This window comes from Notamacropus eugenii, chromosome 5, assembly GCF_028372415.1.
Source record: "Notamacropus eugenii isolate mMacEug1 chromosome 5, mMacEug1.pri_v2, whole genome shotgun sequence".
Taxonomy (NCBI): Eukaryota; Metazoa; Chordata; class Mammalia; order Diprotodontia; family Macropodidae; genus Notamacropus; species Notamacropus eugenii.
Window position 1 is genome coordinate 139,423,236 of NC_092876.1, and position 70,741 is coordinate 139,493,976.

Below are 70,741 nucleotides of genomic sequence, written 5' to 3' on the forward strand. Positions count from 1 at the left end.
CATCAGTTATGCTGATTTTTTCTCTTTGTTTTCTTTTTTGTCTTTAAAAAATACAATTTGTTATATGGGATGGTTCTATGGGAGGTAGAGGGGAAAGAATACGGGGGGAAACTATGATGAGGCAAAAAAAAATCCCAAAATGTATCAATAAAAGCTAATTTTTAAAAAGAATTTAAAATATAATGATTTTGTATGTTCCATTCCAGAACTCAGGCTGTTGGTCTATTATTCCTCACTCTCATTACATGACTGGCTGGTCATACATGCACTGATGATTTCTATTATCCTGCATGAGTCCTTCTGAGTCATTTTTATTAGGTTCAGCCAAAATTATTCCTTCTCCTCAATTTTTTTTTTTTACTATTGAGCAGATATTTATCAATGAGAAGCATTCATCTTAATGGATACTTCATATTTTTGCATTTAAGTTTAATAGAAAAATACCTCACAGTTTGAAAAAGGTCCAGATTTCTTTTTATTAATTTCTTTTATTGTTAATTTATGAAATAAAACAAGCATTTCCATAACATAATATAATAGATAATAATATGTTATTATATATGCTATATATTATTATTAACCATTTTCCTCAGTTAATATGTATTAATATATAATAATAAAAAAATGATTGCATATGAAACTACAGATCTATTATGTATAATTTGCTCTTCCTTTGAAATATATAATAAAGTTATTGTGCAATTTTTTTTTCTTTCCTCTTTCCTCTTCCCTAAAGATGGCTACCATTAGACATAAATATGGATTCAGAAATACTTTTTTATAAATTAAAAGCTTGATAAAAATAGGAGGAATGGTTAGTAAATTTGCTTCTGTGACTTTGGCTAGGATAGGGGCTGGGCTCCCATATCATGCTGTTATCTCCTTTATATATTTTCTAAAATGAGGCACAAGGAGGGTCCATATATAGGATAAAAGAGTACAACTGTCTGTGACTGGTCCTATCCCGGAAGTGGGTCTGTACTCCTCAGCAGGCTGTATAAACACAGTCCTTAAACTGATGCCCCATTTTCTTTTCAGTAGAATGCTAGTCATTTCCCCACCTCTAGCCCTAAATATAGAAAGTTTGTTTTACTGCACAATGACATCATGGAATTTAGCTGGCTATATGGCAGGCTTCTTAGTAATTGCATTTCTGGGAACATTTGGCCTCCCTGGACTCCCATAAGCCAGAGAGATGAGATGCTTTGGGACTCAGAGTCCTGAAGTCCGAGATGGGGATGGGAAGAGGAAGGAATGTTAACCTGGCTCCCCCAGCAGGAGGCAGTGGGACCTCATGGTGGGAGCATGTGCTTGGGTGGGTCCAGGGGATGCTAAGGCTATTTTTCTATAACTTCTACCTCCTGGGCCCACATCTGCACCCCATTCTGGACTTCCCCCTCAAACAAATGAAGGGGCAATGACCATAGATTTCTAGTCAAAATGCCTGATGGTTATGGTCCTATCTATATCTACCAGTCCCTTAGCAAGTATTTCATTATACAGCTGTAATGTTAATAATTCACGTTTGTGGGAAGACAAATATCACATTGATGTGTACCCTATCGCCACATGGCGTCTCTAGTCTGTAGGAGACTAAGCATCAACTCCCTGAGCTTCTCTATCGCCCCCACTGTACCCTCTTCACTAAGAGACGGGAATTATTCCATCACTTGTAGAGCATCACAGGACCTAAGCTATCAGATTTTTCTTCCAAACCAGCAGCAACTATTCAGATAACAATCACTGAACTCCCTTTATATGGGACAAAAAGGAACCATTAGAACAGAAGTTTTTTTAATTAATTAGTTTTCAGTTTCCAACAATTACTTCCATAAATTTTAAATTTTCTCCCCCATTTCCCCGTTCTCTCCCCAAGATGACATGCAATCTTATATGGGTTCTACACATATATTCTTATTAAACACATTTTTTACATTAGTCATGTTGCATAGAAGAATTAAAATGAATGGGAGAAACCATGAGAAAAACCAAACCAAAACATAACACAAGAGAAAATAGTCTGCTTCATTCTGCCCTCCAGTCCCATAGCTCTTTCTCTGGATGTCGATGGCATGTTGAGTGATGAGTCCTTTGGGAATATTTTAGGTCCTTGCATTGATGAGAACAGCTAAGTCTATCAGAAACAGTTCTTGTACCCTGTGACTGTCACTGTGTATAATGTTCTCCTGGTTCTGGTAATTTCTAGAACAGGAATTCTTAACTTTTTTTGTGTCATGGACCCCTTTGGAAGTCTGATGAAAATTATAGACCCTCTTCTCAGAATAATGTTTTTAAATGCACAAAATAAAATTCATAGGATTACAAAGGAAACTGGTTGTATTGAAATACAGCTAGCAAACTAATAAAAAAAAAAAAAGCCTAGTTCATAGACCCTGCCTTAATTCATGATGGAAAATACTATCCATATTCAACTGATGGAAGCTGAATGCAGATTGAAGCATACTATTTTCATTTTCTTTATTTTTTCATGTTTTTCTTTGTTTTGCGAACTATAATTGTTTTTTGAAAATGTTTTTCTTTCACAACATGGCTAATATGGAATTAGATTTTACCTGATTAGATATACATAATCTATGTCAAATTGCTTACCTTTTTAGGGAGGGGGGAGAACATTTGGAACTCAAAATTTTATAAAAAATGAATGTTAAAAATTGTTTTTACATGTATTTGGAAAAAAATACAATCAATTGAGAAAAAGAACCCCTGCTTTAGAGGTCATCATATCTATCCCTTTGCCTTTATGTAGGCAATACCCAGCTCATCCCAGGAAATGGGAATCTAATTTGTATCCGTAGCTCTCTAGAGGAGATTCTATAACCAATTCTGTAAGCAAGCAGACCTTTCAATACTTAGAGTCAGAACTTTAAAGATCAAAAGGGATCTTATAAACCATATAGCCCAGACCTGTTATTTTTTAAAGAGGGGAGAATTGAAAGAAAACAAAAGAGATTCAATAACTTTGCTAAGATCATAAGCCTTATTGAAAAGCCAGTATTATGTGGCGAAAAGAGCATTAGACTTGAAACCAGACTTAGACTTATTACCTGGGACAAATTGTTCAGCTTTTCTGAGACACAGTTTCTTCTTCTGTAAAATGGGTAATATTTGCACCATTTACCTCAAGGGTTTGTTGTGAGCAAAGAACTTTGCAAACCTCAAAGCCCTTTATAAAAGTTACTCTTGTTAATAATAGAGTTAGAAATGAAATTCAGGACTGCTGATTCCCAGTCCAGCCATCTTAGAATACGTTACACTCCTTACCCTTGTTGGGAAGAGTGACAAAACTTGTGGGTACCTTGCCTACTATCTACAGTGGTCACATTTAGTGTATGTCTCAGGTCACTTTCAGGTCTAAATTAATCAGCTCTAAATTAATTAAGTCAATTAATCAATCAATAGGAATTTATTAAGCACCTACTGTTTGTCAAGTAGGGTGGCTAGGTGGCATAGTGAATAGAATGCCTAGCCTGGAGTCAAGAAGACTCATCTTCCAGAGTTCAGATCTGGCTATGTGACCTTGGATAAGTCCCTTAACCCTGTTTGTCTCAGTTTCCACATCTGTAAAATGAACTGGAGAAGGAATGGGGAATCACTCCAATATCTCTGCCAAGAAAATCTCAAATGGGGTCCCAAAGAGTTGGACACAACTGAAAAATGACTGAACAACAACAGTGTTAGGTACTGTGTTAGGCTTAGAAATACAAAGACAGTCTTAAGATGCAACTCAGTTTTTACCTAGGGACTTCTCTGCACAGTTTATGCTTCCAGTGGTTTGGACATGTTCTGAACCTGGAGCTCCTCTGCTCAGTTCCTGAGTGCTTCTTGTATCCTATAAGATCTTTGCTGCCATGATAGTTTGATCTGCATATTTGGGCACTTATCCTTTGGCATTGCACACTTAGCTGACATTGAAGTTTTAAGTAGGGGCATTTAATTAGCAATGAAAGGTTAAAGCTCATGACACACATGCCCACTCATATACACAATATAAAAAAAAAATTCAAGTGCTTCAAATTCAGTCGAACCTGATTGGCTCTGGAATTATAAAATAGGAATTACAAAAATATGGATAGCCTTTGATCCAGTGGTCCCAAAGAAGGATGTTGACAAGAAAAAAATAAATTTATTTGTACAAAAAAAAAACTCTTAGCAATACTATTGATAATAGCAAAAAGCTGGAAACAAAGGAGAGGTTGCAAAGTGCCAGTGGAAGCAGTCCTGAAAAGCAAGAAGTGTGTCTCCTTTTTCTCATCTGGTGTCAGAACAGGAGAAGGTGTACGTGTTCTAGAGAGGGTGATCAAGGAAACCAGGCAGTGCTAGATTTCCTTGGATTCAGGAAGGTAGAATAAACAAATGAGGAAGAGGTCTGACAAAGGAAAGTTTGTCCATGATAGTCTGTCATCAAGTGTTTATTAAGGGGGACAGCTATCTAGTACAGTGGATAGAGCAATGATCCTGGAGTCAGGAAGACCTGAGTTCAAATCCTGCCTCAAATACTTATAAGTTATATGACCCTGGGCAAGTCACTTAACTTCTGTTTACCTTGGTTTCTTTATTTGTGAAATGGGAACAATAATAGCACCTACCCCCTAGGGTTTTTGTGAGGGTCAATTGAGATAATAACCATGTAAATGTTAGTTATTGTTATTACTAATGCTCAAGATGCTTATAATCTATTGGGGTAGATAGAAGGTAAATAACTCATGACAGACAGATCGATGAAAAGTAACTGGGAAGGGAAGGCATTAGCAGCTGGGGAGAACTCCTGCAGAAGGAATGTGAACTGAGTCTTTCATGAAGCTAGGGAAACAAAGGTACAGGTGAGGAGGGAGAGAATCCAGGCAAGGGAGACAGCCATTACAGAAATGAGAGATGACCATGAACAGCAAGTAGTCAATGAGTAGCAAGTAGGTCAATGCAACTGGAGTGTAGAAAATGTGGAGGGGAATAAAGTATAGGAAGAGGTTCCAGAGGGCACAGAGGAAAGGGAGGACAGAGGAGGATCAAGATCCCAGAAAGGTAAGGCTAAAGTGGATGAGGATGAGGAATCAGGTTGTGGTAGCAGGGAAAGGGAAGTTTTACTTAGACAATCTGCAAATCTGAATCAGCAGGATTCAGAAAGAAGGACAAGAGAGTTGGCTAACTATAATGCAATGGATTTTCTTGAACTACCTTTATACTTACCCCATTAGCACCACCCTATTCCCATTCTCCCAATTCACCCAAATTTGCCCCACATATGGAATTCCTAGTTATGGTGCTAAATATTACCGTATGGTCACTTAGACTATAAGTTCTGAACAATTTATTTTTTCTTTCTTATCTTATGTCACTTGTACTAATTTTATACCCTGATGCATTATCATGATGTGGAGGTGACCCTGTGTTTTCAAAGGCCATGCCAGTAGAGAGTGAGGGTCTACTATTGGAATGAATATCTGTTGTCCAAGGACCAGCTTAATTATATTCAGAAAGGTAGATCAAGCTCTGATAGATTCTTTCAAGATCAAAAGGATCTGATCATGGGCTTGGCCCTTACCTGTCTTCTTTACCTGCCCTACTGCCTTTCTAGTGACTCCTGCTCCCAACATATGCCACATTCAGACCTTCCTTTGTTCCTGCTCCACTAGCCTGGAATGCTTTTCTTTCAGCTCTCAACTGATATAAATCCTATCCATCCTTCAAAGCCTTCTCTGACCATTCTAGCTTACACTGTTCTATTCCTTCTCTGAGTTCTGATCATATGGTACCATGGCCCAAGCCAATTGGTTAGCACTTAATTATTTTAGGCATATTCATTTTATTTCATTTCAGAGTTGCAAGCTATGTAAGGTCATGGCTTGCGTCTAAGCTTCTTCTGTATCACCAACAGTAAGCAGTATGGGGACCAGAGTACACAGGTGTGATGTATTATATGGCCCTCCTCTACCCTCATCACATAGCCAGAGAGAGGGAAGACAAGAAGCTGTATTAGGAGAAAGCTCTACTTGAACCCAAGTATCCCTTTCACTGTTGGGTCATTCTCAGTCATGACCCACCCCCCTCTAAAACCAAAATAAACTTCCTGATTATAAGACTGGCTTTCTATCTACTGCACCACAATGCCTCTCAGGTCATAGCAAGAAAAGGCAAAAAAACAATGCACACAATGACTGTTGTTATTCAGTAGTGTCTGACTCTTCCTGAGGTTTTCTCGGCAGAGATGTTGGAGTAGTTTGCCATTTCCTTCTTTGGTTCATTTTACAGATGAGAAAACAGGCAAACAGGGTTAAGTGACTTGCCCAGGATCACACAGCTAGTAAGTGTCTAAGACCAGATGTGAACTCAAAAAGATGAGTCTTCCTCACTCCAGTCATGGCACTCTATCCACTGCAGTGCCACCCACCTGCTATCAGTATCCTTGCACTTCCTTTAAACAAAGTCTCATCCTTTTAACATCAATATTCTTCCAGAGATATCGTACAGGTGCAAAGGGCTCCAAAGAGTCAGATAGAGATAGAGCAAGGGAGGAGACCCTTGAGATGAAACCCCCAGTTCACTTACTGGAATCTTGTTGAAGGTTGAGTTCTTCTCCTTGAATGACGATCATCCTGGAAAGAGAATGCTAGATCAAGGGCTCCATATGCCTTTTCCAAAATGACCTTTTCTGATTTTCCTAGAGTTCTGTTTCAAGCAGCTCTAATTAGTCCCGAATGGAGAATCTGCCAAGAGTTATACAACACTAAACAGATTTGCTAATGTAGTCACATTTGTATATTCACTGCCAGAGTCAATAGTAGTCCTGGGAAATCCCCTCCTCCTCCTTCTCTCCTGGGTTAGTGAAGTGGTGACAAGGTCAAGGGCAGAGTCTATGGCCAAGAATTCTCAAGCTCTTCTAAGTATAATAATAACAAGAACAAGAACATTGCTACGGGGCTTAAGGTTTGCAAAGCACTTTACAGATATTTTATTGGACCCTCACAACAATCTTGGGATGTAGATGTCATTTTACAGATGAGGAAATTGAGGCATAGAGAGATATAGGTGACTTGTCCAGGGTCATACAGCTAATAAATGTCTGGGGCCTTCTTGAACTCAGATCTTCCCAACTTCAGCCACAGTACCTCCCCTCCCCTCTACTCATTGGGAAAATGATAAAAATAAAAGTCATATAGTCAGGTGAAACAATTTCCTGAAGTGGCCATGTCTACCAGAAATACCTCATTTTGGTGCACTGAGTCTATCATCTGTCTATCTGGAGGTGGGTAGCATGTTGCATCACGAGTCCTCTGGAATTTTTATTGGTCATTATGTTGACCAGAGTTCCTAAGTCTTCCAGAGTTGTTTAAGTATTTTTGTTATTATATAAATTGTACTCTTGGTTCTATTTACTTCATTTTACATCAGTTCACACAAATCTTCTCAGGTTTCTCTGAAAACCATCCTTTTCACACCATTCCTTACAATGCAATTGTATTCTATCACATAAGAGTATATGGGGTATTCAGGGAGCACTAGCACCTCTAGTGCGAGGACTTGACAAACTCTTTTCAGGGCTGCTCATCCATCTTTGATGTCCATCTTCACCCAGTTCTCACTTGAGGCTCCAAGAAGCTGTAGCACTCACATTGACCACACTCTAGTAAAACCATCTTGACAGACAGGCTAAATCAGGTTGACTATTATGGAAGTCATTTGCAAAACTACACATATAAAGCCTATATTGAATTGCTTGCCTTCCCAGTGGGTATGGGTGGGGAGGGAGGAAGAAAGAGAAGCTGAAACTCAAAGTTTTAGGAAAAACTGTTGAGTATTGTTCTTGCATACAACTGGGAAATAAGAAATACAGGTAATGGGGTATAGAAATTTATCTTGCCCTACAGGACAAAAGAGGAGATGGGGATAAGGGAAGGGAGGAATGCTGGAAGGGAGGGCATATTGGTGGTAGGAGTAATTAGAATGCTCAGAGTTTTGAGGTGGGGGGAGGGGAGAGATGGGGAGAAAATTTGGAACTCAAAATTTTGTGGAAATGAATGTTGAAAACTTAAAATAAATAAATAAATTTTTAAAAAAAGAATAGTTCCTTAAATTTAATGGGGTGCATTCCAAGCTAATTTGAAGGGGATTCACCAGGGTATAGATCACAGCTATTCCCTTCCCCATCCTCTACCTGGGAAAAGTGCAAAAGGGCCAGGTTCCTCACAGACTACAAATGAAGAGTATCTTCTCTATCTCATTTATTTTTCAGGGAGATGCTCGGCTTGTAGTTGTTCCACTAGCCTTAGCAATTATGGGGAAAGAGCAATATGGGTTTTGTCATTGTCATCCAATTAGTATTTATATGCTATCTCCTATGTTCTAGGCAGTATTCTAAGCACTTTACAAATACTATTTCATTTGATCCTTAGAACAACTCAGAGAGGCAGATGTGATTATTATTCCCATTTTACAGTTGAGAAAGCTGATGCAAACAGCACTTAAGTGATTCACACAGGTAGTGAGACTCACAGAGTTATTGAGGATCTGGGGTCACATTTGAACTCAGAGCCTCCTAATGCTCGGTCCAGCACTCTATCCATTGTGCCACCTAGCTACCGCCATGGTCCTCAACTAGTCACTCTTCCATAACCATTGCATAAATAAGAATATTCTCTTTAGTGATCAGGCCACTATGTCCACCCAATCCCAAACCTGATCTCTGACATCTATCTTCTTTTAGGTAGACTTCCCTCAACTGCCTCAGAGTATTAGAGCAGAGAAAGGACTCAAAAACTCTAACCTAGCCCCATAATTTTACAGATGAAGAAAATGAGACCTAGAGAAGTTAAATGAATTGTCCAAGATTACATAGTTGCCAGGGCTAGGATTAGGCTTCTCTCTCAAAACTTCTTTGTCTGAGGCTGTTCCTACATCCCATTAGGCTCCCTCTCTCACTGGAAAAGGGAAAGAGCATGGATATTAGAGATAGAGCTAGAGATGGGGAGACCTTTGAGCTCCTTTATCCCTAGTAGAACCAGCAGGGAGATGGGAAGACTTCTAATGAAACGGGTGACAGAAGAAAAGACATCACCATCCCCGCCCCTGCCCCCCCCCCCCTCACAGAGCGCTGGATTGGAAAGAAGCATGGACAAAAGATTGGGAGACCCAGGTTCTAGCTTTGAATCTACAGGTCCACCAGCTACTATGTGACTCTGACCAAGTCATTTCCCATTTTAGTGCTTGAATTTATTACTCTGTAAAATGCGTGTGTTAACCTAGATCTGGTGTTCTTAACTGGGAGGCCATAGACTCCTAGGGGGAGGGTCTCTGGATAGTTTTCAAAGGGGAGAATTTGGAAGAGAAAAATAACATTTTTATTTTCATTAATCTCTAAATGAAAGTTAGAATGGCTTTCTATTATTGAAAAACATTATTTTGAGAAGAGTGGTTCATAGACTCCATCAGATTGCCAAATAGGTCGTTGACCTACAAAAGATTAATGATCCCTGATATAGATGAAGCCTAAACTCTCTTCTGGAATGTGCTTTCTTCAATTCAATCCAGCTTTTGTCATTCTGGTATCTGTCTACACATGTCTGCCTCAGAACCAGGAGCAAGACAGCTCATATGTATACTGATACCCTGCTTTTGAATCTCCTTTCATGTCTCAGTGATAGACATAACTAAAGAAATGTGAGATGCACAAATTTAGAGACATCTCCACTCCACATGTTCACATGGACTATTTGTGCCCCACCTGTGATAGAGGCTTCCCAGCTGATATTGGTCTGATCAGTCACAGTCTGACACACTGTCCCTTGACCCCAGCAAAATAATGTCATTTTGGTCCTCTTTGAGAACTAAATACAACAATCTACCTATAGACATGGGATATTTTTACCCTAGTCACCATCCTGATGGAATGCAGAAAGGTCAGAGCAGGTGCCAGTAGCTAAGTAAGGAACATGGTGAATAAGGAATGAGATAAGAGTTATGGTCCATTGAAGAAGCTGAGATGGGCAGGGTGATGGGAGGGACAGTGAGGAGATTTAAGGCCACTGGTAAGTCCTAGATGGAATTTTGTGTTTTGCAGCCTCTGAAATTCTCTCTCATAGATATGGACACAGTTCTCCATAAAACCTAATGGGTTTTTGAGCGGTTCAGGATGAGATCAGACACATGGCTAGAACTTTTTCTAAAGGGACTGACAAGCAGAAGTAAGAGGAGTGGGCCATTCTGTATTCCATGGGAGCCAGTCAGAAGGGCAGACATGGAGAGACTCAGATTGCTTCTCACCAGCTTGGTGGAGTGAGGGCCCTAGCCTTGGTTAGAAGTTGGCTCACTGCTCAGACTCTTAAGGGGAAAAGGAGATGCTAGAGTTGGTGATAACTACATGATTGGGTCTAGAATTCAGGCTACCTGGATTCTATTCCCAGCCCATCCACTTATCCCTTTCCTCTGTGAAAGGAGGATGGATTTTTCCGGCTCCCCAGATGGATCATGTCTATTAAGTACTTTTGGCTTTAGGATGAGGGGAGGAATTGGGTGAAAAAAAGATGTGATTATTGTTGGAGGGAAGTCACAAATGCTGGCAATAGCAGTGAGGAGGGAGGAATCCATCAAATCCTGATTTGAAAAGGAGAAGCAGAATCCATTTCTAGACATGATGATGAGAAGTATCATGGAGAGGTCAGGGCAGGTGCCCTGGGGAATGGAGTGGTGATGAGGACAACCAGTTACCCAGTCAGCAGCATCTAGAAAACAGGCTATGTCTTGAACAGAGGTACTCAGGAGAGTGTGAGATGAAGATGTCTTTATCCTTTCCTCCCTCCTCCCTTGCATGGGGTATTGAACCATCTCTGTCATCTGTCCGCAGCCTATAATTCAGTCTCCCAGCTGCAGTGACTGTTTGACTCTTCCATTGTTGTGGATAGAGATTATGGAGGGGAAGGGAGTGATTGTCAGGTGCCTGGCAGGGCTCAGGCAGCTTTGGCAACAGAGGCGGGATCCGACACAGTAGGCTGTCCTCACCCTTCCCCCATCTCCTTAACCCCAAAGTCATTTAACAGTCTATTTATAAAATCACCACCCTCAACATCACTGTGTATTCTCTCCTTCCCTGAGAGCTGAGGCCCCAAAGAAATCCAGATTTCTGAGAGCCAGTAACAATAATAATAACTGTATCAATGATATTAATGTTAATAGCAGCTAGTGTTTATAGAGTGCTTTAAGATTTACAAATCCTACCTCATTTTGTCCTTGTAATGCACTGATTTTATCATCAATTGCACTGATCAGTTGTGGGGAAATGGAGTGATAACACCCATGACTATGAGTTTATTAATTTTCTCTTTCAGCAGATATTTTAATGACTACTTACTATTTGCAATACATTATGCAGAAACTTCAGGATAGACACAAAAACAAATGATAGGTCCTGCCCTCAAGGAGCTTACTTACCATCCAGCAAGGAAGAGAAGGCATATGCACAAAATAGAATAGGATACAAATAAAAATAGAATTGTGTAAGAGAGGTCAGCCAATAAACATTGATTAAATGACTACTGTGTACTAGATGCTGTGCTAAACACTGGGGATACAAAGAAAAGCAGAAAACAGTCCCTGCCCTCAAGGATGCTCACCATCTAATGAAGATGAAAAGAAAATACTCGAGGAGTTTGGAAGGAGAAGACTTGACAGAGCTGGGTGCTGCTGATATAACAGGATAATCTACAGGGAAAGTGATTGCCTCAACATCTCCCCTGACTGTATGGCAATTAGTCTAGCCAATACAAAGAGTCCTATGAGGTGGATAGTGATAGGGACTGAACCTGTCATTTCATTAGTAGAGGGGAAAACTCCTTTTTGCCTGTGTGGGTTGACCGCTCTGCGGTTTATAATCTTAGAAAGTCATATGACTTCTGGTGTTGAGATGGTGGAGTAAGGAAAGAATGCACTGAAAGCCTCCCAAATTCTCCTCCAAAGAACTAGAAATCCACCTCAGAATTGATCTAGGAGCAGGGAAGCAGCTTACCAGCCCAGCAGGAGAGCTCAGTCTCACTGAGGTGGGAACGGAGTGAGGTCCAAGGGCTGCAGCAGCCAGTCTCACAGCAGGGTGCCTGCAGCAAGGCTCCAAGCCTGGGGCAATCCACCAACAAGGCCCCACCCACCTGTATACCAGCAGCCCCTAGGCAAGTTAGCAGTCTATGTAGCGTAGCAGGGCCCCACCCTATGCACAAGCCACCAGAAGGCCTTGACCCTACTTCTGACCAGTAGTGAAGCCTCACCCCTGGCTCCTGCTGGCAGAGAGACCCTGCTTCCACAGTAATCTAGCGGTAGGGCCCCATCCCTGGAGCAGATCAGGAACAAGATCCTTCCTCCAGGGCCAGCCACTATAAAGACTCTGTTACCATAGCAATCTAGCAACAAAGTTCCACCCCTGGAGTAGGGCAGCAGCTAAATCTCACACTCAAGGAGGGGGGGCGGGGCTCCATCCCCTAGTACAAGCCAGAAGAGAGGTCTACCCTCCAGAGAAAGCAAGCAGCTAAACCCTGAAATCTAGTGGGACCCTGAGTTCCCAAATAAAAAGCTTGAGACAATGCAAGACCAGAGCCCAACTCTCATAAAAATACTAAGTCACAAAAATAAAGCAGAAAAAAGGGCAAAAAAAGAAAAAAAGAGCTTAACTACAGAAAGTTACTAAGGAGGATCAAGGCACAACCTTAGAAGAGGACAATGGTGTCAAAATGGTTACATGTGAAGTTTCATAGAAAATTTTAATTTGGTCTTAGGCCCAAAAAGAATCCATGGAATAATTTTTAAAAGATTTCATAAAGCGAATTAGGGAAGTAGAAGAAAAATTGGGAAAGGTAATGAGAGTAATGTAAGAATATCATGAAAAAATCAATAGCATGGAAAAAGATATACAAAAACTTACCAAGGAAAATATCTCCCTAAAAAATAGAATTGGCCAAATGGAAAAGGGAGTACAAAAGCTCACTGAAGAAAATAACTCCTTAAAAATTAGAATTGAACAAGTGGAAGATGATAACTTTATGAGACATCAAGATATGACAAAAAAAAAAAAGAAATCAGTTAAGTAAAAAAAAAAAAAGAAGAAGAAGAAGAAAATGTGAAATTTCTCATTGGAAAAACAACCCACCTAGAAAATAGATCCAGGGAACATAATATAAGAATTATTGGACTACCTGAAAGTCCTGACAAAAGAAAAGCCTAGACAACATATTTCAAGAAATCAAGGAAAACTGCCCTGAGATGTTAGAACCAGGGGGCAAAATAGAAATTGAAAGAATCGAAAGAATCTTTTTCAGGGTAAGACTTCATAGCCAAATTCTAGAGCTCACATATCAAGGAGAAAGTATTGAAACCTGACAAAAAGAAACAATTCAAATGTCATGGAGTGACAATCAGGATTATACAGGATTTAGCAGCTTCCACATGTAAGAAATGAAAGGCTTCAAATATGATATACCAGAAGGCAAAGGAGTTAGGATTACAATCAAGACTCACCTATCCAACAAAAGTGAATTTAATCTTTTTGGGAAAAAATGGATATTTAACAAAATAGAAGACTTTCAAGCATTTATAATTGAAAGAACAGAGCTGAATAAAAATTTGACCTCCATATATAAGACTTAAGAGAAACATTAAAAAGTAAAAAAGAAGCAAGAAAGAAAAAGCATAAGAAATTCAATAAGGTTAAACTGTTTATATTTCTATATGGCAAGATAATTTTTGTTACTCTTAACAACTTTTTTAGTATAAGAGCAATTAAAAGGAGTACATATAGAGAGAGGTTGTGAATATGAGGTAAATTTGATGGGATGACTCCAAGAAAAACAAAATAAAGAAGTGGGAAAGATAATTGCATTGGAAGAAGAAGGGGGATATTGAATGGGGGTAAATTATCCCACATTTATAAAAGAGGCATGAAAGAGCTATCATAATGGAGGGGAAGTGTGGGATGGGTATGCAAAGTTTAAACCTTACTCTCATCAAAATTAGCTTAAAGAGGGAATACTGTACACACTCAGTTGGATATGGAATCCATTTTACCCTACAGGAAAGTAAAAAGGGATGGGGATAATAGAAAGAGGAGGGAGAGAGTGATAAAAGGATGGTATATTGGGGAAGTCAGTGATCAGAAGTAAAACAGTTGTGAGGAGGGAAAGAGTGGGGGCTGAGAGGGGGTTAAGCAGGAAAAAATAGCATGGAGGGAAAATACACAATTAGTTTTCATAACTATAAATGTGAATGGAATTAGCTCACCCATAAAATGGAAAGGATAGTAGAATGGATTAAAAACCAGAATCTTCCAATATGTTGCTTACAAGAAACACATTTGAAGCAGAGAGATATACACAGGCTAAAGGTAAGGGTCTAGAGCAGGATCTATAATGTTTCAGCTTAACAAAGAAAGCAGGGATACCAGTCATGATCTCAGACAAAGCAAAGGCAAAAATAGATCTAAGTAAAAGAGACAAAGAAGGAAACTATGTCTTGCTGAAAGGTAACATAGAACAGACAAAGAAGTCATATCAATACTAAACATATATGCACCAAGTGGTATAGCATCTAAATTTTTGAAGGAAAAGTTGAATGAGTCACAGGAGGAAATAGATAATAAAACCAAACTAGTGGGGGACCTCAACTTTCTTCTCTCAGAACTAGATAAATCTAACCAAAAAAATATGCAAGAAAGAAGTTAAGAAGGTGAATAAAATTCTGAAAAAGATAGATATGATAGATCTCTGGGGAAATTTGAATGGGAAGAGAAAGGAATATACCTTTTTCTCAGCAGTACTGGCACCTACACAAAAATTGACCATGTGTTAAGACATAAAAACCTCACAACCAAATGCAGAGAAACAGAAATAGTAAATGCATCCTTTTCAGATCATAATACAGTAAAATTTACATTCAGTAATGGACAGTGAAAAGAGATTAAAAATTAAATGGAAATTAAATAATCAAATCCTAAAAAACAAGTGGGTTAAAGAACAAATCATGGAAATGATAATTTCATTAAAGAAAAGTGCAACAATGAGACAACATACCAAAATTCATGGGATGCAATCAAAGTGGTATAAGGGGAGTATTTATATTTCTAATTGATCACATCGATAGAATAGAGAAAAAGTAGATCAATGAATTGGGCATGCAACTAAAAATACTAGAAAAAGAACAAATTTAAAATCCTCAATTAAATACTAAGTTGGAAATCCTAAAAATCAAAGAAGAGATTAAGAAAATTGAAAATAAGAAAACCATTGAACTAATAAATAAAGCTAGAAGCTGGTTTTATGAAAAAAATCAATAAAATAGATGAATCATTTGTCAATCTGATTAAGAAAAGAAAACCAAATTAGTGTCAAAAATGAAAGGGATGAATTCACTACCAGTGAAGAGGAAATTGAGAAAATTGTCAGGAACCATTTTGTCCTATATGCCCTCTGCATCAATAAATTTGACAATGTAAATGAAATGAATATCTACAAAAATATAAATTACCCAGGTTAACAGAAAAAGAAATAAAATAGTTAAATAATTCAATTATAGAAAAAGAAATTGAACAAGCCATAAATGAACTTCTTAAGAAAAATTTCCCAGGACCAGATGGATTCTCCAGTGAATTCTACCAAATATTTAAAGAACAATTAATTCCAATACTACATAAACTATTCGGAAAAATAGGCAAAGGTAGAGTCCTACCAAATTCCTTTTATGACACATATATGGTACCGAGACCCCAAACAGGAAGAGCCAAAACAGAGAAAGAAAATTATAGGTCAATTTCATTAATGAACATTGATGCAAAAATTTTAGTTTTGTTTTATAATTTCTTGGTTTCTCATAAAGTCATTAGCTTCCATCTGCTCCATTCTAATTTTTAAAGAACTGTTTTCTTCAGTGAGCTTTTGAACCTCTTTTTCCTTTTGGCTAATTCTTCTTTTTAAAACATTCTTCTCCTCATTGGCTTTTTGGACCTCTTTTGCCATTTGAGTCAGTCTACTTTTTAAAGGTATTATTTTCTTCAGCATTTTTTGGATCTCCTTTAGCAAGCTGTTAACTTGCTTTTTATTACTTTCTTGCATCGCTCTTATTTCTCTTCCCAATTTTTCCTCTACATCTATTACTTGATTTTCATAACCTTTTTGGAGCTCTTTCATTGCCTGAGACCATTGCATATTTTTTTGGAGGTTTTGAATGCCTTGGCTTTTATATCTTTTTCTGATGGTTTGCTTTGTTCTTCCTCATCCAAAAAGATGGAAGAAAATGCCTTTTCACCAAGAAAGTAACCTTCTATAGACTTCTACCCCCTTTGGGGGCATTTTCCCAGCCAATTACTTGACTTTTGAGTCCTTTGTCAAGTGGAGAGTATACTTTAGGGAACTGTAAGTTCTCAGTTCCTCCAAGGTGGCACAATCAAGGGAGAAGAATTCACTCCTCTCCTGGCCTGCACTCTGGTCTGAGAGCAACAAGTACTCTTTTCTGCCCTGAAATTGCAAGTCAGATTCCCTCTCCAGAGCCTCCTCTAGTTCCACCATGCCAGTGTTCTTCCTCACCCCAGGACCACAATTCAGGACTGAGATTTAGATTGGCCATCGCTTGATTCCCCCAGGGTCTTTAGGCCCAGGGCTCCAAAAGTGGACACTGCTGTGGCAATGGCTGCTACCACCCTGGAGCTGGGCCTGAGGCCAGACCATGTTCCCTTCTCACCCCAGTGAAAGAGCTTTCTCACTGACCTTTGAAGCTGTCTTTGGTATTTGTGGATTGAGAAATCTGGGAATCACAGCTGCTACTCATGATTCTGTGCCCTGAAGCCTACTCCAGTCCTGTCTGTGCCATGCTGTGATCAAGGCTGGGCTGTGCTCTGCTCTGAGCCTGGTGCGATAGACATTTCCTGTTGGCCTTTCAGGCTGTCTTGGGTTGGAAATCTCTTTCATTCTGTCGTTTTGTGACTTCTGCTGCTCTATAATTTGTTTAGGGTCATTTTTACAGGTATTTCATGGGTTATGGGGGGAGAACTATAGTAGGTCTGTCTTTCTACTCCACCATCTTGGCTCTGCCCCTGATGCAAAACTTTTAAATAAAATACCAGCAAAGAGATTATAGCAACATATCACAAGGATCATACACTATGACCAGGTAGAATTTATATCAGGAATGCAGGACTGGTTCAGTATCAGGAAAACTATTAGCATAATTGATCATATCACTAACAAAACCAACAGAACTCATATCATTATCTCAAAAGATGTAGAAAAAGCCTTTGACAAAATACAACACCCATGCCTATTAAAAACACTAGAAAGCATAGGAATAAATGGAACTTATCTTAAAATGATAAGTAATATTTATCAAAAACCATCAGCAAGCATTATCTATAATGGGGATTAGTGAGAAGCCTTCCCAGCATAATCAGGGATGAAACAAGGATGTCCATTATCACCTCTATTATTTAATATTGTACTAGCAATGTTAGCTATAGCAATAAGAGAAGAAAAAGGAATTAGAATAAACAATGAGGAAACAAAAGTATCACTCTTTGCTGAGAATCAACAAAAAATTACTTGAAATTATTAACAACTTTAGTTTCAGGATCCAAAATAAACTCACATAAATCATCAACATTTCTATATATTACCAACAAAGTCCAGTTGCAAGAGATAGAGAAATTCCATTTAAAACAACTGTATGCAATATGAAATACTTGGGAGTCTACCTGCCAAGACAAATCCAGGAACTATTATGAACACAACTATAAAATACTTATCACACAAATAAAGTCAAATCTAAACAATTGGAAAAATGTTAATTGCACATGGGTAGGCTGAGTCAATATAACAAAAACGGAGATTCTACCTAAATTAATCTATTTATTCAGTACCATACCAATCAAATGACCAAAAATTATTTTGTAGAGCTGGAAAAAATAATAACAAACTTCATTTGGAAGAACAAAAGCTCAAGAATATCAAGGGAATCAATGAAAAAAAGGTGATCTAGCCATACCAGATCTCAAACAATGTTATAAAGCAGTAATTATCAAAACAATCTTGTACTGAGAAATAGAATGGTGAATGAGTGGAATAGATTAGGTACAAGTTACATTATAGTAAATGACCACAGAAGTCTAATGTATGATAAATCCAAAGATCCAAGCTTTCACAACAAAAACATTATTATTATTTGATAAAAAATACTAAGAAAGCTGGAAGACAGTATGGTAAGAACTAGGTGTAGACCAACATTTCACACTGTATACCAAGATAAATTCAAAATGGTACATGATTTATACCTGAAAGGTGATATGATAAGCAAATTAAGAGAACATAGAATAGTTTACCTGTCAGATTTAAGGATAAGGGAAGAATTTAGGACCAAAGAAGATGTAGAGAGCATTACAAAATATAAAATAGATAATTTTGATTATATAAAATTATAAAGTTTTTGTACAAACAAATCCAATGCAACCGAAATTATAAAGAAGGCAGAAACTGGGGGTGGCGGTGAAATTTTGCAACATATAGATCTGATAAAGGTCTCATTTCTCACATATATAGGTAATTAAGTCAAATTTATAAAAATACAAGTCATTCCCCAATTGATAAATGGTCAAGGGATATGAACAGGCAGTTTTCAAACAAAGAAATCAAAGTTATCTATAGTCATATAAAAAAAATGCTCTAAATCACTATTGATCAGAGAAATGAAAATTAAAACAACTCTAAGGTACCACCTCACATCCACCAGAGTGGCTAATATGACAAAAAAGGGGAAATTGTTAAATGTTGGAAGGGATGTGAGAAAACCGGGAAACTAAAGTACTGTTGGTGGAATTGTGAACTGATCCAATTAATTCTGGAGAGCAATTCGGAACTATGCCCAATGCACTATAAAATTGTGCATATTTTTTGATCCAGCAACCGCAACTAGGTCTATATCCCAAAGACATCCAAAAAAAGGGAAAAGCATCTATTTGTACAAAAATATATATAGCAGCTCTTTAAGTGATGGCTAAGAATTGGAAATGAAAGGGATGCCCACAAATTGAGGAATGACTAAAAAGTTGTAGTATATGATTACAATGGAATATTATTATGCTCTAAGAAATGATAAGCAAAATGATTTCTGAAAGACCTGGAAAGATTTACATGAACTGATGCATAGTGAAGTGAACAGAACCAGGAGAACATTGTATACAGTAACATCAACGCTGTACAATAAAAAACTGTGAGTGATTTAGCTATTCTAAGCAATACAGTGATCCAAGACAATCCCAAAGGACTCATGATGAAGCATGCTATCTGCCTCCAGAGAAAGAACTAATATTGATTGAACACAGACGGAAGCAGGCTATTTTTCACTTTCATTTCTCTTTCTTTTGAGTCTTCTTTTACAAAATGACTAATATGGAAATGTTTTACATAACTGCACATGTATAAACTATATCTGATTGCTTACCATCTCAGGGAGGGGAGAAGAGAGGAAGGGAGGAAGGAAGAAGGGGAGGGATTAGAATTTGGAACTTAAAACTATAAATAAAAAAAAAACTGGAAGGAAAAAAAGCCACTTCTAGCACTGAAGGATTGCGACTTGCCCAAGGTCACTCAGCCAGCATTAGACAGAAGAAGGATTCAAACCCAGATCTTCCTGGTTTGAGGAAGGTTATCTATTATACTACATCACACCACACTGAAATGTGTAATATAGGTATAAATAACCCTTTTTATAGATAAAGAAACTGAGACCAAGAGGGTTTAAGTGACTTGCCTGAGGTCACAGAGCCAGCTTCCAAACCCCTCCTAATTCTAGTGCCTTTCCTTTTTAATTATTTCCTATATATCCTATAAAGAGCTTGTTTGTACATATTCATTTGCTTATCATCTCTCCCATTAGATGTAGGTTCCTTGTGGGCAGAGACTTTTTCCTTTTCTGTATTCCCCGTGCACTTCCTACTACAGCAGAGCTAATTTTGCTGGAAACATTCCTTTGGGTTAAGGCACCAACTTGTTGAAAGGTAAATATTCATTTAGTAAGTCAACAAGCATTTAAGTGACTGCAACCTCCCAGAACTGTGCGAGGTGCCAAAAATGCAATTCTATTATAAGACATTCTTTTGTGGGTTCTGGTGGAAAGATAATATATTAACACTTCTTTAAGCCTTTCCACAAAGGTATGGATTAGTTTCTCAGACTAGCCAAGGATGGCCTAGAATGGAGAAGAAGAACCAGAGTCCTGTGTGGGAAGGGTTCCAGGAAGGAGAGACGCCAATGAGTCACACACAGCATGAGGGTATTGAACCATGGGTTGTTTCAAAGGGAGGGAATGAAGGGAGAAATATCAGCTTATGGTATGGTGTGCAGTAGATAAAACGCTGGGTTTGGAGTCAAGAAGATCTGAGTTCAAATTCTGTCTCAGTGTGACCCTGGGCAAGTCTGCCTCTGCCTCAATTTCCTCAACTGTAAAATGGAGATAATAATAGAACTTACTTGACCTCTCAGGGTTGTTGTGAACATCAATGAGGTAATATTTGTACAATACTTAGCACAGTGCCTGGAACACAGCAGGTGTTTAATAAATGCTTGTTCCCTCCCTCCCCTATGTCATAATTCTACTGAGAACAGGATCCTGATGGTCTTGGATCTGCTAGAATCTACAGGTGGGCAGAGGAGAAGGCTTGAAAGTGGAGACCAGGCAGTCAAGGTAAAAATGAGCAAACAGAACATTTACTTTTTAATTAAATTTAAATTAATTAAATTAATTTTAAAATTTTATGTTTATTTCTTGTTGTATTCATTATCTTTTGTTTTTACATCACTTTCATTTCTGCATATGTCTCTATTCCCTTCTTACCTCAGAAGCCATCATTTATCAAAAAGATTTAAAAATAAAGAAGGGAGGGGCAGGTTAGCCAAATCAATTGCATCTGACAGGTGTTCAATATTCCATACCCATAGTCCTCCACTTGGGCAAAGAGAGGAGGGAAGGGCATATTCTTGTCTTTTTTGAGTATAAAGGAGTATGTGACAAATGTGATCATTACAATTACACAGCAGAACATCTACTTTCCCGTTTTTACCATCAACAATGTGGCATTGTGGATAGAATACTGGATTTGGAGTCAGGGCTGAGTTCAAATCTTGTCTCAAACATTAGCTGAATGGCCCTGGGCAAATCATTTGACCTCTCAGCCTCAGTTTCTGTATATTTAAAATGAGGATAATAATAACACCATCCTTACAGGGTTGTTGAGAGTATGAAAAATGCTTTGCAAGCCTCCAGGTTCCACATACAAGTTTGATGTTATTATTTTTTCCCAGAGTTCTGAACCTGAAGACAAGCTCAGCTCTGTAGTGGAGGCCCAAGAACTGACCTACCTCTTTTTACTTGACCCACTGTCAAATCAAGTCAAGTTAATAAGTATTTTTTAAGCATCTACTATGTGTCTGGCACTAAGTGCTGGGGATACAAAGGAAGACAAGACAGTCCCTGTTCTCCTGGAGTTACACTCTAATGGGGAGACAACATACAAACAACTATGTGCAAACAAGATATTTGTTGTTCAATTCCATACCAACTCTTCATCACCCTATTTAAGGTTTCCTTGGCATAGATTCTGGAATGGTCTGCCATGTTCATCTCCAGCTCATTTGCGGTTTTCTTGACAAAGATACTAGAATGGTTTCCCATTTTCTTCTCCAATTCATTTTACAAATGAGGAAACCGAGGCAGACATGGTTAAGTGTCTTGCCCAGGATCACACAGCTAGTATGTGTCTGAGGCTGGATTTGAACTCATTTGAAAGATGAGTCTTCCTGCCTTCAGACCCAGTACTCTATCTACTGTACCACCTAGCTGCCCTTCAGACAAAATACATATATATCATTAATTAGACATAATCTCAGAGAGAAAGCAGTAAGGGGGGGGGCTGGAAAATGCTTCTTGTAGAAGGTATGATTTTAGCTGAGACTCAGAGACTGGATTGGGTGGGAATGGGCAGGGGGCTCACTCTCATTCAGATGAGGAGTCTTACAGAAAGCCCAACCTCCCACCTACCTGCCTGGCAGTCTCTTCTAGCCCTAGGGAAAGCTTCACTGCAATTCCTTCTTTATGACTTCTGCCAAATGAAGCATAACCTTAACTACAACACCCTCTTGATAGGTTGCAGGGAGGGCAGGGTGAGGGCCTGCATGGAGGGCTGCTTCAGTCCCATAATATAATCACTGGTGTGGGTCATTTCAATTATGGACACCTGAGTGCAGAGGGAGAGTTGCTGCTCATAAATGCCCCCATGCTGTGTTGCTTGGCTAATTATGAACCCATAAGTGTCTTGGTAGGTAAATAACTCAGTGCTGAGAGATGCTGGCAGAGAGATGGAGAGAAGAGGAATAAGCAACAGAGCAGATCTCGCAATGTGTCATGTGAGGTAGGATACCCAGGTTCCCGGTTGGGTTGCTGGAAGGGCAAACCCATCATCCAACAGCTGAGGGTCCTGGAACCTCAGACAGAGGGCAAGCCATCCACAAACTGGCTACCATTGTGTCTGGGGAATACTGAGCCCTGACACCTTAGGTAGGGACCCAGGTGGAGCCGTTTGCTATTGACACCAGAGCTGGAGTGTGAGATTCTGCTCTGTAGTGCCCTCAGGGGAATAAGTTTCAACCTACAGCTAAGAGAAACTGGACCTAAAGAGGCCAAGCTTTGATCATGGAAGAATGTGAATGAGTGCAGACTCTGTCCCAAACATTGGCTCCATCCTTTCTTTTCATCCAGGTGTGCCCCTGAGCAGTGAGTGAGAAAGGCAATAGATACTTGAGATCCTAGTAGGTTTAAAAAAAATCACTGGGGTCGTTTCTGGGGCATTTCTATCTTGGCTTCTTTCAAAACAATCTCTTTGGTTTGCTATAGGTTCCGGACCCAACCAGACTCAGGGCCTGACTGAGGAAGCCCAATTGCTCCAAAGAATCATGTACACCAAAGGTTTTTAACCTTTTGGGTATCACAGTCCGCTTTAGCAGTCTGGTGAAGCCTACACAAACATTCTCAGAATGATTTTTTTTTAGAATAAAATTCATAGGTTTACAAAGAGAACCAATTATGCTGGAATACAATTGTCAAAATATTTTTTAAAAACCAGGTTCATGGATGCCAGGTTAAAAAGCCTAAACACAGATTAGCCCAACTTTTCAGGTTATGCCTGAACCTTCCTAATGAATGCCAGCCATCAATCAATCAACAGGCATTTGTGATGTTCCTACTATATGCAAGCCACAGTGCTAGTAACTGGGGATACCAATAAAAAAGTGAGGTTATCCCTGCCATGAAGAAATTTCTTCCAGTGTTTATATGTGTATGGAGGGAGGAAATGAGGCTACTCCATGTCCATAGAATAAAAACAGGACATATACAAAATAAATATGCAGTGATACGAGAGGTAGGACAACGGGTCAAAGCAGGAAAGTTCTTTCAAGGAAATGGTATTTGAACTGAACCCTGAAGGAATAGAGAGAGTGAAGAGGCAACCCAATGGCATGAATGGTGGTACTGTTGACAGAAATTGGGGAGTTAGGCAGAGAGATGGGGCTAGGAGGATATATAATGAGTTCTTTTGGGGACAGGTTGAGTTTGAGATACAAAGGGTCCATTTAGGTGAACATGTCCAGCCAGCAGTTGGAGATGGGGGACTGATACAGGGGAGATGAGCATGGGACATCTAGATTTGGGAGATATCTCTTTGCATAAAGTATCGTTGGTGTGTTTATCAGATTTTCAGATGGTACAAAACTGGCGGCCATGGTTCATGTTATGGATTATTATAGGGTCAGGATCCAGAAAGATCTTGATAGGTAAGAATGTTAGGTTAAATCTACTAAGATGAAATTTAATATGTGTAAGTGGAAAGTCTTATACTTGGATTCAAAATACTAATATCACAAATATCATATGGGGGTAGCAACGACAGTCCAGAATGAAGTTTGTGAAAAAAGGGTCTAGGGGTCTGCCCTGTAGTAGAATACAAACTTAAAATGAGAAAATAGTGGGATGTATAAACGAAAAAAAGTTAACTTGGTCTTTGGTTGCACTGAGAGGCCTAGCGTCACTAGGGAGGTGACAGTGCTACTATACTATGCTCTTATCAGATGACATCTATAATATTGTGTTGTCCAATGGATACCACATTTTAGGAAGGACATTAATAAGCTGGACAACATTCAGAGGATGGTGAAGGATCTCAAGATCATGCCATATGACAGTGAATTAAATACATTTGGGGTGTTTAACCTGGGGGAGAAGACAACATGGAACTTGTCTTCAAGTATTTGAAGCACTGTCTTGGGGAAGAGGGATCAGATTTATACTTAGCCTCAGAGGAGAGAACTAAGAGCAATAGATAAATGCTACAAAGAAGAAAATTTAAGCTTGATGTCAGGAAAATCCTTTTAACATAGAAGTTCAATCGACTGCCTCCATAGGTAGTGGCTTCCCTGTCCCTCTAGAGATATTTTGGCAAAAGCTAAATGACCACTTGCCAGAGAGGCTGAAGAGGGATTTTTTTATAGGTATGGGTTAGCCTAGGTGGATATTGAGGTCCTTCCTATCTCTGAAAATCTGGGGGATAAGATATTTTCTAGTTTGAATATTGTTAGGGAAGTTATATTGTATTCTAATTCATTAGTTTTCTTCATCTGTGAAATGTATTATAACAGTTCACCCTGATACTTCTTAGGAGTTGGAGTTAAGTCAAGGATGTTACCATTATTCGCCAAGGTGGGTGCATGGGCTATATCAGTTATGTGATCACACCCAGGTCTCAAGGTTCACAAACTCTGAGATATATAGCAGCACAGTTGTCACTTGAACATTAATCTTCTGGGAGACAGCCAGGCTCCATTTGGGCTGGACAGTCCTGGCTGAGATGACCTAAGGGGTGATTTTGTTTCAGATTGCATGAGTCAGCTCACATTCTACTCATAGTACCAAAGAGTGGCCCAATGGAGGTCCAGCACTGTAACATGACCACCTGTGGGCAGTCACTAAGGACTGGCCAACAAGGCAGGGAAATTGGATAATATCTAATTGGAGCTGAACAGAAAAATAACTGAGTCATACAGAGCAAGAAGAAACAATTCCAGGGCACAAGGCACGTGAACAATTAGGAGCAGTGAAACAAAAACAAACCAAATCCCAAAGATTATCATGGTCCAGCCAGGTCCTCTTAGACCATTGAAGACACTAGAGTTTGTTTTTTTTTAAGTCTGTTGATTATGGGGAGCAAGCCATTCAATAATCAAGGGATAGATTTCTTTCTCTTTTTTGTAAAAGTACATCACTACTCATTTAGATGGAGATAGAGTTGGAAGCAATTTTGGAGATTATCTAGCAGGTTTCCCACCCCTGGTTCTTGTCCAATGTCTTCTTTGAGGAAATGAGGAAACTGCGTCCTAGACAGATCAAGTGGCATGCCCAAGGTTATACCTGATGAAATGGGAGCCTGGCCCAATCTCTCTTAATGCCAGCAATGCCTTCTCCCCATTGAGTATCTCCCTGTTATCCTGTATCTATCTTGTTTGTACGTAGTTATTTGCATGTTTTCTCCCCAATCAGGATGTGGTCTCTGTAAAGCAGATCCTGTTTCCTTTTCTTTCTTTCCTCAGCATTTAGTGCTATGTCTGGCATATCATCGTAGTCACCTAATAAATTCTTGTTGACTTGGTTTGAACCCCAATCTCCCTATCCCTAGTGCACTGCTCTTTCTCCTGTTGTACATTGCTTTTGCTACAACACTGTGCTGCATTTATGTCAGGAACATGGATTTAAAACTGTCATGGGGCTTGCCACACACAGATGCCCTAACTTGGAGGCTTCACTACCATGTGAGTTAGGGGTAGCCTCCTCTGGAGGAGTTTTCACCCATAAGAAAAAGTCACCAAAAGGCATTTAAAGATAATAAGAATATATGTGCCCAAGAAGGTAATATGAAACTGCTTACATAAGCAAACCTTTATGAAGTACCTACAGTGTGCAAGTGGCTGGGCTAACCTCTGAGAATACAAAGACAAAATGGTCCTCTACCTTAAGGAGCTTACATGCTGCTGGGGGTAAGGGAATGCAACACATGCACAGGCAAATACAAAAACATTTCAAGAAGGCTTCATATAGGGGGTGGTGGTTGTGCTTTGCTTTGAAGGAAGTTAGGGATTCTAAGAGGCAGGGATGAAGAGGGAGTGCTTTCTATCTATTTCTATTTTTTTAATAATTTATTTTTAGTTTTCAACATTCACTTCCATAAGATTTTGCATCTTAAATTCTCCCCTCTTTCTCTTCCCCCCTCCCCAAGATGGGATGTAGTCTGATATAGGCTCTACTTATACATTCATATTAAACCTATTTTCATATTAGTCATGATGTAAAGAAGAATTAGAACTAATGGAGCGAACCACAAGAAAGAAGAAACAAAAAACAACAACAAAAGGAGAGCCAATAGTATATTTCCATCCGCATTCAGATTCTATAGTTCTTTCTCTGGATATGGAGAGCATTTTCCATCATGAGTCTTTTGAAGCTGTCTTAGATCCTTGCATTGCTAAGAAGAGTTAAGTCTCTCTAAGTCAGTCATCACACAATGTGGCTGTTACCATGTACAATGTTCTCCTGGTTCTACTCATTTCACTCAGTATCAGTTCATATAAGTCTTTCCAGGTTTTTCTGAAGTCTGCCTGCTCATCATTCTTATAGCACAATAGCGTTCCATTACATTCATATACCACAACTTGTTTAGCCATTCCCCAGCTGATGTACATCACTTTAATTTCCAATTTTTGCCAGCACAAAAATGCTATAAATATTTTTGTACACATGGGTCCTTTTCCTGTTTTTATAATCTCTTTGGGATACAGACCTAGAAGTGGTATTGCTGGGTCAAAGGGTATGCACAGTTTTATAGCCCTTTGGGCATAGTTCCAAATTGCTCTCTAGAATGTTTGGATCAGTTCACAACTCCACTGATGATGCATTGGTGTTCCAATTTTCCCATATCTTCTCCAATATTTATCATGTTTTGTCATGTTAGCCAATCTGAGAGGTGGTACCTCTGATGTGGTACCTCAGAGTTGTTTGGTTTGCATTTCTCTAATCAATAGTGATTTAGAGCATTTTTTTCATATGACTATAAATAGCTTCAATTTCTTCCTCTGAAAACTGAGTATTCATATCCTTTGACTCAGATCAATTGGGGAATGAGTCTTTAAAATCTTAAGATTTTTATATTCTTAAAAATTCAACTCAGTTCTCTCTATATTTTAGAAATGAGACCTTTATCAGAGATACTGGCTATAAACATTGTTTCCCAGCTTTCTGCTTGAGGGAGTGCTTTCTAGAGATGGGGGAACTCATGTGTATGTGTGTGTGTGCTGGAATAAGTTCAGGGATGCTTGAGCAACAGCACAGAAAGATAACCAATCAGAGAAAGCAGGAAATGGGAAGGTTAACAGGTAGAGAGGGGAGGGTTCTGTGGACACTTTCTGTTCTGAAACTTCTTATGTTTCTCATTTCATTAACGGCAGCAGAAGAATTTCATGGACAATTGACACTGAGCACTAACAGGGAGGTAATGAGAGAAAGAGGCTTCAGGTAAAGGCTGTTTGTATTTAATTTTTTTTTTCTGGGGAAGGAGGGTGGTGTTTTTAAAAAGCAATTTCAGAGCTGGCCAAAGTTACCACCTATTTTAGGTCTTCCATGACCTTCACAAGGACAAAGAAAGATGTCAGAGTTGGTGGGGCAAGGTAGATTTTTTTCTCTGTCCTCAACCCCCTATTGGCCAGCACACTCCCAAAAGCTGATGGGGAGGGCTGGAGTAAGGCTGCAGATTTCACAGTCTCTCAGACTTGGGATTGTCTGGGAGGAGCACAGGGAGAATTGCTTGTCCTTGGCAAGCCCGGAGAGAATCAGTCACTCCATAACATGTATTGTCTATTTGTTGCTGCATAAAAACCCTGCGAAGTCTAAGGCAAGGAAGAGAGATACCTAGAAACAGAAGGCAGAGCTCATGCCCTTAGAGAGTTCACAATCTATTTGAGGAGATAGAATATGACCATGTAGGAAAACCACCCAAACTCTTTGACAAGGGTGAAAACACATATATCGATAAAGGCAATGTAAAATTACGTACATGAGCGATGAAGGGAAGGAGAGAACTGGTGGAGAAATTTGAGATTTTTGAGAGAAATTGTGTTCTGAGCAGTGAAGGGTATGTTGGTCCTTAGAAAAGTCAGAAAAGAAACTAGAGGATGCCTTTGAATTTGGATTTGGATCTGATACAATAGGCAACAAGATTTCCATGCATAGGAACAATCCAATTAACATGGCATTTCGAGAAAAATAACTCTAGCGTTTTGTGTATTGGAGGGATGAGAGATTGGAGGAAGGGAGGGAAAACTTGCAGTTCAGATGCTGAGTAAGCAGGCCTCCTCACTTACTCTAAAGGACAAGTGGGAAGGCATAAGAATCTAAGGGGTAAGGGAAAGAAGGCTAGATGCTTGAGGGCAGGGACCCTTTCTTAGCTGCCCTTGTATTCTCCACTGTGCCTAGCACAGTAGGCTCAATAAATGGGCTTTTGGTTAATTGATCAATCTATGCAACTTGAGTTCTCGGATCTCCTCCAAAAATTAATGTTCAGCAAAAGTCAGGACTAGACCAAAGGCACTGGATAGTGGAACTAGACCTTGAGTAGTGGGGTTGAGTGATCCAAAAAGGTAAGGGACTCAAAGGAACTTAAGATGGTGAGTTGTCTAGAAAGAATCATTAATATGGATGTTAATCATTGCAGATTCAGACCTAAAAGGCACTTTCTCAACTACGAGGACCAGGTTTGGTAAGAGGGCTAGTATGCCACAGAAGGGCACTAAAACCTAAATTATACAGATACAAAAGAAAGATGGAATGATTGTTGCGCATAGCTGTAGATCAGGTGACCTGGAGTCAGACACTTACTAGCTGTATGACCCTGAGCAGGTCACTTATATTTGCTTTAATCCACTGGAGAAGGAAATGGCAAATCATCCCAGTATCTTTGCCAAGAAAACCCCAAGGATAGGATGGTCCACAGGGTGATGAAGAACAGGAAACAACTAAACAACAAAACAGATCTGAAAGGGGTAGAGAAACTATGTCGTCTAACCTCTTTATTTTATAGCGAGAGTGTGACTTGCTTAAAGTTCTGTAAGTAGTTAGTTATACAAGAAGGATCTGAACCCAGGTCCTTTTACTCCAGAGCCAATGTACTTTCTGCTAGTCTATATTATTTCTCTTCCTCTTAAAGGAAATAATTTGTGGTAAATGGAAATAGACAAAAGAGCAGGCTAGGGCCCTGTGGCCCATTCCTCCTCCAGTCTTCCCTAATCCCCTCTCCCACTTAGGCTATGTATACTATGAACTTGGCCTCACTAGCTTGGCAGAGAACTCCACACTCCCCACAGGGAGCAGAGTGTGATGGTGTACACTCCCAGAACCAGGAGGTAACCCTGGAACAAAAGCTTGTCAAATCGGTACACGATGGTAAGCCATGAAGCCTCCTGTTCAGCAGCCTGGTCCAGAGCCTGAATGCAGGAGCTGATGGACTGGAGCTGGGCCAGGGCCTCCTCCAGAAACCCCACCTGGGTCTGGTGCTCTTGACAGGGAGGAACATCTGAAATGATGGGAGAAAACAATCTAGTAAGTTAGGATTGTCAGCATTCAATTTTCCCTTTGAGACTAAGACCTGAAACTTAGGTGATATGAGGAAAGCTGTGGGGGAAGAAAGTTTCACCCCCTGATGGATGGGGATGAAGTGAGGCAGAGCAAAGATAAAATTGTAATGTGTACTATTAGCCTTCATCTTAGATAGTATCCTTGGAGTTATCTTTGCTTTCTGCCTTTCCTTCTCTTCCCATATCCAAATAATCTACCATGTCATGTTGCTTCTCCCTCCACTGTATCTCTTCTCTTCTGTCCTCTCACACTGCCATTATTATAATTCTGGTCTTCGTGACCTTTCACCAGACTATTGTAATAGCCTCTCTCCTGGTCTCTTTGCCTCTCATTTCTCCCCATTCCAATCTCGTCTCCAGTCTTGCCAAAGTAATTTTCTTAATGTGCAGCTCTCACCATGTCACTCTTGTAACCAAAAACCCTCAGTGGCTCCTAACTGCCTAAACGATAAAATGCAATTCTTTCACTTGAGATTGAAAAATCTAGCTTCACCCTATCTTTCCAGGCTGATTTTTACTCCACTCTCCTTCACACATTACAGTCCAGCTATGTTGGACTCCTAGCTATGTATGCCCTGATCTTGTTCTGCCTTCTGCCTCTTTTCATTCACTTACTCTATCCCCATTCTTGCAAAATACTCCTTACATATCTCCAACTGTCAAAATCCTCTTCCTTCAAGGACTAGTTGGAGTGTTACCTTTTCTACTGGCACTGTCCTGATCACATTCTCCTCAAATTTCTTGTAGCGCTTTGTCTGGACCTCCCTTTGCCTATCACTTTCTACCTTCTACCATACTCATCTGTTAAGGTGGATAAATCATCTTTCTCCACAATTAGTTTTTAAATTCCTCGAAGGCAAGGACACTTTTTATCTTTGTATTACTAACACCTAGCAAAGTGCTCTCCACATAGTAGGGGCTTGATGGGTCTTTGCTGAATTGACTTAAAAGGGAGAAATGCCAAAGCTACAATGGCACATCTGAGGGCACATAGGCCAAATTGATGGGGATAGGTTTCATGGGTTTGGGGACCAACTCAATTTGCCCCAGTTAGAGCCCTGGGAACACTGGGAGGACAACTGGGACAGGAAGATTATCTTACTTTCTCACATTAGATGAATAGCAAATCTAAGGCTTTGGAATCCAAAGCTTGGGTACTTCAGATTGTAAGGATATACCTCTTACTCACTAACGTAGAGGTTCTTAACCTTATTGATGCCATGAACTCCTTTGGCAGTCTAATAAAGCCTTACAGACATCTTCCTAGAATAATATTTTTAATGTATAAATTAAAATTCATAAAGTAACAAATGAAACCGCTTATATCAGAATACAGTTATTATGACATTTAAAAACAAATTCACAGACCACATTAAGAACCCCAGATCTAATGGATAAGCACAAACATAGAAGCCTGTTTTCTAGTCCAAATGAGATTGATTAGAAAGGGGATCAAGTGGATGGAGCAGATAGACCTTTAGGTTCTGGGAGAGGTTGCTTAAGCTGGAGCCAGGAGATCTAAAATCCTTAGCAAGATCATGATGCCCTTAGGTGTTCCATCAATGTGAATTGATGGTAATAAAAATGAAGCATGGGAAAACTCTAGTTTTCTTCCCTACCTGTTGGGGAGTCAGCCACAATCAAAGAGGTTTTAGTCAGATGGGCACTGTCCACTGGTCTAGCCTTGCAGGTCCTTTGGAAACAAAAGAGGGGATGGTCCTGCCTACTGCTTCTCTCTGTATGGAGGAACTTAACCAGAAGGATAGACTTAGATAAGCTGAGAACCAGGAAGACCATACAGATTGTGAAGAAGACACCTGGAAAAGGGGGTTAGGCAGAGGTAGGGTTAGCAGAAAGATACAATCCCTCTTTCTTTTCCAAATTAAAAAATAACATTCAATATTTGTTGAGCAGCAGAAAAGTTAACTCTTACGTAGCCCCAAGACTACTCACCAATCAAAGGTGTACTCACTGCACTCCTGGGTACCTCATTAGACATATTGACTTTGAAGACTGTGTAGCCCACTAGGATGCTGATCTTGAAAATGATCCTGGTGCGGCAGCTTGGGGGTAGATAGAAGCTGCCTAAATCCACAACCATGAGGAAGATGCTGGGAATCAACAGATTTACCACATGGGCCAATGGTCGTCTCCGGATCACTACCTGAGGAGGAAAAAGGGATCAAGTATCGTGACCCTTCTGGACTCTCCCCACTCTATCCTGTCTTTCTATGTCCAGGGTTATGGAATCAACAGCATGGAGGGGGACAGTCCTTTTAACTAAGCGATATTTGTTGATCAAAGTCTTCCCCTCTAACACCACCCTGGGCTCCCAAGTTTTTTTGGAGTTTGAAAGTTTCTTTTCTTCTCTTTTAGAAATGTGTGTAACATTACTCCAAGGTTAGGAAAAATAGAAAGTTTCAAAGGATTAGGGTTGGGGGAAGGGTTTGTACTAGATTTATCAGTTAATCCATATAGGGAACTTCTAATAAGGAAACCATGTCTTATTCTTTGACAACTGTACTATCAAGGCATGCATCAAGGCAGCCCATTGTACTGGACAGTATATTTGGGGTCAGGAAGACCTGAGTTCAAATTCAGATACTTGCTAGCTGTGTGGCCATGGGCAAGTCCCTTAACCTGTTTGCCTCAGTTTCCTGATTTGTAAAATGGGGATAATAATAGTACCTACCTCCCAGACCAAATGAGATAATGTTTGTAGAATGCTTGTCACAGTGCCTGGTACATAGTAAGCATTATACAAATGTTACCTAGCATTGTTATGAGTATTAAGCCATTTAACTGCCTTAGATTTCCTTATCTCTACAATGGGGACGATAGCAGTACCTTCCAGAATTGTTGTGAGGACCAAATGAAATAATATTTGTAAAGTGTTTTGCAAACCTTAAAGTGCTATACAAATGCTAGTTGTTAATGGGTTATAAAGTAATTATTTTATGAACATTAGACCTGAAAATTGTTGATGCATATTTCACGAATTACCTAGTCTCCCTAGCTAAAATATAGTGTTCCTAAGGTCTGATTTGAGAAGCAACAGGGCACAGTTGAAAGAACCCTGGGTTGGGACCAAGAAAACCTGGGTCTAAATCGTATCTCAGACAGTGGCTGTGTGACCTCAGTTTAGTCACTTAGCATCTCTGACTTTAATCTCCTCATCTATAAAATGAGGGAGGTGATAATACCTGTAGTACCTACCCGTAGTAGGATTATTGTGAAACTCAAATGAAGTTTGCTTTGCAAACTTCAAAATGTCCACTGTTATGACATAAATCTTTTTATATTCCCACTGGCACAAAGCAGATATTCAATAAACAAATTATGGAATTGGAATTGAATGACAAAGAACTTCCTGGCAAACAGGATTATGATGGTTGCGGTTATTGTGGTTAACTATTATTGAATCTCATTTCCTGTGTAGGAATTGAGGACATTTTTAAAAACAGGATGGATTTTCATCTGTCTGGGGTGACTTAAGGTAGGCTTTTTAAAAAATTAGAGGAAGGGATCAGATGACCTCTCAAGGTTCCTCTTAGCCAGGAGAGTTTTAAGATTCTAGACCAGCTGCCCATGAGATGATAGAAGGAAGTGTAAGAAAGTGTCTTGATTCTTAGCCTGACTTGTTTCTCTTGTTACTAGAGAGCCCCTCCGAAACCATGTCTTCTTTGAGAAGTGAACTCAGAGAGACAAAAAGACCTGAATTTGGTGGGGCAGAGGCTAGAACTGATCTGGTAGAATGCTAAATGCAGGAAAAGACTGACTAGATCAGCCCAAAGAGGGGGGAAAGCTCAGTGGGTTAGACAGAGGTACCACCTCATTGTTTTGCCTCATCCAGTTTTTGGTTCTGGGAGTGCATCTCAGTTCTGCAGAGCCAGACAAGCTAAAAAAGCATCGGGCTGATTGTAACCTAGTGGTTACTGGGCTTTGTTTTTGTTTTTGTTTTTCTAACATTAAACACAATAGGCTATGAATATCTAAAGCACAGAGAGACTTTCACCACTTTGCAATGATTTAGTTAAAACCCGTTTCCACAAAGAGCAACCCAGAAAAACAGCAACACAATTAACTGTTTTCAACCTGTCCCTCTCCGGTTTTTGTCAGCAAGCGGCAGTTCATATTGATGACAAGAGACAGGCATAGGGAGATGTTTAAGAGTAGAAAAAGTTCCACATCCATGTTTCTGGGAGATAATGGAACCATGCTGGTTTTGGCCAGAGGACTGACCTGATGGGATGCTTGGGAAAGCATCTAAACCATAACTCCGGATGAACCTACTTCTTCTGATTGGCAAAAGCAAGAAATCTCCCAATGATTCAGTTATGTGGGTTGGACTGATTAAGAAATCTCCCAGTGACTCAGTTGGAATTTGCACAAAAGGAAAGCCTCAGGAAAGAGGCAAGATATTTATGTGGAAAGAGCAGGCGAGGAAAGAGTCAAGGGCAGAGAATTTCAATGTCTCCTTTGGCTGCTGGTGAGCTGAATGACTCTCAGTGGGTCTTTTAAACTCTCTGGGTCTTGGGTGATGCTTTTATTCAAAGAGAGAGGCAGCAGGGTAGAGTGGAAAGAATGCTGAAGCCTACTTCATTTGAATAGCAGTTCCTCCACTTACTACCTGTGTAATCTTGGGCAAATTATTTGACTTCTCTGTGCCTCAGCTTCCTCATCTGCCAAATGAGAAGGCTGGACTGGGGGACCTCCAAAGTCCCTTTCGGTTCTAGACTTCCAATCCTCCTATTAGTGTCTCCATCAGAGACAAGGTTGTAGGAACAAATGAGTCTAAAATCATGTAGTACTTTGAGAAAAGTCTTTGGGGTCAGTCTTACTTGTCAGAATTATTAGAATTGCCCATGCAGGGGTCTGCATGGTGCATTTCAGTGGGTCCACATAGAAGCAGACTATAGGGTAAAGCAGACCCAGGACGAAGGGGAGGCAGCTATGATTTCAAGTGGCTACAATTCAAGAGGTGGCAAAGTTTTGTTAAAGTTGGAATCATACATAGGTCTTGACAGGACACAAAGGGAGCAGGGTTGGAAGGATACTGGATATGTAGTTCATTGCTGCCACCCTGAATGCCCCTAGAATCAATTCTGGCAGGCGAGGAGAAAAAAAGCATTTTGCAAAGCTAGATAATGGTAAGTAAATGAAGAACAAACCTAGGTTTTGCAATAAACTTTAAGTGGGAACCATGACTCCCAGATCAGTGGATGAAAACTGCCATCCTTGGGGATAATGTGTTTGGATTTATGTTGGGATGGAATTACTCTCCTTGTATAGAGACTAAACATCTGGAGGTCCTGTCCTGTCCAGTCCAGACAGTCTGTGCTTCAGCCTGCTTTCAGCCTCCATGGAATGGGAGTATAGAGTGATCTCAAAAGAAAATTGCCTTGCTGAGATAAGATCCTCTGAGAGCTACTGCCCCCTAAGACAACCACAGAAGCAGCACCTAGCCTGACCCAGGGATGGGTGGGGAGTGCTGCCAAATCTGGCTCAGGGAGAAGCTCCTCTTCCTGGATCCATCACCACCCAGAGCCCATCATTTCTAATGGACCCAAGGAGCCGGTGCCTTTAAATTCCACAGGAAAGGAAGAGAAAGCATTTTCGTTTCAGTCCGTGTTCTCCATTAGACACCCTTCAGGTGTTAGCAATATTATGCCACAATTTTATTATCCATTAAAGCCAGGTAATAATAAGTACACAAAGGTATTTGGAGCCTATTGATGTTAATGAAAGAGATCAATCTAATTGAGAGCGTGTGTGCCGAAAGCTCCTTGGAGATGGAAGAGGCCCCAAGGTTAGCCTCTAATCGCCTCCTTGATGGTAGACCCCACCAGTACTTAATTTTGCATGACCGTCTTTATGACATAGTTGGAATTTTGACGCCCAGATTCACGCTCCATACCGAAGCCCATTTCCCTCCCTTCCCATCCCCCTCCCCGACATTCCAATTTTGGAGAGCACGCTGGGAAAGTTACTGACACTCAGGTAAGTTCCTGTGTCCCTAACCGGGAACACCATGGATCTGGCCTGCAGGTTGAACAAGATCCCACTGAGGGGTGCCTTTCTCCTAATATCTCAAGGGGACTGTCTCCTCCTGCATTCCCTCAGAGAGAGAAAAATGATCCCACTGGACAGAGTTTAAATTTCTGTCGATGTTATTAAATCCCTTGCCGAACATGTCATCAGCATCTCACAAATATTATATGATAACTGGGATTCAACACCTTCTTGAAGTGATATTAGAGAAGGTTTCTAAAGTGATGACTACTCCTTCATCACTTGTTGAAGGAGATAACGGTACCTCAAGATTTACAGAGAAGAGGAAACTATCCTATTGGGTTTGTGAGACATCTCATCTGCACCGTGATTCATATCTGCCTCTGGAAGGGAGCAAAGGAGAGTGAATTCCCTTTCTCCCTTGAGTACCAGACATACCAAATTTCTACCTGAAAAATCCATAAATCAGAGCAGTGTTATCTGGACTGGGTGCTAAGGGCCTAGAGCTACCCTTCCTCCATCAGATTAAAATTCCCCCATTTCTTTATCTTCTTCTTAAAAACAAAACAAACAAAAAATGCCCTTGCCATACAGGAATTGAATGCTTTCCCTGTTGTTTCTAGGAATCAGTACATCCAATAAAGCATTGGAGGATATTTCCCCTCCTATGGCTGTTGGAATAAGTCCTAGGATCCTCAGAGACAACCTTGCTGGAAGAAATATCTGTGCTCTGGGCCCCCTGCTGAAAGTAGCCCTGACTTCAAAGCATCACCGGCCCCCTCTAATAAACAATACGTGTTGTGGAGCTAGCAGGTATGATTGCACAATTGGCTGGGTTCTGTCTGGACTTTTAGCTACCGATTCAGTGTAAATAGCAGCCGCGTACGGAAGGACCAAAGGGGAAGCACATTTACAGTAGATTATTGCTTCCCCATCCTCATCTTCATATCCCTTACTGTGTGTGTGACAATAAAAGGGGATAATTAGATTAGCAGGAAAACTGGCCTACTCTTTCAGATGGCCCTCCAGCACAGGGCTCCACTGGACTCCCCCTGTCCAGTGCTCCCTCCTACTTGCAGGACAACAGTATCATGGAGCTGAGGGTCCTTGTTCTACTCTATGGAGTAAAGAGAGACCACAGCTCTATCTTATAGGCTATGGGATGTTGAAGTTCCCACACTGCAGGATGTATCTAAATACCTTAGTTATGAAACTTTTTCCTGAAGGTATGACTTGGTCTATGAATTTATTACAAGATTCAGTGTATAATGGGAATGAAGAAAGTAAAGGTGGCATGGGAGATTAAAGGAGACCAGGATCTAATAATAAATCAACCTCAAATCTTAATTGAAATTATAGCCTACCCACCCAACCCTACCCATCCTAGAATCAAAACCACAGGTTCCATGAGAATGGCCATACCCTTTTCTACTGTACCCTAGAAGTCTTCTCCCTTACCTAGGAGGGTTCCAACCTGATCTCTGGAGCAAGGAAGCTTCAGGGGGAAAAATGTTTGGAAAAGTGTCTAAATTGCTGTTTTTTGACTCTGCATATCTTGGCAGTGCATTCAAAAAGGAAATATATGAAAAGGAAAACAGTGACGACATCAGGAGAAGAAGCTGTGGGCAGGACTCCTGAAGCTGAGAACTGGGTATCACTGTTGAGTACAAACTCTTTGTGCCTCAGTTTTCTCATCTGAAAAATGGAAGTAATGCTCTTCAAATTCTCCAAGAAGGCACTGAGAGGATAAATGGAGAGCAGGGGTGAAAGGGTTGGATGGAATTCCAAAGGATTACTGCTTTTGCGGAAGCTCTGCACCCGTGCATTTCTCAGCGTGCTGGCCCTCTCTCTGCCTTTGTTTGCCTCCTTCATGCAGTGTAGGTAATGGTGTGTGCATCATTCTCTGGAGTGCTTGATAGGTGACTGTTCCACCTGGCACGTGTTAGTCCTGTGCATTTCCCTTTAATGCTCTCCATTATTTGGGCTGCATTAATAATGTTTGCAGGCTGATATCTTTAAAATTAATGAGGTGTTTACTCTTATCCAAGAAACTCATCAAAATAAAGGCAAAGAAAAGCTTCCTTTTTCCTTCTTCTAGCAAAAACAGGTGGACAAGTAGGCCCCAGTGCAGTCTTTGCTAAGAAGGTAGAGGAAATCAAGGCAGAATACAAACTTGCGGTTAGTGGGGGGGTTGCCATTATCACAAGCGGCTTCATGTATTATATAGGTCATAAGTTCTGTATATGTGATAATCATTTTTTAATTGAACAGAAGTGTATGTGTGGTAAGGAAAGGGAGAACACACACACGGTTAATTAGAGAGTCCCTGGGCTTAACTGGTTCTCTGCTGAGTGTATTTGGAAATCTGCAGCCATTCCTCAATAACTTGTGGTAGATATGTTGCTGAACCTGACTCTAAGTCATTGCAGGTACTTGCTCTCTTAAGATCTGGATATGCACTGGAATCAGGAACTTTTGCAGGTGCTCCCAGGTTTAGTCTGCGTTCTAAGCCTGAAGAGGACAGTTTCTTGCTGAGTATATTTTGTGGGCATAGTGAATAGGTCTAGTATGCAACATTCCTCATAGCTTCTATTTTTTTGGTCAGTTTTCTTGCCTCCCTTTGTGTGAAAAATCCACCCACTGCTCTCAACAAACCATTCTGACCCAGAGTTCTCCTGTATGTTAATAGGCTGGGGTTGGTCTTTCCCATATAACCATGTATTTGTGAGGATACCCAGATTTGGAACATAGTGGACTCTAGGGTGGCTAACAGGGTAAGCTATAAATCATTCCATGGGGTATGCAAGCAGGCTACTTTTTTATCACAGAACTTCCTTAAGAAATAAGTTTTGATTCTCTCCCTGAACATCTTCACCTTACAGTTTCCCCTGCTGGGTAAATTTCCATGTTAACCTAAGTCATGAGCACCCCTTAGTGATCTGATGACCGTCAGTGATGATCACTGAACCCTCATAGGCTCATAGGTCTGAAGCTGGGGCAGACCAAGGAGGTTATTTAGTCTAATATCCTCATTTTACAGATGAAGAATTGGAAGCAGGGGAAATGAACTGCCTATGGTCACACAGGAAGTAAGTGGAGAATTATAACTAAGGACCTCTGACACCAAGGTCAAAAGTCTTTCCAATACACCCAGTCTGTCTCTTCAAGTGCATCTCTTGAGGGTCTCTGTCAACTATTCCTTTATAGTGTCAATGCAAATTATATGAAATTTGTAATCTATATGGAATGAGATAATTACTAATTTTTCCATAAAGAACTATCCTATATATTAGTTTTGCTTTCAAGGAGATCCTATTTCCCCTGTTCATTTCAATGAAGATTTTGAGGAATCTACTAGGCAGCTAATTAGTCTATGGTATCTTTGTCCTGGCTAAAGCAGTATTGAAAAGCTTTGAGAGTCAAGACCCGTTGTGAGATGATTGATTGGTTCATTTCCTCATCCCAGACCTTCCCTTCTCATTCTTATGCTGTGTAAAAAGCGTGCTCTCTCAGTCCTTTTGTTCATTTATAGGCTGCCTGTACCTAAGAGGATGAGTGCATCACTCCAGGCCCTGTGGCTGAACCCGAGGCTGCAGGATAAAACTGAGCCTCCAGAACTTTGCATCATCACAGTGTCTAATCACCCCACCAGGGGAAGCTTGGGGATTCCTTCCCCTGACATAAAGCCCTACAGAGAGAAAACGAACATCCAGAGGAAGGAGGTAAAGCACCTACGTGAAACTGAATCTGTGCAAAGTCTCTAGCTTCAGTGTGCATGACTTGGTAGGTTGAAGGCACAGAAAGGAGTTCCCATTCGCCATCATTCACGAACATCTTTTTATCTTCTTTGATGTCTTCTGTGCTCCTCAGGAAGGCAAGGTCTAAATCTGCCACTGGAAACAACAGAAACCATTGATCTTCATGTAGCAGGAGATTCTTGCAGAGGGCCTGCACTCTTCTTTATTGCGGCCCTTGCTTTCACCATAATCACTATTCACACTATCATTTGTATCAGACTCCTTAGTACACACCCCAAGTTAGGTCTCCCTGTTTTGAGTACTGGATGAAAATTGGAATGAAAAAACAGTGAGGATGACGACTGGGTCCTATTATCCATAGGTTGTTGGAGCTGGCACTATGGCTTCCCTACAACCTGTTTCTAGAGATAAAAGTTGTATCATCATGACTCCCAAATCAGAGACAATATAGGCAACTCTAGGGACCAGATACATACACCCAGGCTTGAATCACTGCAGAGCCAGAATCATAGAACCATATATCTAGAGAGGGAAGGGACTTCCAAGGTCATCTAGTCCAATGTCATCAGCTTACAGATGAGGAAACTGAGGTGAGAGAGGTTAAATGACTTGCCAAGGTCATATAAGTAGGAAGATTAGAGGCAAGATTTGAGCCCAGCTCTTCTGACTCTAGCACCAGTAGTTCCCTTCTAGATGCTTCATGAAGCTGTCAAAGTAATCTTCCCATTACATAAGTCTGACCACACCACTCTCCTCTAAAGCCTTGAGTGGCTCCTCATTGCTTATGGGATAAAGTACAAGCTCCTTACAAGCCTTACTTTCACACCACTCTGCTTCACATAGTCCAACCAAACAGGACTCAAAATTCCACGTTTTCTCCCACATTTCTGAATCTGTGCAGGTAAACTATCTCCCAGGCTTAGATTGCCCTCTGTCCTTATCTCTCCCTGTCAAAATTCTTTTCTTCCTCCAAGGCTCTTCCTTCCCATTCCCTTTGTTCCCTCCTAAAGCTTTGCTACAGCACTTGGCTCAGACCTCTCCTTCCCTCACATTGCTTTCTACCTTGTATTACACTTATTTAATATATGTTGTATCCTCTCCACACTCCCCACTGCCCAATAAAATATTAGCTTTGTAAAACCAGGATTGTGTTGTTTTCATTGTTTCTTTTCTGCGCACCTAGCACAGTGTCTCAAAAAGATCGGGTCCTTAATAAACGAGTTGAATTAAGCTGAATTGAATTCAATTGAATAAGCCAACTAATGACAAGGATAAAGTCAAGCAATGACAGATGTCAGCTGTTTTCACTTTGGCATATGTTCTCTCCATAAGAACATTTTCCAGGTAGCTGACCCCATCACTCTAAGTTTACCTGTGTGCAGGATGCTATTGAAGGTTAGACTGCAGTTCTGTGTATCAAATGGGAAAGCATATGTCTCCAAACTGCATGCAGAGACCACCTGGATGGGCTTATTGTTCTTAATGGTCCCAGATGAGTTGACATAAACATAGGGAAGATCGGGCGATTTTTCAATGTCCACGCTACATAAAACACAAGAGAACTTGCTGTTGAATAGATGGCCTGAGTTGGTTACACAGTCCTGATGCTACTAAGGGGGGGCTGCTCAGTCCTGACCATGACACCCATGACTGACCTCCATAAAGCAGAAAGAGATGGACATTTCTCTTGGCATGATTCAATACTGGCAGAGGCCTCAGTAATGACATCCTCAGGAGTTTTTCTCTGTAGCTCTATTTTAGTGCTATTTTAGTCTCAGAGGGCAATAATCCTATTCCTATAGTAACTCAAACATCCATACTTCAATGTTTATCTCATATGAAGTCAACTCACTATATTTAAAAATCCATTTTGGTTATAAAATTCTATTCCTTCTCTCCTATATATACACAACAATGTAACATTGGCTCAGATTCAGAAACAATAATTCAGAAACTTAGGATGAAAATAAATAGCCATTGGTCTGAGGACTCTAACCAGGCCATGCCCCATGGAAATATGCCACATACAATTCATTGATGATGATATCTGGGGCCCAGATGGCACTCAGTGGAAGGGAGATTTCTCCTATTCCATCAAACATACTGGAGTTCCAGGCTAAAAACTCATCATTCCAAATCTGTAAGGAGTCAGAAAAGAAACATGTCATAACACAGCATTGCTAAAGAGCAGAGAAGAAGTTTAGATTGATAACCCCTGGGCACTATCTATTGGTAAAATTAGCAGATTTCTTCCCTTTCCTTCCAACTCATCACCAACCATAAGGAGGATGGCTATCCCTAGATCCAGCAATAGTAAACATACATTTCATATGACATTCAATAAGGTAAGTTTGACATTTAAGCCCTGGCTAATCACACATCAAACTAGTAAGCACTTAGTAAGTGTTTACTATGTGCCAAGTACTATACCCAATAAATAAAGATACATAATAAATGAAAAATATATATTCTTTATTAGGATAGTTATATTTTTATATCAGCTCTAGATCAGGATTCTAGCATGAATAGAAGGAAATATGCTCAGTTACCTCTTTGTACCATACACTAGTCTTTAGTTTTTGATTCTGTGCATCCTGCAGAGTCAAAAAGAAATAAAGAAAGAAACATTTGAATCCTGCATTAAATCTCAGGATGTCAATAAATCAAAGACCCAGTTCAATGGTATGTCATTTTGGGAGGAAAGAAATCAAATATCACCAGGCAATCCTGATTTTTAAAGCATCACCTAGACTCTTCTTGGCTCTCTTAAGTTCCCATTTATTATGCACACCTGTTTCTATGAGCTTTACTGTATTATCTGTGACAAAATGGCACTTTGACTATACTTGACACTCTGAACGAATCACTAAATTTCTTTTCCACTCTAATTAGTTACTCTGCCATTAATCAGAATGAAGAATAATATATATATTCTTAGCCAATCCTGGGCTAAAAATATGAGACTGAGCTTTTATTTGTAATCAAGGTATTATTCATAATCTTTTAAAGTATGTTGTTTCAGCTGCTACAGGCAGTTACTCATATTAAGTCACAATTTGTATGGATTTTCCTGCTCCTGAAAGAGGCTGAATGGATTGAACATAAATAAAGTGTATTGTGGATGACATGACAAATGCAATTCCCTGAGGCCTGCAATGAGTCAGTGATCATCTTGAAAAACTACTATCTCTCAATATGGACTCCAGTGAAGAGAATCCTAAAACTGCCAGGCTACTGGGGGTTTGGACAACAGGAGCAGTGAGGAGGGGGAGGAAAAACAGTCAACAAGTCTTGAAAGAGTTTCTCGGGAATGTATGGGTGAAGGATGGATATTTGTGGTTAGAGGGATCTTCATGAACTCATGTCTTCCTTTTGCCTCTCAGTGATAAGCTGCTAATGGAAGCTACATCTTTGGAGAGAAGAAAATAGGGAAAGAAAAACAAAATCCAAGATGAAGAAATATGAAATGTAAAGTCTTCTTTTGTAAACATTCTAACCTGCTGTTTCCATGTCCCACTGTTTTTTTGTGGTCTGATCTTGGCTCAAAGCCCAGGAGCCATTGAGATAGGCAAGAGTCCAGTCTTCTTTTGTGTTTTGTATGGTGTTTAGGGCATGCCAGTTCTCAGTAAATAACAAATCATAGCCCTTGTGTTGGTGCTATGAAAGCAACTGGCAATCGGTCTTTACTAGGATTTTTTTCCTGGATTGAAATGAGATCAGTTATACAGAACTGTGCTGCGGTTGTTGTCCTCCTTCCTACCCCCAACTTCAGTTAGTGTAGCTGTCATTTGAAGTTAATATTATAACCTGGAAAACTGAAGTCCCCTTTGTCATTAAGAAGATTGGAGAGCTGTTGCTGAAACTTTTCAGAGGAACGGGGAAAAGACAAGATTTTAAGTAGATGTGAGGATGCCTTGCTTTAGTATTTATACAAAGGTCAGTCTGGTTGTATCATGTTTGCAGTCTTTCATGGACACTAAATGGATGCTTTGAGACAGTCAGATTTTGGAAACCTGTTCCCTAGCATCATACAATAGGAAAGGATTGAATTCAATAGTAATTCCCAGTGGAACAGCTTGTAGTCACTACAGAGGGTAACTCATAGCCAAGATAGGCTCAGTTCATGTCCTGGCAGTTGAGATAAGATTTTATTAAAGCTCAAACCAGGTGACAATAACTCATTGTCATTCCCATCAGCTTGGGGATCATGGCATGTCCTTGCACACTTCCCCATGAAAGCATAAAAATGAAAGTTTTAATACTAGCTCCATTTAATAAAGAGAGAATAAGGAGAGAGAATAAGGTCTAATGCTGTAACCATTGTTGGAGGACCTAGAAGTTAACTTTAGGGTCTCTTGAGAATTTCAGCCTCAAGATACTTAAATTCTTAGTCTGTCTCTTGACAGCATCTTATTCACAAGAGATGATCTTTTATATCAGTTAAGTGTACATATTGACCTTTTCCTCTTTCCCCTTTAATTGAAGTTGGAAAAGTTTCTTCATCAAATCAAAAAGTCATGAGGATGGGGAGAGGGGTCCCTTTACTCTGTTGCTTCATTCTCATGATAATTTTAGCCATTAGATTCTTGATTGTCTGCAGTGATGGTGCCTTACTTCATTTCTCTCCTCTTGCCCACTTCTCTGCTCAATTACTTTTACTTTCGAGGATTTTTCCCTAATGCCTGCCTGATGGGGGTGGGTAGGCTTCATCTCTCCAAACCCAAATAACACAATGTCAAAAAATGGAGTTTGAGGCTAAAACGAAAATCTTTTAGTCAAACGAAACAAGTTTCTCAATGCCAGCTGGTGAACATAATTGGTTCTCTGGTGGCATTATTCACAGCTCTTCCCCTGCGTATCTGGTTGTTTGTTGTTTTTTTTTTTATTTTCAGATACCTTCCATCTTGCTTGTTAAAAGCAAAGGATATTTCAGAGAATTGGAATTCATTAGTCTTCCTAACAGAGGGAGCCTATTTAGATCTAAATTGGTGGTTAGCAAATATACAGATAATTCCTCCACATTCTTATTTATCTTTCCCAGTTCCGGAGACTATAGAAACAGATGCCTCAACGTCTGGCTGGGAGGCTCTAGTCAATGGACTGGAATACAAAGGTATCTGGGATTTGGAATTGACAAAACTCAATAGAAACAAATTGGAACTCTTCACTGTTGAGTAGATTATCTCTATAATCAGATTTCCCTAAGGTACTCATAATACCCAGATATTCTCAAACAAAACTGTAGTCTTTTATATAAACAAAACAGGAGGCACACCATCACAGTAGAAGTGAGGTACAGGGATGAAAGCGGGGCCATGAGTTCTTCACTAACAAAACTTGGCAGTTGAGCTGCATCCAGCAAAAGCTCTACTTACTTTGGGAGTGGTCTTGTTTGCTTGAGAGGAGTCTGCACAGCATCAAGTCTTTTGAAGCTTTCCTTTGCACCCATTTCCTGAACCAACAACCTTGGTCTTCGCCTTCCAATGGGCGATGCAGATTTTTCATGATCAGATAAGCAAATACATGAAAAGCACTTCATAAATCTTACAGAGCTATATATATAAATGTGAGCTACTGCCATTTCAGGACATGTTCAGAGCAGCCAAGACAGACCTAAAGACAGTATCTGCAACTGACCTGACAATTCTTCATTCATTCAGTCAATAAGCATTAAGTATTTACCATGTGCCTGGCCCTGTGCTAAGTAATTGGAGATACACAGAAAGGCAAAAGATATACTTTAATTGAGAGTCACTAGGATGACTATTTCATGGTCTTTTTTTTCTCAGGGGAGTATAAGACACGTGCATTAGTAACCATAACAGGGCAATATGTGAAAAGAGCTATAAAAGGATCAACAAAATTCTACGGTAGTTCAGATAAGAGAGAGAGATCATTTTAGTTTGGGCAAGGAAGTAGGAACTGGCGGTGACTATGAAGATTGAGCCTTGAAAGATGGACAGGAATTTGAAAGGTTGAAGTAAAGGAAAGAAGGGTTTTCTAGGCATAGGAAATAATATTTAATTACACATTTATTAAGTTCCAACTATGTGCAAGAAACCACACTAGATGTCCTCTTGGGGTTAAAAAGACAAAGAAGAAAGGCAATCGGTCTTTACTAGGTTGAGAAGCTTATATTCACTCTACTGAGCTGATATGACAGGTACACTACAAGATAAGTAAAATTAAGGATCTTTTTTAAGGAGGGAGAGGGCACTAATAACTTGGGGCATAAGGAATACTTTTTCAGAAAAGTGATGCCAGAGCTGAGCCTTGAAGGAAGATAGAGATTCCAAGGGGGTAAAGGTGAGGAGAAAGGGCATTTTAGGCATAGAGAACAAAGGTCATGAGTCAGGAGATAGAATGTTATGCTTAGGAAACCACTAGTAAAACCAGAGAGGTAGAAATATAGTTTTCATGAAAGGGAATAAAATGAAATAAAGCTGGAAAGGGCAGGTGTATTCTGACTGTGCAGGACTTTCACTGGCAGGCTGAGGAGTTTTCATTGTGTCCTAGAGTATGTAGGGCAGCACTGAAGATGTCTGAACAAGAAAGACTATCACATAGATCTGTGTCACTGGGTGGTTCTTGTGACAGTTCTGTAAAGGATGAATAGGAATGAGGGGAGATCAGAAGCAGAGATAACAATTAATTATTACAATAGACCAAATAAGAAGCCATAAGAACACAGGAGCTATAAAGGAATCTTAGAGTTAACCTAGTTCAAATCTCTTGTTTTATAGGTAAGGAAAGAGGTTGGGAGGGGTTAAATGACTAGCCCAAGGTCATATAGATAAGAAGAAGGAGGGAGGGTGTAAGCATTTATTAAGCATCTACTATATGCCTGACTCTGTGCTAAGTATTTTACATATATGATCTCATTTGACTCTCACAAATATAGTTGTTTCAGTTGCTAAAAGGGAGCAGAAAAGAACATTTATGAAAAGAAAATTGAAAAATAGACTGGAGAAGATAATATAGACTTTCATTAAATGTTGAGGAGACAATGGCTATTTGAAGTCCTGAGAGAAAACTGCTCCTCAGCCTCTCTCCCAATCAGTCCAGTTCTCAGTAAAACAGCTGCAGCTCCTTCCTATCGACTTCGACCAGCTCCTGTCAGCACCTGTCTTCTATTTTCTATAAACAGCTCCTCCTGTCAACCACTATGCATTCTGTCCCCAGCCCCATCTGGGTTCAGCTTCCTTTTTTGTCCCTATCATCATCTGGTCATCTCTTACGCCTTCTCCTTCTCCTTCTTCTGGCTTTTCACGCCTCCATTTAAGGGCCTCATTATGAGCAGCTAACCACTTCTAACAAGATATCAAACTAAAAAAAAAATTCTATCTTCCTATCAGGTGTGACCCCAACAGTCTTTATATACTCTTCCCACACTGCCCCAAAAGTTAATTGAGTTATGGTTTATCAATTATTAATTCAAAACTTAGAAGATAGTCACACACTGACTGCAGTCATAATTAACTCAGTGCAATACCTTCAAACAGATGCTCTTAGTACATTTATCTAAAGGGATATTTCTCTCTCAGGTCCTCAGAGAAGTCTGTACTCAAGATTTTACCTGAAAGGCTCTTTCTTTCCAAACTGATTTTGTCATTTTTCCTTGTACAAATATTCTTTTTCTGACCTTTCAGTGGCCAAAATGTTCTTATACAAAGGCAGAATCTGTAAGACTTGGCAGCTGGTTGACTAGGGAGAATAAGGAAGAGGAGAGAGTCAAAGATATTTGAGAGATTGCAAACCAGGATAACTTGAAGGACAGTAGTACCCTCAGTAGAAACTGAGAAGTTTGAAAGACAGGAAAGATGATGAATTTCACGTTTGCATATGTTGAATTTGAGATACTGATGAGAAGGAGATGATGACTACACAGCTGGCAATGCAAGGCACAGAGATTGAAAGCATGGAGTAGGCTTTAATTACATAGGTGTGATTGAGCTGGAACAGGCCTTTGAGAGTCAGTTGTTAAATTGTTAGTGTGAGCATGTACACCTTGGAGATCGGCAAACACTAGAAATGCAGGATTTGTTGGGACTCAAAGAGGAACAAGAGCAATTCTATCTTACCTTAAATAGTATGAGACTAGAAAAAGAGTAGAGCAAGGAAGTCTCAACGCCTCAGCTATAGCTCTAGGGTTAGACTATGTCATTACACAGTTCATATAATCTTTCCTTGGTCAGGCTGTATTGATGATCCAATCTGGCCAAACCTGGTAAATAATGTAGCGATAACCCAGTGACAAAATTTTTAAGTAATATCCTTTATACAGTTGAGGAAATGTCCCCGGGAGACCAGGGCTCCAAATTTACACGTAGGAAACCGTCTCAAAGGAGTTTCAATTTAGAGCTTGGTTAACGCTGGGCATTTCTTAGGGGGCTATTAGCTGATTATCACTAGTAACAGTTTCTGTTGATTTCGTTATTTTCTCTTTTGTTCGTTAAAAGGGCCATTCCCTGATTATGTCTTAAAGAGGCCTCTTCACTCAATGGGCATTACCTTCTGCTAGGTGAGTACTTGAAAAGGCCACCCTAAAAAGGCCAACATCTCGCATTGTGTCCTGGCCCTTCTTCAGTCATCCTGATGAATGTCAGGCCACCGGACCCAGATGGCTCAGAAGAAGAAAATGAGGTTGGTGACCTTGCACAGCCCTCCCTCACTCAAAACAAAGTCAAGTGCAAGTCATGTCATCATTTCTCTAATGTCACCATTTTCTTCAAAAACGAAGGATGAACAGAAACAGACAGATTAGCTGGAATTAAATTAAACATTTTTCAGGATCTTCAGATCACCTATTTTGTTCATGAAAAAGAGCCTGGAAAAACCTTTCCTCTTACTACCTTCCCTATTACTGTAGAGGATAACACCATCCTTCCAGTCCTTTCGTCTTACAACCCAAGGAGTCATCCTGGACTCCTCACTATCTCTCACTCCCTATATCCAAGCTATTGCCAAAGCCTGTTGATTCCACCTTTGCAATATCTCTCCAATATGCCATTCTCTTCTCTGACAATGCCATCACTCTAGTGCAGTCTCTCATCATCTCACACTTGGACTATCAAAATAACCTGCTTGCCTCAAGTCTCTCTCCATTCCAATCCATCCTCCATTCGTTCACTAAAGTGATTTTCTTAAAGTGCAGATCTTACTTCCTAACTCAGTAAACTCTCTTGGCTTCCTATCACCTCCAGGATCAATCAATAAACATGTGTTAAATGCCTACTATGTTCCAGGCACTGTGATAAGTACTAGGGATACAATAAGAAGCAAAACAAAACAGACCAAAACAAAACCAGTTCCTATCCTCAAGGAGTTTACAATCTAGTGGGGCAGACCACATGCAAACAAATATATACAAAACAAGCTATATACGGTAGAGGAAGGAAATAACTATCAGAGGGAGTGCACTATAACTAAGAAGGGTGGGGAAAGCTTCCAGTAAAAGATGGGATTTTAGTTGGGACCTTAAAAAATACAGGGAAGTCAGTCATAGAAGCAGAGGAAGGAAAGTGTTCCAGGCATGGGGGACAGCCCCAGAAAATGCCTGGAGCTGAGAGATGGAGTATCTTCTTTACGGAAAGGCCAGGAAGCCAGTGTCACTTTATTGAAGAGTATCTCTTGGGGAGCAAGTTATAAGAAGACTGGAGAGGTAGAAGGGAGCTAGATTATAAAGGACTTTGAACACCAAACAGTGAATTTTGTCATTGACCCTGAAGGCAAGTTGGAGTTGATTCAGTATGTGTGTGGGGGGTGACATAGTCAGACCTGTACTTCAGGAAAATGACTTTAGTGGCTGAATGGAGGATAAATTGGAGCAGCTGACCCCCCCATCAGGCTATTGAAGTAAGCGAAGTATGAGGCGCTGAGGGCCTGTACCAGAGTGGGGGCAGTGTCAGAGAAGAGAACAGGGCATATTCAAGAAATATTGCAAAAATGAAATTGACAGATCTTGGCAACAAATTCTATATGGGAGGGTGAGAGACCGTGGGCAATCCAAGATGACTCCTTTATTGCAAGCCTTCTACAGTAATAAAGAAGGTAGTGGAGGGAGGGTTTAGGGGAAAGATAGCGAATTCTGTTTTAGACATGTCGAATTTAAGATGTCTACTGGATATGCAGTTCCAGGTGTCTGAAAAGGAGTTGGAGATATGAGATTGGAGGATCAAATATACTGTTTGGCATTCCATGCCCTTCAGAACCTGGCCCTCATCTCTTCAGTCTTCTTATACTTTACTCCCCATACATACTCTTCAATTCAGCAATGTTGGACCCATGGATGTTCCAAGAAAAAACATACCATCTCCTGGCATTTTATTTTTGGCTGTCTATAGTGCCTGGAATGTTTTCCCTCTTTTGCTTGCCCACTGACCTCCCTGTATTCTTTGAAACCCCAACTAAAATCTCTTCTTTCACTGGAACCCTTCCCCAGTCCCTCTGGCAATGGTTTCTGAGGTATCCCGTATATTACTTGCTTCGTATGTTGTTGTTTAGTTTTGCATGTTGTCTCCCTCATTAGATTGCAAGGACTTTGACAGCAGAGACTGCCTTTTGCCTCTTTTTGTACCCCCAGCATTTAGCACAGTGCCTGGTGCATAGGTGCTCACTAAATGTTTGTTGACTGTTTGAAAAGTACAACTGGTCAACAGAAGGAGAGTTCCATTTCTTTTTTTTAATGACGTGAAACACATCTTTTAATTGGGTTGGGGCCTTGTTTAAACATGAGTGTGGAGATCTACATTAAAATTACTTGGACTAAATAACAAGTACAACAAAAAAAATCTCATTATGACTTCCTTCTGTCATTTAAAATGTAAGTTTTGCATTTGTTTTCTCATCAGTTTCAATGCTCAGTACTCATCCAATAAGTCAAGACAAGGGTACTTAGGCTCAAAGCATAGCACTTAAAAGCTCACTTATATCCATTAAAATATACACACTCTCATTTTAAAAATAGTGATTTGGCAAAATCTACTTTTAATTAATCTAATGTTTGAGTTATGTGGACTGTTTCCCCTTATTATCTTGTAATTAGGAAGTCTTCTGTGACTAAAAGCAAAAACAAAAGACAAAACTCAGCCATCTCAGAATCAACTCCATCCAGCCTTGGGCAGCATCTTAGGTAAGAGCATCTTTTAAGTATTAAAATACTTTAATTCATTTTATATACATGGAGTATTTCTTTCTTTATTCTTAATTCCAGAAGATCATAAGTGAATATTATCATAACTGGATTATTACCACTAGGCAAGGGAGGCCTTTGAAGTTCTCATAAATTCTTTGCATGTCAATGGTATATGCTGAAGTTGGGGCTAGGAATAGGCAAGATGGGCAAACCCACATACAAAGTGGGCGTCATGATAAGGGATATTTTTAATATTACCTTTTAAAAATGTGTATACTTTTAATCTAGAAAGTGCCATGACAGGAAGGTATTTTATTTTGTGATCATTCATGTCATGAGTAGTAGGGAAGGCGGGAAGGCTCAAAACTTTTGGTGGACAACTATTGTTGTAACACAACTGTTCTTTTTAGAGGTAATACTGTGATCATATTTCGATGAGGGACAGAATATGTAATTTTCAAACCCTCTTCAAGGTTCACAAAAATGTAGTCCTATCTTAGAGAATCTTCTTTGTAAAGCATCTTGAATTTTTACTGGTTAATTCCTCTAAGTTGTCCATCCCTTTCCATCAGGGGTGCTTTACCTAGTGGGAATTTTAATCCAGAATCCTCGCTGACATGTATCTAAGGTAAACCTCCCTTCCATTTCAACTGAAACTTCATTTATATGATACCTACTATGTTCAGGAATGATCGGCACAAAGTTTTATAAAGAGCTACCAGATATAAATCAAAGTAAGAGAGATGGTCCTTACCACATCCAACACAGCATGTACCAATAAATCCAGGTAAACAGTTGTGACCTGAGTCCAGTTATGAACCGGTCTCACTCCCTTGTGATAGTTCTGTAGCAACTTTTGGGTCAAGTGATGAAGAGTTGAATTGCTGAGATGATGAGTATCTGTGATTAAGAACCCTGAAAAGACCATCAGTAAGAGGTAAGAATGAGAGGCATTAGATTTGTGATATTAGTAAGAGGTGAGAACAGGAGGCACAGCATGCAGATGGGTGATCAGTAAGAGGAGAGAGTGAGGAATGCAGGGCGCTGTACAGAAATTTTCTGAGAGGTATTAATGGTTTCAAGATTTAATAACCGTTGGTTGAGTTGACATTTTTCCTCCACCATTTTTGGCCTAACACTTTTCTATGGTTAGTTACTGTAAAACTATAAATTTACAGGTGAATTCTCAGCTATTCGGAGTCTCAAGGTCCCCTACACAAAGTAAGCTGGTGGCTTACATTCCCAGGGGTGAAATGTTATGGCAAAAACAAATGAACCAATTCAATATTTCAAGGAATGAGAACTTTACTCTTATGCCAATGCTTCAGTTTTGTTTTGTTTTTTTTTTTTAACAAGAGGCCCAGGATTAGTAGTTATTGGAAATAAAGTTCCTTATCACCCTTTCAAGGACCTAGGTGAAGATTGGTTATATATATTGATTACTGGCACTATCCTTGGTCAGTGACTAAGTAGAAAGGGCATCTTCTTGGACCCTTCAAAAACTCCTTTTGACAAAATTCAACCTTTATTTAATTCTTTCTTTTAAATGTTACATTTATTCCTATTAGATTTTTTATTTCATAATCTATATACCTCATTCAACAAATTAAAAAACAACAACCTAGCATGAAGAGTATTCCACAATTGGGGAAGCAAGTCAATTGAAAACTGAGAGCAAGAAGGTATAACTGCTGTCAGTATCCATAAGGAGGATTTAGCCATATCCATATCCATATCATACTGTGTCAGCATCCATACATCTTTCTCTGAGGCCATTGGTAAGGAATGTATAAAAGCAGAGCTATTCCAAGCCTCTGGGCTGCTATTTCCTATTCTGGAATGTATAGATAGGTGAGTAAGCCAGGTAGTCAAGTGAGCCTTCACTATGGCAGAGGAGTGTACTTCTTGGGAATCAGGTTTTTGTTGTTGTCATCATTGAGTCTTTTCAGTGGTATCTCATTCTTCTTGACCCCATCTGGGGTTTTCTTGGCAGAGATACTGGAGTGGTTTGCCATTTCCTTTTCCAGTTCATTTTACAGACGAGATACTGAGGCTAACCAGGTTAAGTGATTTGCCCAGGGTGACAGAGCCAATAAGTGTCTGAGACCAGATTTGAACTCAGGAAGATGAGTCTTCCTGACTTCAGAGCTGGTACTCTATTCACTGAAGCACCTAACTGCCCTGGGAATCAGGTTATCTCAGTTATTTTCCCTATAAACCTGTGTTGTATTCCCCAGTTTTTAAGTAAGTGTCAATAAGTCTTTTGCATTGGACTGTACTGTAAACTGTTTGAAGTCTTAGATACAGAATATACCAATGAGTGGGCAGTAATGACTATTATAAGGTTAGTAACAGCTACATCCTTGAAGGGTCTCATACTTACTAGCTCTATAATCCTGAGCAAGTCACTTACCCACGTTTGCCTCAGATCCTTACCTGTAAAATGAGCTGGAGATGGAGATGGCAAACCACTCCAGTATCTTTACCAAGAAAACCCCAAATGGGGTCATAAAGAGTTGGACATGACTAAAGAATTACTAACTGAACCAGAACATCCTTTAAATCACTTTCCTATTCTATTGAATGGTGTCTATGTTAGAGGTCACAGAACCAAGACAGTTGAAGGTTGTAGTAGCCTAAGAAGTAAAATTAACACTATAAATTCTATCAATCCTATAACCCTATAGGATTTGATAGTGCTTAAAATTAAAGGGGTTGACTGCTCAGCTTGTAACACAGCAGAAGGACTCTATATGTGACTGTGACAGCTCCATCAGCTCCTACAGCTACGATAGCATGGCTGTTGCCCCTAACTTGTGGTTTTTGTACCAGTATGTCAAAAGAATTATGAGTAGACAATGGTTTTTGTAAACCATTGTGGGCTGATCATTAAAACCTCATCTTCAACAAACTCAGCAAGGATGGTCATTAGTATGGGAAATAATGGAGTGTCATCACCCTGTCCTAGATTGGAACATTCCTCTGATGGAGGAGGGCAGCTTCCGTGTGGTGAACTACAGAGTTGGAGTTTCTGGAAGTTTGGAGGCATTCCTATCAGAAGCAGGATTTGGGGACTCTGACAAGGAAGATGCACTTTAATAGTCCATTTTTAATGAATTCCCAACTGAGAACCATTTTGGTCTAGGAGGAGGCAGTGCTGATGGAAGGGTTTCAAAAGGACCTAATTACTTAAATTACTGTATTGTTTGGGGTGTTGGAGCATAGAGCTATAAAGTCAAAAATAAACAGGCTTAATATCAGACTAAGTGGAGCTGCTGCGGTAACAGGAGAGCTCCAGTCCTGTCTAGCTAGGGAACGATCAGAGATCTAAGTCCCCAGAGAGGACTTGGTAGAATCAAATTGGTCAGAGCCTTTGCTTCCAGTGTTTTCCCTTAATAATCTAGCCTGGTGGGGCCAGTGAGTTCAGGAGAAGAATAACAGAATACAGAGGAGACCTAGGAATGGGTAGAAGAAGCCAGTTTGAGATATATCTCAAAACTTCCAAGAGAAGGGCATCAAGGATGATCCATAGGAAGAGAGTGTTGGACATAGAAGTATTAAGACACAAGATACAGACCTTTAGCGGCTTGTACTAGCTCACACTTTGGATGGTGGTTAACCAACAACCAATGGTTTGGGGCCAATGAATAGGAGGATAACGGAGGATAATGTTCTAAGGTCTTTTGGGTGTGAACTAATTCTCCCTGGATAGACAGAGTAAAGCTGGGTCATCAACCCCTTCCAACCCCCAACCCCCAGCAAGGGGCCTTATGAGGGCTGAATTTGGAGACCTGGGTTTGAATCTTTGCCCTGCTACTTCCTAGTTATGTGATCCTAAGCAAGGCATTTTACTGGGCCCCATGTGTGTGTGTGTGTGTGTGTGTGTGTGTGTGTGTGTGTGTGTGTGTGTGTGTGTGTGTGTGTGTGTGTGTGTGTGTGTAGATTATTTCTAAAATCTCTACCACCTATAAATTCTGAGATAATATTACAAAAATCAGGGAGGCAACAGTTGCTAACAAGCTCCCGACAAGCTTCTCTTCTCCTCTGAGTTTGCCTGAGCTAATAAAAATAGAAATAGTCCAGACCTCAGTTGGTATTTCCGAAACTGGTCCTTATACTGTGACCATAAAGCTGAATGTGTTGACAGGAGGGAAAGCCAGGTGAGACTACATTGTGATTGAGCTGTGGGGCCCTAGGGAGTCTGGTTAGGCTCCCTGGGTGGCTGGTTTTCCCTTCACACTTGTATTTGTATTGTCCTATGCTATGTATTCCTCTGCAAAAGCTGAGGATGCACATTGTATGTCTAAAGCATACAATATACTAATGGCTGGACAATGATGGTTCTCTCATAAGGTTAGCATTAACTTTGCCTTTTCGAGCTTTTTCTTACTCTCAGGTATTTCTGTGGCAGCTGCCACAAAATCCTAGCCATCAGTGACTTTGGAAACCTAAAAAATTAGGGAAAATAATTCAAATAAGAGTTATTAAGTGCCTTCTATATATAAAGGACTGTGCAAGATTCTGATGGAGATTTTTAAAAAGCATGCTTAAAACATGGTCTTTGTGTTCATGGAATTTACAGTCTAATAGTGAGATAAGATACATGCATATGTAATTATAATAGAGAAGCATACCTAAGTTCATTAGAGAGATCCAAAATAATGTGCTGTCTGAGGTCTGAGAGGGAAAAACGTTGTTACCAACTGGAAGGTATTAGGAAAGTCTTCATGAAGTAGGTGGTACTTGAGTTGGACTTTAAAGGATAGATGGGGCAACTAGGTGGTGAAGTGGATAGAGTACCAGGCCTGGAGTTAAGAAGACTTATCTTCATGAGTTCAAATCTGACCTCAAATACTTATAACTGTGTGACCCTGGGCAAGTCACTTAACCTGGTTTGCTTCAGTTCCTCATAAAATGAGCTGGAGAAGGAAATGGCAAACCACTCTAGTATCTTTGCCAAGAAAACTCCAGTGGGATCACGGAGGCAGACTGGACAACAAAAGAAATTCAACAGGTAAAGAAGGGAAGGAGGAATATTCCAAGCTGAAAGAAAAGCAAAGGTAAAAGCATAAAGATGAGAAGATATTTCAGGGATCAAAATAGACTGATTTCAGTAGAGCACAGAATGCATGGTCCAGGAATACCTGGCATGAAGTAAGACTAGAAAAATAGGGAACACCAGACCATACCCCTTAGAATTCATAATTTCTTCCAATATTCAACTCAAGCACCACTTTGTACAGGAAGACTTTCTTGATCCCTCAAGTGCTAGCACCTTGTACCCTCTCAAATTACCCAGAATGTATTGCACATACATCTACATGTACTTTCCCCCATTTACTATTGTTGCTGTTAAAAAATAATAGTAAGCATTTATATTAGGTAACTTTGTTACCTAATGCTTTAAACATGTAACTTCATTTGATTTAATCCTTACAACAATCCTATGACCTACAAGCATTTATTAGATACCAGCCATGTACCAGGTACAGTACTAGGTACTGGAGAGTCATGACAAAAATGAAATAGTCCCTGGCTTCAAGGAGTTTACATTTGATCAGGGGAAAATATATATACATATGTATATGTATACATATATGTATACATAAATATGCATAAAATGAATATGAAATAAATACAAGGTGATTTGGTGGAAAGAGAGGACAATAGTAATTGGGCGAATCAGGAGAGGCTTTATTTCAAAGGCCTCTCTACATAAGTTTTGCAGGAAACAAAGAATTTTAAAAGGTAGAGGTGAAGAGGAAATGATTTTAGGCATTTTGCACATCTGGGCAAAGGCATGGAAATGGATGAGAACAAGAACACTATTTGCAGGACAATAGTGTAGGAAAGGGAGAAATGTATAAGGCTGAAATGGTAGTATGGGATTAGGTTGGGAAAGGCTTTAAAGTCAAACAGAGGAGTTTCTATTTGATCCTGCAGGCAATAATGAGCCATTGGAGTTTACTGAGTAGGGGAATGACTTAGAGCTGTACTCTCGGACTATCACTCTAGCTAGCAGCTGTGCTGAAGATAGACTGGGAGTGGTGAGAGACTTGAGGCAGGAAGACCAATTAGGAGAGTACTGTAGTTCAGAGATGATAAAGGTCTGAACTATGATGGTGGTAGCATGAGCAGAGAGAAGGTGATGGATTTGAATTATGATATAGAGAGAGATGAACACAATGTGGTAGTTGGTTGGATACACAGGGTAAGAGAGAAGGTTAGGATTGGGGAAAATTATGAGTGCCCCCATAGAACAAAAGCTCCTTGAGGGCAGTGACTCTTCTTCCTGGTACATAACAGGCAATTAATAAAGAAATGTTTGTTGATTGATTTATTGTGGAAATCAATGAACACACATGAGTAAGGTTGAATTAATGTGATTTTTGTTTCATACTTTTTTACACAAAAAATCTTATCTCTTCTTCTGGCTCATTAAATAAAAATGCACTTGTCAGAAAATGTAATCTTAGTTTTGAGAAAATTCTCTCTAGTTCCAGGGGAAAAAAAATTGTTTCCTATGTGCCAGGAATCTTGATTCATGGAAGGGCTGGAAGGGCAATGATTGGGGGTGGGGGATGGGAAGCAAAAGAAATGAACATCAGCAATTGTAAGTGACAAATTTGTGAATGCTTTCTCTGAATTGCAGAAAGATATTTTGTTCACAAGCTTTGCTAGCCCTTGGGGAACTTGAAGCTTCGCTAAGTCATTGGACTGAAGCAAATTGCACACCTCCTGCCAAAGTGCGTGAGCGAAATCTAATCTGGAGTGTCCTGGGCATGCATTCGCCTGGGCTCTCAGTGGTTTTGATGGTTATTTTGATGAGCTGCTGAAGGTATGAGGGATCCAGCAGGAAACTGTAAATGAGATATCTTCTCCCTGTGCGACAATCCTGTTTATACCCATTTCTTTATGAATGATGTCGTGTCACTTGTTCACACAGGCAGCAATTTCTATGATTTATCAATGTCACTGTGACCAAAATGCTAACACAATTGTGCTGGAGGTACAGTTCCAGGCTCATTGTGGGCAGTAGAATATTCACCTTCATTATCATCAGAGCTAGGAATCTAATGAGCATTTTACTTTCTAACTATGCTCCCAAGAAGAAGCTAAACAGCAGTAACAGCTATTCAGCTGTGCAGGCAGGCCTGGGAAGGGAGAGACTGAATTTGAGTATCATTTTTTAGGGTTATTTTGAACAGTGATTGTCAAAATGCACAGTGTATCTGGCCAGGAAAAATATTCATGGATCAGACTGTCTGATAGGATTTTTTAGATGACAATATGCCAGGAGTGAGGAATCAGGATTTCCAAAGAGGCTGCTCTAATGTCCCTCCTGTTAGCTTGGCAATAGGTAGCTCACCTTTTGCTTCATTAGGGAGATCCAAATTCAAGTTTCAGGTAGGGAAATGCTGACTGGTGTATGTGTTAGTGTGAAGGAAAGGGTTAAAGAATAAAAAGAAATGTGGTGCTGGGGAATGAATGAGCCGGCCCATCTCCCCAACATCATTATTTTTCTTAGGACACATTCCAAATATTCTGGGCCTGATTTAAGTAGGACATGTGTTTCCTAAAAGCTGTCAAAAAATATCTGTATGAATTTCCAGAGAAAGATTAAAACACAAAAGTGCTTTAGGAAGAGGGGAAAAAAAGGAAACAGCAGAAAGAAATGAACTAGCAACAAAGAAGAAATAAAAAATTATGGAAAAAAGGTAGTGAGCAATTGGATTGCTTTTGTGTTCTTGGGGAAAGGACTTTTTTTAAAAAAAGAGAAATAATAATTAGTTACATTTCTACTATGAATGCAAATTTGTCTGAGGAGAAAGATCAATTACAAAAAAGAGATTAAGAATTTAAGTGACCATTAATTAACAGTAAATTATGCCCCCATGAAAGCTAATGTGACATTCACACAAGTACTAAATGACTCAGAGATCAGAGATATTTCAACAGACACTGATAGACGCCATCAAGAACAAGGCTAGGAAGGGTTCCTGGCCCCATTATCTCCTTGAATATTAATTTTTTTCACTTGGAATATTTTGCTTGTCTTCAGGGAAGAATCTCCTGGAAGTAAAATCTATGAAGGAAAGAGTTGTAAAGTACTTTTAAGAAGAGTAGGACACCAAAAATAAAAGAGAAAGGAAATGAAACTGTGTCTTAGTTTTCTTAGTTTTGCTCAATGGGCACAGCTCCATGATAAGGCACAGCTAGCTCCCTTGCAATGCTTTGCTCCAATCCCCAGTTATGGTGTATCTTGCACTCAATTGGTTGTATTACTTCAATGAAGAGGCCTTTCTTTACTTTAGTCACAACTAAAAAAAGTCACAACTTCTTCAAGACTGCAATCGACCTAGGCCTGAGAACTGGAAGGAAACAGACCCCAAAGATGTAACTGATCTTGAGCAGCCAGAAAAGAGCTTATTGAGAGCACAAATGAATGATCTGTAAAGACAGGATAGAAAGTAAGAAGTATTATTGGGCAGAACATTTTGGAGTTAAAGAACTACTCCTCCATTTTCACAAGATAAATATTCACTGGTAATTTGCATTTATAAATCAACTTTGTGTTAACCCAACAAAATCCCAAAGGAGTTCTATTACTACAGCAAAAGTTTTGTGCTTGATTTATGCTGGAACCATTGGGAAACACTTTCCATACCATATTTTGTGACTTAAATTACCCATGATACAAACCACAAAAAAATCAGGAAAGTAAGAAAAGGTTTTGTTTGTTTTTTTTTAGTTTTCCTAACTTCATTATCTTTTTACAGAATACAAAGCTTCTGTATTCTGTCAGCTCCTGTAAGTCTGTGGTTTGGGGTTCGTAGTTGGCTGCTGAGAATCCTCTTTTTGGCACTTAAATTTAAAATCTACCTCTACTTACTTTGTTTTTTTATGCTTTAAAATTTCTACCAATTTAAATTCAACCTTCCTGGATTCCTTGCGCCACCCTTGGGAAGCAGTAGGTCTCTGTTCTTTTCTTCCATCCACCTGTAGGTCGCTGTTTTAGTTGCTGACAATCCACATTATTTCTGCCAGAATTTTTGGACTTAAAAATGTCAATAAGAGCTCTATCAGGACCTCTAGGATTCCTATATCCCAACTTGGGGAGCAACAAAATGAACACAGATACTTCTAAGTGATCACATGAAGACAAGAGAATCCCCTAAATCCCACTAAAATGTTTCAGCTCAGTAGAATTAACATTGCTAATGCTAAAACAGAAACAGCAACATGTAGGAAAGTTACTAGATCATGATGGGTAACTTGTTTTTTTCCAGCTGGAGAAATGATTTTGTAGATTCACAGTGAACTGCTTTTAGAGTAATGCCCATCCCCAGAACTGTGCCCTGTAAAGCTTGAGATAAAACTTGTAGTAACAAAAGAATGCTCAAGTCTCTGAGGACATGGTGTACCCATGAAAAACATTTACATAGCTTCTAGAGGCAAAATGATTAAGAAGGGTAAGGATGTTTGTTTTTGTTTTTACCCAAATGTGGAAATGAATTTAAAAATAGAATATACCCAAAAGCTATCGATGAGAATAACTGCAAATAGGACTTGATATTTAGAAAAGCAGTCACTAATTAAATCATTAAAACAATACACTTTAGATTCTTTTTCTCATCTATAATGGGTATAAAAGCATATATCTATGGGTATCTAATTAAAACTGCAAAGCCCTAAATGAATGATTGGTCTCTATATATCTTCTCAGTGCTGGCATTTTACAGATGGCTAATGAAACGAGCAATCAGGAAAGCGTGTACAGCATAATGTATAAAAAGACAACTCATGGTTTCTAAAGAGTTGACACACATTAACCATTAAAGCCACTTACCTGAGACTGCCACCAAGACAAGTGACAACCGAGCTGCCATCACCCCCTGCCTAAGCATTCAACGGATGGTCCTTAAGAAGCAAATGGAAACACTGTTTATCAGCTAGCTGAAGGATGACACAGAGCCTTTCTTTCCCTAAGGAGGCTTCTCTGTACTCTGCTCTGGTCTGATCTTTTTTTTACATGGTGCCTGCTTTTGTCCAGGCTATTTTATAATCACTAAATGTGACCAAAGGCCAACACAACGTATCACTTGAGTATTTTGGAACTAATGCCAGTGCCACATCCCTACTTTCCCTCCATGGTTCCTCCTATGGGATCTCATCACAGGCAAGATTTTAATTTCTCTGACACAGGATAGCTAAGTGAATAATGGAATCTAAGGGGAGCCCCTAAGGAAAGGAAATTCTATTCTAATATGATTTCCTGTAGTGCTTTTACCTTGGGCTATGCTCTTGCTGACACACAAAAGGCTAATCCCATTAATAATTAAGATCCAAATAGCTATTCCAAATCAGACTTAGGCAGTAACATCTTCAGCATTTGACAATAGTTACTGGGCTCTTGAATTACTCAGGCTAATGGAAATCTGTTATTGTTTAATGAAGAACAAATGCTAACAATGCACTGGGAAAAAAATGCTGTCTGCTTTTTGTCTTCTTGTATCCTTTTCATTAAAAGGCATTGACTTTTGACAAATGAGAGTACTTCTCAAATTTTCACTTGCCACATTTCAGAAGATAAGATAATAAGACGCTACCTGAATAAGAAGCAAAAAGAAGCTGAAATGATTTTTCATTTTTGCTCATTTTAATGAATGGACACAGGTGTTGATAATGGAGTTCATAATCTCTGGATTATTGCAAAAGATCAGAACTAAAGGATGACATTTGAAAATAAGGAAAACTCAGGGTATACAGTGGTCTTACTCTATGACCTTGTTTCTCTGATAGAGTTCTATGAACGATTGCTTGACTACCATATTACCTAAATTTGGAAAATTTGCTATTTCTAGGTTCATGAATCCCAGCCCGTGCCACCTCACCTCTCCCATGTCATGCATCAAAACAAAGCCACTATTGCTTGGGTTACTTTATATCATCACTAGCCAGGGGATTAGGGATTTCTGGCACAAAGATCTCTGAGTTCATCCCTATGGTTCTTTCCACAATACTTTTTCTGCAATGCACCTTCCCCTATCACACTCACTTAAACATAAATGCTCAGTCATTTTGAGTGCAACGAGAGGGAATTTGACTATAGTGGGGGAGAATCTTGGGAGAATAGACTCTGTGCAGAACAAGCGAGTTACAGGTACATGGACACCAGGTTTTTATAAGCATTTCCAGTTGTCTTTCCTTATATTTCAAAGCAGAGTACTCAGTCATACCTCATCCCACCACACTCACAAGATCATAGGTCAAGTAAGGTAAGCAACCTGCCAAGGTCACACAGTTAATGAGAGGTAGCTAACAGAGCTAGTATTCAAACTGAGTGTTCCCACTCTAAATCCAGCCCTCTTTCTACTGTATCACATTCTTACACAAATCAGGAGAGACTATTCTCCTGAACTCTAGCTCTACAGTTTCCTTGGACTCTAGCTACTTAATTTCCTTGCACTAACCATACCCTTCCCTGGGTAGTAAACTCCCTTGAGCTGCCGTTTCTTTTAAAGCTTTCTCAAACTGACTATTTTAAAATGACCTTTAGTGAAAAAGCAATGAAATTCTAATCTGATCTTACCACTTACTCTATACAACACTATGAACTGTCTCATCACTTTGCCCCAGAGTGGTTTCAAAATCTTTACTTTCTCTGAAACACAGGGTTCTGTAAATGTTTGCTCTCATGTGATAATCTGGGGTTTCCATTTTCCCCAGGATCTCCACAGAGTTCAGGTGAGGGAATCACTAATCTAGACATTCATTTACTGATGTATTATTTTCTCTTCTCATCCAAATATTGACATATCTACAGTCTAATAATATTTATCATATACTGCCCTCCACTAAAGTCTTCCTTCAATGCCTTGTGATTCATCAATCAACAAGAATTTATTGTCTACTTTATTCCAGGAATTGTGTTAAATGCTAGGAATTCAAAGAAAAGTCAAAACATAAAAGCATTCCCTGCCCTTAAGGAACTTATCTCACATTAATGGGAGAGTCAGAATGTAAATAAGAAGGAATATACAAGATACATGTAGCCCAGGCACACTACCAAGCCCCAACTCTCTGTAAGTCCTCTCTTTTCCTGGATAGAAATTGGTTTGCTTATCCTACCTACATTCACTTCAAACAGAATAGTTACCCAGAGCGGTAAACATATGGTCATAACTCAAAACTAAGGGTGTCCTAGTGTGAAGGGATTATATGCCTACTTCTCATCTAGCTCCCGAGCCCCTACCCTGTGTTCCCATTTAAACAAAATCAATCGCATTAACACCTTTGATTCTTAGGCATGAAATGTTTGCTAAACACAAAGACAAAAACAATATCATACCTTTTACCTGACAGAAGTAAAAAGTAGAAATAATAAAAACATGACAGTTCACTCGTAAACCTGTGGTGCACCAATGCATCCAGTGTCCCTGGGGGAGAGTTGGCACACAATTACGAAAGCTTGACAGAGAAAGCCATGAGTAGGGAAACCCATACATCTGGGGACACTTACAACTCAGAATAGCAGACTTTGATATCCTTGGTCTCTTTAAGGAACAGACTGCCCTATATCAACTTCTGGGCAAAAATGCCTTTCTGGTATCTGCTCCCTTTCTAATCTTAACAGCTCTTCTTCTGGGAAAAGTTACTTCTCTGCTATTGTCAGACTGCTAGAGAAGAGTCAAGCTCTTAGCACATAGCCACCTTTGGGAAGGTTCTGCATAATAGACTAACTACTAACATAATATATTAGCATAACTCAAGCCTGACTTTCCCTTTCTTTCCCCTTTCTTAAGCTATAGAACGCTGGGTCAATAAGGCTTGAGAGTTTTTCACCTAGCAACAAGAATCATCTCTCCTCCAATTAGATTCTTGCATCTACAGAGTCTACCTCTGGTAGCAGTTACATGGCACAGTGAATATCATGCTGGGTCTGGAGTCAGGAAGACCCAAATTCAAATCCAGTCTCAGACACTTACTAGCTGTATGACCCTGGTCAAGTCATTTAACCCTTGTTTGCTTCCATTCCTTATCTGTAAAATAAGGATAATAAAAATACCTACTTCCCAGGGCTATTGTGAGGATCAAATAAGATAAAAATTGTAAAGTGTCTGTCACATAGTAAGTACTATATAAATCTTAGCTGTTGTTATTATCATCATCATTTTTATTATCTGACTTAGATTGGTCTTTCTCTAGAGACAATCAGCTATTAGCAAAGCAATGCCTCTCTATCAAACAGGGTACTCAGCAAAACAGCTGCAGGGTCTATTAGCTCAGATCCTGTCAGTTTCTGTATTCTGTGTCTTCTATACCCTGCTCTTGATCTCAGCTTCTTTTATTGCTTTTGTGTTGATCTGGTCATTGCTTATATATTCTTTGACTTGAAATGATGCAAACAAATGCCTCGTAAGCAGTTCATGATATGAAACAAAAAAATCCAACTGACTGGTATAACTTCATCAGTCCTTACATAATCTCATAGTCCCCAAACAGTTTCTCCACTAGATCCTTCAAAACTGAAAAAAGCTATATGTGAATAACCTGATTACCATATGCATTACAACCGTCTTAACTTAGTCATTGCTCTGCTTTCAAACAAATGTATTTATTTGAGGGGGCAGTTTTCTCGTAGGTCCTCAGATTAGTCTGTGTTTTTCCTCAAATGTTTTACGTGAGGGATTCTTTCTTCTCAAAATGATTTTATCAGTGTCCCCTAGACAAATGTTATTTTTCTGCTCCCTTTCAGCAACCATATTGTCCACATACAAAGAGGTAGTGCCTTACATAAATACATACATATGTTCATCCTTCGTTGCTGAAGAAGACCATGCCATCAGAGAAATGATGATGTGACTTGCACTTGCCTTTGTTTTGAGTGAGGGAGGTCTATGCATGTCACCAGCCTTACTTCTCCAGAGCCACCTGAATCCAGTGACCAGATATTCATCAGGATGACTGGAGATGACCCAGGATGAGGCAATTGGGGTTAAGTGACTTGCCCAAGGTCACACAGTTAGTGAGTGTCAAGTGTCTGAGGTGAGATTTGAACTCAGGTCCTCCTGACTCTTGCTCTATCCACTGCACCACCTAGTTGCCCAAATATATACATACGTAGTAGAAGGAAGGTAACCTTCCCTGGGTTCTTGAAGGTTATGTCAGCAAAATACAAACTCTGGAGTTTCCTAGGGAGCTGTAAACCTAGATTGACACTTTTTTGTGCCATAGATCACGTTGGCAATCTAATGAATCCTATGGAGTCTTTTTCAGAATATTTTTAAAAACATAAAACACAATATATAGAATTACAAAAGAAAGTCAACTGTATTGAAATAAAGACGTAAAAGATGTAATTTTTCCTGTCCAACTTCACAAACCTCTTGGAAACTGTCAATGAACCCAAGACTAAGAACCCTTGTTGCAAAGGTTATGAGGATAGGGTCTGTAATAGGTTACTTCTGGTCCATGAGCACCAATATGGCCAATTTCAGAGAGGTTCATTATTAGATTGACTTCCACAGCAACTCTCGAAAGCTAACTACTAAACAACAGGGTTTGGCACCTGTATCAATGGATTTCTGCCACTGAATGTCCAGATCTTTGCCAGATTGGGGGGGGGGGCGGGGGGGAGAGCAGTTCGTCTTCATACCCAGGTGATTTGAATCCAGCAGAATTTACTTTTTGCTACACTTGGTTGATAGAACATTAGATCAGGTTTGATCAGCCTTAGAGACACTTTCTCTGACAGATGGGTGGACCTAGAATGGTTGGCAAACCTACTTAGAAAACAAACATTGATACAGTTATACTAACCCAGTCAGTGCCCTTCAAAGCAGGTTCTGGATAAATATCTGTTGATTAATTTGTCAGAAAAATTTAATTGCCCACATCTTCATTGCTAGCTATGTTTTCCATTAAATGTCACCTTGTGTTCTGAAAACACCAAATAATTTATCTTCATAACAATCCCAATTTGTAAATAAATGGCAAAGGCACAGGGAGTTGACACAATTTGATTTGGGTCTCACAGGATAAATCAAGGAGAAAAGTCGAAGAACCATTAGGTCCTAGGTTCTTGTCCTTAGTTTCAATCACACAATTATTTACAGTGGAAAGAGCACTGGTTCAGCAGTCAGAGGACCTGGGTTCCAATTCTCCCTCTGTTGCACACTGCCTACATGACCTTAACTAAGTCACTTCACTTCCCCTGGGCCTCAGTTTCCTCTTCTGTAAAATGAGGAGGTTGGATGAGATCAGGGGTGGGGAGCTTTCAGCCTCAAGGCCACATGTGGCCCTTTAAGTTCTCAAGTGTGATCTAATCAGTCAAAGGGCCGCACTAGAGAAGGTTCTCCACCCCTGGACTAGATGGTTTCTGGAGGTCTTTCCAGCTCAAAAACTGGTCCTATGATCCTATGGTTAAAATAAATGTGGTCCTTTTCCTCTTCCTCACTTTCAACCACAATTTTGGATAGTAGGAGAGACTCAGAAAGTCCACGTGCTTTGAAGAAAATTAGAGTGTGGAAATGGAGGATTGGTCTAATCAAGGGGCAGAGCAGAGAAAGATTGCTTCACTAGAAGGTAGATCTAGTACACCTTCTAGGACACCTTCCCCAACTTGGGCTCACAGTTTGGGTCTCACAGAGTGTGACTAGTCCAAGTTCAAGGTATTATGGGGATTCATTCTCCCAAAATTATAGCTCATCTTAGTTTACCTTTACCAGCCAGCAGAAACAACTCATTCAAAGCAAAAGCACTTACAGAAATGACACAGCTTAAACAATAGCAATGAAACCCCTAGTGGGAAGAGTGGGCAGCATACTAAAAGGGACAAGTATAACATATGTTGCCATGGCAATCCCTACCCCCCTGGTACCAGACTGCAACGTCTTTTCTTTTTTCACGGCATCCTCAAACTGCTCCCTTTGGGACTGCCTTGGCCATGTAGCTCATCTGGACCCACTGGGTCTGCTCCTATTTGCATCTCAACTTCAGACGACCAGGAAGAACATCTCTAGATCCTACAGCTCTGGGATTATTCTTTACTGGGCACAACGTCTACTGAATGAACCTGTCCCACTGCAATGAACGTTGCCAATGGGGTTGTTGTTACTGCTGTTTGTCCTTCATTCTTGGAAGAGGACCATGACACCAGGGAAGTGATGGCATGACATGTAAGTGAATTGGATTTAAGTGAAGGAGGTCTGTGCAAAGTCACCAGCCTCATTTTCTTCTCCATATCCATCTGGGTCCAGTGGCCAAATATCCATCAGGACAACTGGAGATGGTCCAGGATGCAGTGGGAGACCTTGGCTTTTTTAAGCTAATCTTTAATAGATCTCAGTTTGACTGAGGAAATGCCTGTTCAATGATTAAGGTTAGGTTAGAAATGTGTCAGACAATGGCCTCTTTCACCTAATCAAAAAAAAAAAATAATAATCCACCTAGAAGAGGAAGGCCATCAAGGTTTCTGGCCAAAATAGAAACAATTGCAGTTTACATTCACCCTGAGGCAATCAGGGGCCAAAGGATAACCCAGTGGGGCTTGACCAGGAACCTATTGTAGCAGAGGCAAGGAGAAGGAAGGAAATGTTCTCTGTCCCCAACAGGCAAAGAACAATTCCTTCTCAAGAGCTAGACTCTTCCTCCATAGTTCTTCACAACTGCCAGAGATCACACCACTCAGACTTTTCTAGACTTATTCTCTAGGGAGCATTGTCTTGCTCTTTAAAAGCCACTAGGGACATTGTTACTTTTTCAGTCAACCAGTAGCTAGCGCCCACCAAATTTATGAAGAGCTTTTTCACATCTCTTAAAGGGGTAGTAAAGTATCAATATTTTTTATACTAAAACTATAACCTTTGTCTGTATTAGCTAATCTTTATATTTCGCAATTAGATAGACTAGGAGGAATCAGTGGATCAGGGGTCCTCTCGTTAATCATCTCATTACACATTCTTTTAACTCAGCATCTCTTATGAAACCGGGATACATAGAATTTACCATAATATGATTTGGCTTTTTTGGAAAGGTTGATTTTGGCAAGAAGGAGGCCTTCCTTCAAGACTATGTGAATGTTTGTAAGTCATAGTAAAGTTGAGAGTAGACAGGTCTAAATTACATGAATGGGTTCTAATAGTGACGAGTTTCAAGCAGCATATGCATATTGGATATATCTTTCATGGGTAAATGATCACACAGAAGCTTCCTTTTATGCAGATGTTTGATTGAGATGACCACTACCATTTTCTTTTTCCCATGCTTTGTAATAATCTATGGCTTTAAGTCACCCTATTTGGGACCTGCTTTCTCTGACTTTCCTGTATGTTCTTTCAAATACCCATCTATTACTAAGAAGGCCATTGTTATAATCTGTAATTCAGGTACATTACGACATTCATCAGCTAACGTAATAATAGGCCTGTGATCCTGTCCATTATTCTTCCTTATTGGCAGACAAATGCTACTAGAAGATGTAAGTAATTTGGTAGAAGAGACTAGTTCCAAGGAAGTTTATATCTAGGAATCTTCTTATCTCTTTTGGCATTTCCCTCTGCCTATCATCGAATGGTTCAAGGCCTTTCTGGTCTTTCTAGGAGATTTCCCTTTTTAAAAAAATGAGAGCTGTCCCTTTGGATTTTATCCTTTAAAAGATCCTTCTTACTCTAGAAGAATAAGTTGTCATTTCCCTCGCCTTCCTACTTATTTGTCTCCTTACCTCCAAGCAATCCAAAATACCTGTCTCTTCCTGAACCCTTTGGAATGGAGGGCTAAAACAGTGAAGCCTGTCAGAATCTTCCCCATATCCCAGTAACACCAATAGTTCCTATTTTCCAGGAGTTGAACATGAAGACCTTGGACAAGAAAGCAAAGAACTAATCTGAAATTTGAATTTGCCATCCCTTGCTTACATGTATAGGTCAATATTAAGCTGGAATGCTCTTTTAAAATTTTCACAAGTTGGTCCCATGCCCCCCACTCTTTTTTAAGAACCTTTGCAATGTTTCTCCTGAATTTCACATGAGATAAAGCACCTTCTCCATTGGCCGATGTCTTTGGCTAGAGCAGGGGGAAAGGGTTTATTATGCAAACATAATAAACATAATAAGCAAGTGTTTATTATGCAAACAGCAACTGAGTTATGTGTCCTTTAAGACTACTAAATAGTTTTTAATTACTGCTATATCAGTAAATCCCATAAATATGCAAATGCAATTAGTTCACAAAATAGGCCTTAAATATCTTCATTCCTTTCCAACAAAGTTCTTTGAAGTTAATCGCTAGCAGTCTTTGTTCCCTCTCCAGCTAAAATTGACAGGAATTATGACAGATGTACAAATTCAGGGGAACCAGATTTTTCCAGCACATCTGGTCAGGCAGTGCAAAATGGAAGAGAGAGGAATAAATGGTAACCCCTCCATCTCCGACCTTTACCTGGGACAGTGGGTTCTGATTTAATTTTCCTCACTGGTACTGGCACTGGTTATCACTTCAATTTCAAAGTTCCACTATATCTATTTTTGGGGGACTTAAAATCAAATTTTCAAATATCCTGTGCATGTTCTGCTCCCTGCAAAACAGCAGAAAATACAGAATTTTGAGCTAGAAAGGGCTTTCAAAATCATCTAATCCAGCCCTCTTATTCTACAGATTGAAGAAAATGATGCCCAAGTAGGTAAAGTGATTTGTCCAAGCTCACAGAGTTAACTAACTGTGCAGAGTAAGTAAGTGTCAGAGTCAGATCTTAAATTTAGGTCCTTGGATTCCAAAGCCACTTATCACTAAACCGCCCTGTCTCAGTTCTGACCCTTTAATGGTCTACTAGCATGTTGTTCTGTGTCAGCATCTTCTTTCCATATGTCACGTCCCACTAATTTTAGAATCAACCAGCATATGAATAAAAGAATATTGAGTTAGAGCATTTTTGTAAACTAAGCTTAGGGTTTTCACATGGATATTTATGTGTGTGTATATATGTATATATGTCACATATATATGCTATGTAAATATACACATATATAGTTTCATCCTCTAGTTTTTATAATGTAAATTTGAAAATATTACCAAAGAAAGGGAAGTGCTTCTACCAATCCAAGAAGTAAAAAACCAGAATTTTTCTATAACTGTAATTTGTTACTTCATCATTCACAACTACATTCAATCTTCAATATCCTTTCCAAGCCAGGAGAATGAGGTGTGGCCTTCTAGCCTGAGCAAGTGCTCCTGGTGTTGATTTAGCTTTGCTATCAATTCTCACTACACCATCTAGGGACACTGATGCCTTAGTTTGCTTGACTGAAAATTGGGATACAGTCAAGGGTATGCTGTTAAAGTTTAACAACCAGATCTGGGTGGGGGGAGGGCCCTTAAGGGTGAGGGGAGATAAGTGACACACTTTTAAGTTTAATCCACATAATTTACATTTTGTCCTTCACTTTCTTAAATCTAGACAATCAATAAAACAATAGATCAAGTCCTGATTTGTAGTGTTTGCTGATTTTTCAGGTGTAAACGGTCATGCTGAAAATTTAACAATTGGTTTTCCTATGCCAGTTTGAGCTGGCACAAGTACACCAACCTCACAGCACTGATAGATTATCCTGAAAGTCTCGGTGTGGTTTTGAGCTTTAATAGTTAATTTAATAAATTAACGTAACATAATAGTTAATTTAATAAATTAACATAAAGGCTGTTATAAAATTCTCTTTGAAAGGCCTGTGGTTCTACTTCTGTCTTGGTACGTCCCCCTCCACCTCTGCCTCACAGAATCCCTAAATGCATCTCCAGCACCATCTTCTATAATAGGAAGGTCTTCTTGGACTATTGGCTGCCGGTGCCCTCCCAAACTACCCTGTGTTCCACTACCTTTTGTTTGTTTTGTGTTTTTCAATGCACATTGATTTGGCAGGGGTTGTCTCTAAGACTCTAAGCTGCCTGTGAGTAAAATTTTCTTGGTTGTTGTTGTCTGGTATTTGTAACCGCAGCACCTCACTTGGTGCCAAGCACACAGTAGGAGCTTAATAAGTCCTTGTGGATTGATTAATGACATTCACACTGTCAGTGCTCAGAGATAAAACTTA

The 70,741-nt window shown here is 39.7% G+C and overlaps 1 protein-coding gene across 1 annotated transcript; it reads right to left on the bottom strand.

Moving 5' to 3' along the window:
- Positions 1-29,443: 29,443 nt before the first annotated feature.
- On the bottom strand, positions 29,444-60,544 carry HTR3B (5-hydroxytryptamine receptor 3B). Its single transcript, XM_072615671.1, has 9 exons — positions 60,505-60,544; positions 51,409-51,569; positions 42,070-42,114; positions 41,549-41,658; positions 40,893-41,062; positions 39,498-39,655; positions 31,704-31,914; positions 31,370-31,567; positions 29,444-29,689 (listed from the first exon to the last, which is right to left on the bottom strand). The coding sequence occupies exons 1-9, from the start codon at positions 60,542-60,544 to the stop codon at positions 29,448-29,450; spliced, it is 1,335 nt and encodes a 444-aa protein (XP_072471772.1). The 3' UTR covers positions 29,444-29,447.
- Between the last annotated feature and the right edge of the window lie 10,197 nt (positions 60,545-70,741).

What these genes read in the sequence shown, in the direction of transcription:
- HTR3B (XM_072615671.1), bottom strand. Translation starts at nt 60,544, where the DNA reads ATGGCAGCTCGGTTGTCACTTGTCTTGGTGGCAGTCTCAG. An exon ending in TGTCTTGGTGGCAGTCTCAG is followed by an intron (nt 51,570 to 60,504) that starts GTAAGTGGCTTT and finishes TGGTCTTTTCAG; the next exon opens with GGTTCTTAATCACAGATACT. An exon ending in CAATAGCATCCTGCACACAG is followed by an intron (nt 39,656 to 40,892) that starts GTAAACTTAGAG and finishes TGTTGTTTCCAG; the next exon opens with TGGCAGATTTAGACCTTGCC.